This window comes from Malurus melanocephalus, unplaced genomic scaffold (genome assembly GCF_030028575.1).
Source record: "Malurus melanocephalus ecotype Western Australia unplaced genomic scaffold, MMel_1.1 scaffold_766, whole genome shotgun sequence".
NCBI classification, from domain to species: domain Eukaryota; kingdom Metazoa; phylum Chordata; class Aves; order Passeriformes; family Maluridae; genus Malurus; species Malurus melanocephalus.
Genome location: NW_026623998.1, coordinates 123,783 through 181,712, shown reverse-complemented (window position 1 = coordinate 181,712; position 57,930 = coordinate 123,783). Strand labels below are relative to the sequence as shown.

The 57,930-nt window shown below is 44.8% G+C and overlaps 2 protein-coding genes across 7 annotated transcripts; one reads left to right on the top strand and one right to left on the bottom strand.

Moving 5' to 3' along the window:
• The first annotated feature begins 16,942 nt into the window (after positions 1–16,942).
• NFAT5 (nuclear factor of activated T cells 5) lies at positions 16,943–48,995 on the top strand. Of its 6 annotated transcripts, XM_057384992.1 has the most exons (15): positions 17,046–17,069; positions 22,940–23,052; positions 27,263–27,324; positions 27,794–28,352; positions 33,031–33,223; positions 36,289–36,479; positions 37,215–37,387; positions 40,041–40,175; positions 40,355–40,407; positions 41,071–41,203; positions 41,739–41,819; positions 42,795–42,907; positions 43,425–45,870; positions 46,471–46,717; positions 47,544–48,995. In XM_057384992.1, exons 4-14 carry the CDS (start codon positions 27,823–27,825, stop codon positions 46,707–46,709), a joined length of 4,287 nt encoding a protein of 1,428 aa, XP_057240975.1. In that variant the 5' UTR covers positions 17,046–17,069; positions 22,940–23,052; positions 27,263–27,324; positions 27,794–27,822; the 3' UTR covers positions 46,710–46,717; positions 47,544–48,995. The 6 variants fall into 6 exon arrangements, with proteins under 6 accessions (XP_057240978.1, XP_057240977.1, XP_057240974.1 ...); XM_057384993.1 differs by lacking the exon at positions 22,940–23,052 and having other exon boundaries at positions 17,006–17,069; XM_057384995.1 differs by lacking the exons at positions 22,940–23,052; positions 27,263–27,324 and having other exon boundaries at positions 16,943–17,069; positions 41,742–41,819.
• Positions 48,996–54,675: 5,680 nt separating this feature from the next.
• Positions 54,676–57,929, bottom strand: NOB1 (NIN1 (RPN12) binding protein 1 homolog; the record flags this gene model as incomplete). Its single annotated transcript, XM_057384982.1, has 9 exons — positions 54,676–55,201; positions 55,790–55,934; positions 56,014–56,111; positions 56,244–56,386; positions 56,454–56,605; positions 56,685–56,782; positions 56,915–57,352; positions 57,424–57,495; positions 57,564–57,929. Coding segments are annotated over 9 exons (1,782 nt in total), but the record flags the coding sequence as incomplete, so codon positions are not given.
• Between the last annotated feature and the right edge of the window lies 1 nt (position 57,930).

The window sequence follows — 57,930 nt, the reverse complement described above, 5'->3', positions numbered from 1 at the left end:
GCATCGCCCGCCCGCCGCTCCCGCTTCGGGATGCGCGTCCGGAGGGGCCCCGGAGCCGCGCGGGGCCGCCCCGGCTCCCCCGGCCGCATTCCTGGCCCGGCCGCGGCCGCCGCAAGAATGTGTCCCGACAGGTTCCGGCGGCGGGGCCGGCGGCGGGGGGCTGCGGCCCGCCCGGGGTCCCTCCCGGGGTCCCTCCCGGTGCTCCCCGGCTCTGCCCGGCCCGGGGACACGGACACGCTCCGGCCTGGAGGGGGAACTAACGGGGAACGCGGGCAGGTGGGGGCCCCCCAAAGCTGCCCATTAAAGTCTCCCGGGAACGCGGTTCAGTGGAACAAGAGGGCTTGGATTTTTGGGGTGGGATACCCTGGTTTGGGGTGGAAACGGGCGTAGAGCCCGGGAAGCGGAGGGTCAGCGGTCCCGGTGCCGGGAGTTCRGAGCATCTCCGGGCGTTATCCCCGTGCAATGGGGTAAAGCAGTATCGTCTGCGGGGAGTCGGACCCGGAGGGGATGAAAGGGGTTTAAAAGTAAATTAAATTAACTTCTGTTCTCATAATATCCGAATTTGAGCTCTGACAAGTGCACATGAACATGGGTAAGTCCAACAGGACAAGTGTTACATACCACAAGAGTTTTGAACTCTTACTTGTCGTGCTTAAAAGCCTTGAAAGTCATTGCTGTTAGGTTGTGGTACTAGAAGTACCTGTTAGTAGTTTATTAGTAGTTTGTTGAACGTATCTGCCTAACAGTACAGCTGGTGGGGGAAGCAGTTTTGGGGCTGTACGATGAAAGAAATGTGAAGTCTCTTATTACCCTGAAATGAAGGTTTAAACCAGTTTAATGTTGTTACAGGATAGATTTAACTTTTTTAGGATTATAATATGATTATTAACTTGGAGTTGTGTATTGTTAAGAGATGAAGGTAAAAGAAACGGAAAGACTTTAATGAATCAGAGTGCATCTTGGAAGCTTTCAAAGTGCTCAGAGTAACTGTCTCTCTCTTTAAAGTTATCACTTAGTAGCTTGTAAGGTTTTTTTAGGATATTACTAGAGGGGCTCCAGGCTCTCTGGTTACTCAGCACAACGTGTTCCAGTTGGTTTCAGTCCTAGTGCAARGCAGGAGGAAGAGTATTTTGGAACAGGATAGTTCCATTGAAAATACAGGTTGTAAATCATATCCTACTGAAAATTTGGGAAGTGTGCACTGTTAGTTTTTAACACATTGAAAATAAAAAGGTTCCATGTAAGTCACAAAATTTGTTTAAGGATTTGTTAATTGAGCAGAACTTTTGAGCTGCTCAATCTTACTGTGAATTCTCTTTGTTTTTCTGTTTAATGGAATGGTTGAGTGTTTCAGGTTGGAAAAGGGTCTCAAACTGATTAATCAAGAGTGTATTTTTCTTCCGGTGCATAGATGTGGGTTCAGAGATGCCAGAGGTCGAGGGAAGGATGTTGTGGTCACAATGAGCTGCTTCATTCAAGCAAGATGCCATGACAGAGGTGTACAAAGCAGAGAAAGGTTATAAAGAGGTTAAACCAAAGTTTCTTTTCATCTTTTGTCATGACAAAAGGTCAAGGAGACGATAAGTTGAAATGCAATTTAAACTTTAGAACCAATGAATGATRCTTCTTGAGAATGGACAGCGAAGCGATTGTGAGTATGACTTTAGCTGGATTTAGGAAAATGTGGTAGTGGTTCTCTGATTGATCAGAACGTTAGTTCTGATCAGAATTGCTCTAGTGTACCTTTTTTTTTTTCCTAGACAGATGCAGATAAGTTTATCCTGTGGACAAGTGCTCTGGCTCAGGGTGCAAGTACAACTGATGAGATAAAGGGAAAGGTCTGAACACAGTRAGAGAACCACAAATATGCATTTATGATGAGGGTGTGTTAGAGCGAGTAGTTTCTTATAACTGCTGTTCTTTCAGCAGTGCAGSCGCCCTGCGGGTGGAATCCAGCCCCAGGTTGAACTGGGGCCAGTCCCTTCTCCTSTGAATCGCATTCCTGTGCGCGTCGGGGGCTTGTGGTTGGCGATACGAAACCTTGGGAGCCGTCGCTGATGGGTGCTGGGGAGCAGAGATTCTGAGAAAAGCTGAGCTTGGGGTGATCTGGGGAGTTACTGAGGTTTCTGACATACAAAATTTGGTTTGTTGGAGTTAAAGTGGCAGAGTCTGTGCGCACCGATTGAGAAAAGCAAAGTTACGTTTGGAAATACAGCAACTAAAGTTTTTTGTAGCGTTATTTTTTTTCCATAGTTTTTTCTCCTCTTCTCTGGACAGGCCGAGTTACGTCATCAGCCTGTCCCCCCCGCACCATGTGTTAAAGTTTTGGCTTCTACCACCATCTCAGTTAAGAGTTTTGCTTTCGTATTCTTGTAAAAAAAGTTAAACAAAACTCTAAAAGCCCCCACACCTCAGGTGAGTGTGAGTGGGTAATRTAAACTCACTCCGCAGTGTGAGTCGATAATGTAAACTCTGCTCTAATTACTCATTTGAGTAATTCCTGCGTATCTTGGGACAGGGGATATTTTCTTTGAGTRTCTAAATACTTCATGTTCCAGTTTTTGCCCCTGTTGGTGTGTTTCCACGAGCAGCTCCAGCCAGAATGAATTCCCACGTGCCCAGTTCAGGCAGTCGTGTGCTCCTCTTTTCGTTGTAGCTCTGCTCACGCCAATTCTGACGTGGCCACAGTGAGCTGGACTGGGGAGCTGATCATGTTAAAATTAACTCAGCTTCTCCCTTATTCCTTCCCAAAGGAAAAGGGGAGGAGAAATGTTGATTTTTAGCGGGGTGAGGATCTTGTGTTTGCTGTGGGTCTTCATGAATGGCTCSTGCTGACTCAGGGAAGGGACGTGTGGAAACTGGCCCTGAGGAAAGGTGGGACTAGTTCTTTCAGCAGCTTATATTGGCTTAAAATGATAGTGAAACTCTACTTAACTCATAGGCCTCTGCAATATGATCTCTAAATGTTTTATGTATTGGTTGTTGCTTTCTTTCATAAATGAAAGAAATGGGAARTGTGGATTCCAAGCTCGTTGCTGGAGCTCATCCCACAGCTCCTGAGGAGCTGACTTGTGTAAAGGACTACAATCAGTCTTTTAGTGTATAGTTAATATTAAATAATGTATAATCAATTAAAAATACTTTGTAACCATTGCAGAAGCACGGTGTCTCCTGCTAAGAAGTTAATGGTGATGTAAAAAAAAATGCATCGCTTCATGCTGAAAATATTTAGTCAGTAGTATGTTTCTTTCCAATCTTTACATAACACACTGTCCTTTTTGGAATAAACCAACCCAAATGTGCATACAGATTAGTAATGTAGTAGAAAAATCACTGGAGCATAAAACCTAAAACCTCGAGGCTGGTTGTCCTGTGGTTGAATATCATCTGCAGCATTCAAATGGAGCGAAGTTGGCTCTTCGTTGGCACCAGGCGGAGGTGAAAACCTGTAATTAAAGCAGTTCATCAGATGTCAGTACCAAATCTGATTAAACATGGGATTAATTTAGCTAATACATTCATTTTGAATTACCCAATAATGTGTGCGTACTAATAAAATGGCATATTTGCACTGCAGCAAGTGCAGTCAGAAGTTTTTATTCATCCCTCAGATTTTGCTTTCCACAGTGGAGTGACTGTAAAACTGAGAGACTTCCTGGAATTTGGTGGCAACAAGAAGAACGTTAGTCTGATAAATAGCTTTTTTGCCCTAAAAACGTCATATAAGCAAAACTCAAATGTTCTTCATGCCTAAATATGAACTGACTGTAATCCACTTGTGTTTGCTGGGAATTGTGATAGAACACGTGGGGTTTGGCGATTTTTCTTTTTCCCTACCAGAACTTTTTTCTTCCTGTTATCCCAGGGATAACTCTAGTAAGACAATGACTGAATTATCRAAGAGGGGTGGAAAAGATGCTTTAKAAAAATAAWTTTGAACTTTAGAACTAAAACTAGAAGGTTTTAGGAATAGAAATCAGACTTGGCTTCTTGTAGCAATTTCTGTCTTCTTTTTGTAGCTGGTAGAAGGTGCCGTGAGGGATGGATTCCCTACATCCAACTCTTGCAGCTCTTCCAGCTGCCCCGAGACATTCAGACTTAATGAAATGGATTCAGCCAAAGTTCCTTAACTTGTGTGTCAGCCTTGTAAATGTCCTTTTCTCCTTGGAATCTTCCTCCTTTATTGACTTTCAAAACAAAATGGTGAAACAAAACTCTGGAATGTGTTGCTGCAAGATGATTGTGTGGTGCTGGGGGTATGGAGAGGACTTTGAATTCACAGTTTTCCAAGGTGTAATGTGAATATTCTGGTGGCAGAGCTGTTTGAACAGTCCCTTTTCTCCCACCGTCTGTTCTCACCCTTGGACTGTGCTCTGAATTGTGCCAGCACAATTGTTGTTTGTGGTTGGGAGATGAATGGGATTGGGAAACTGGTCTAGAATGGGGATATTGTACTTCTGATTGGATTTTCTCACATTGTTCTGCTTCCTGGTCTAGTTACTGTGCAGCTGCACAAGGAGTGGTGTCACGGCAGGAAAGGGGGCTTGGGAGAACTGGGGTCAAGTGGTGCAGGTTGGAGCAGATGGGGTAGAACTGTTAAACTGGCTCTGCCGTGGAAAGAAATGTTCCTTGCCTTGTGCCTTCTGTAGCATYGCTGTGCCTGTGTTGTGGKGCYRRGACCAGGACAGACAGGATTCCTGCWGGGGTTGRTTTYTGGGAAATGCTGAGGGAATYTGTGTCKGGAGCTTGGAACGCTGGGCAGAACCCTGCAAAGGCTCCCTGCTGCAGGTGTGAGACTGCTCCTGCCTTGGGTTCTCCAGTGCTTCTCTGTTTGTACCCATGTGTAAATGGCTGAGGTTGGAAAAGACCTTTAAGATCTCCAAGCCCAAGTGTCAACCCAGCCACCACCATGTTCACCACTAACSGTGTCCTCAAGTGCCACATCCACACAATTTTGRACATTCCAGGGATGGGGGCTCCRCCAATGCCCTTTCCATGAAGAAGTCAGTGGCGTGGATGCAGGAGTAAGGGAAATTCAAAGGAATTAAATAAGCTTTTTCTTTTGTTCTAAGACTAGTTGGATTATTTTATTGTCAGTTTTTCTTGTTTTGGATACTCTTATGTAGCTCTCTGAAAGTTGTAGTTTTTTTCTATTAGAGAATCTCCATACATTGTCCAATTCTTTTGTCCTTTGAAGAGTCCCAGGCCAGGTTGGACAGRRYTTGGAGCAACCTGGGRTGGTRGGAGGTGTCCCTGYCCATGGCAGGRGGTGGAACGAGGTGAGCTTYAGGGTCTCTTCCAACCCAAACCAKTCCATKGTTCTGTGATTYTGTACTGCTGATTAGTGTTGTGAAGAAGTAGAATTTTCTCATCATACATTTCTGAGGTTGTAGGTTARGATTTTTCATTTTTTATGAACCATCTCACCTTTTTTATAAATAATCCCTACCTCRTTGACCAAACCAAAGCACTGAGTGCCATGTCCAGTCATTCCTTGAACGCTTCCAGGGATGATGRAAATGAAAGAGTAAGAATATTTCACTTTATACAAAAAGCCAATGTCCTGAGCTCATTTTGAAGTGTAGAAGTGCTGGTAAACCACAGCACAATACACAGGAGTTGGTGTATGGCCAAAGTGCAGGTGAAGTAAGGTGTGTGGTCATGTCTTTGCAGTTATCACGTGTGTTATCTCATGTGTATGTAGAGAGTAAATGGATGAGGCTGACTCTCAGGCCAGTTTATCATTAGCAACTGTTTTAGGAACTGACTGAAACGAACCCTCGGGTCCAGCTTGGAACAAAATCTCAGATCCAGCTTTGAATGTGTAGTRATAACAGGTGCTAATGGACATCAGTAAAATCTCCAGTAACTGCTGTTTGCAAAGCAAGCAGTTCTTCAGCAGTGTTTAAAATGTAAATATCCAACTTTGTGTATGTTATTTTACTACATTGTGTAGCTCCGAGGCATCTGTGAGGTGAGTATCACTCAACCACACTGAGGAATGTTGTCACTATTTACATAATTACGCTCTGTGAATCGTTCTCCATTCCTTTCCATCACTTGTGCCTTCAGCATTTGGAGAGGTCTTATGGTTGCTTTGTAAATAACTAGAAAGAATTTGGGGTTACCTTACAAAGTTTACAAAACTGATGCAATGTGCTGAAGAAAGACAAGATTTTGATCCTAAAAGCRGGTTTGAGTTGTGGTGAAGGTCAGGAAGTTCAAACAGAGGGAAGATGGGCAGCGGTTCCTGTCAGTGCCCAGATACGACGAAGATACAGGAGAGGGAGATTTAAAGACAGTCCTRAAAGGTTTCCAAATGTTGGAGTTTCCATTCCTGACACTATGTCCAGTTCTTTCAGTCATTCATTGTCAGGAAGCCTAATTTTTTTGTGTGTATGGATTCACTCAGCTGAAAAATCAGTGAGTTTGTGTAGGAGCGGTGTGGTGCGATTGGGTATTTCAGATGGAATTTGATGTGTTTTGATCGGTTCCATAAATTGCCTCTTGTCCTCTCATGGGATACATCTGAGAGGAGCCTCTCATTGCCTCCATCAGGAATTTCCACACATGGATGAGATCCCCCTGAGCCTTTTCCAGGCTGAACAGACCCCACTCTCTCAGCCTTTTGTGTGAAAGATGCTCCCGACCTTTCATCTTCCTGGCCCTAAATCCATTCTGTTCATGAGTTCCCACACCAGGAATTTTAGCGTTACATTGCAGTTGCTTTCTTGTTGGGGCACTGAGTCAGATTTTTCCTCTGGATTTTAGTGTTATTTATCTTTGATTTGGTGATTTTCCTGGACACTGAGAAGTTGTATCCTAGTAGCTTTGCTGAGTATATCTACAGGATCCTCTTGGGAGGTGTGACTGTCTTGCTACTTCCTTAAAAAGAGGCTTACACTTGTTTGTCACCAGCATGTGCCTTTGAGAATGACATTTTGGGCATTCCAACCACTCTCAGCATCTTCAGCAGTTTCCAACACAAATGCCTTGGAAGGCATTTCCATCATCTCTTGTCTGCACACGTTTGTGTGAGTGTGAGCAGTGCTCTTTCTTAGCAGATGTGCAGGTGTCACCTGGAAGAAAATCCTTTCTGAAGGARACAAAAATCCTTAATACTTTGTTTTTCTTTTGGGACATCTAAATTCTGGCTGGGACCATCTGCCTCGCCTGGAAACTTGAACTGCTCCTGGAACCGAGTTGCTTTTTAATCAAATGGGGAAATAATTTGATTTATTTTGTGGCCTGAAAGAGTTGAGTGTGAGCTTCAGTAATTCAGTTACTTGATGCTACTTAAGTGAAAATAGTGCTTTAGGAGGTGTGGTGGTGAGAAGGATTATGTTGGGTAGAGCACGTCCAGGTATTTTGATACATGAATTCAATACCAAAAGAATTCCTTAAGGAAGATTTAGTTCAGCTGAGCCAGGCAGTCCTCTGAAACATGGAGTGAGTCTGAGGCTGACTGTCAGAATTTGAAAGGTGTTACAATAGAAATACTCTTCTTCTGGTTCTTGTCAGCCTTTGCCTGTYAGAAAGAAAGAGGTTGGTTATTCTGTATTTAGCCATCCTTAAGTTTTAGGTAACTTGGGAGTTCTAGAGCAGTTCCACCACTGATTCCTTCACTGCTGTCTCTCAGTGATTTTAGCTCTGTAGAGCAGCAAGAAATCTTCTATTCACATTTTACCATTAAATGATTGGTTTAAGTTCCCATTTGTTTCCTGAGAGTTGTGTGTGAATACTTGGGGAGGAACTTGTTGGTGGCTGCAACGTGTTGGAAGTCTGTCAGAATGCCTTTTATTCTTTACCTTTCATATTGTGCTAAAGCCTCAAAAGGAGTGCCTGTATCTTTCATTGCTGCTGTTGCTTTTCTTGTTCACAGCAGAAGTGAGAGATGACAAAAATAACCTGATCAGAAAAAATGGTGCAAACCTGAAAAGGCTGAGAAATGTTGTTCTGAGGCAGCAGTAAACTGCGCCTCGGGTGTATTCTGTGTGTCCCTGAATTCAGATGGTGCACTGTACCTAAAGAACTGCCTCATTGCCTCTGTTTCTGGTGAACTTTGATTTTTGGAACAACACRGGTGTTTTAAAGGGGCTGATAAATAGCTATTAGTGATGTTCTTTTGTTGCTTGGTATTTGGGTTTCTTTGAACATTTCAAGGCCAGGTTGGACGGGGCTTGGAGCAGCCTGGTACAGTGGAAGGTGAGCTTTAAGGTCCTTCCAACTCCAGCCAGTCTGGGGTTCTGTGATTCTGTGATTCCATGGTTCTGCAGCTCTGTCAGCCTGCCTGTTGCTCTGCCTTGTCCACAGTAGTATTTTAGGAGTATTTTTACATTCTTGGGTTTTTGTCTGGAGTTTGCAACTGCCTAGAGTAGATGCCTCAGTCAGTCATTACTGGTCTGTTCCTTGAAGTGACAATTCCTAAATAATGTTGTTCTCTCATTCTGAGATGTGTAAAATTGGATGCAAACAAGGTCCAGGATTTATACTGCCTGTCTACATTTATAAAAGTCCTCTTTGAGCTGTGAATGGGGATGACTGAAACACAGCCAGGAAAGCTTTATTTGATATTTGGATRAATGCCATAAATAGAATTCAGCTAACACATGCCTTTGTCAGTTGTTGAAATTCAACTTTAAAAGGATTAATTTCTCAACTCTACCCTGCTGTGCAGAATCCTGAATATTGAGATTAGCAGCTTTTCTGAAGCTTGGTGGGATACTGCAGGAGCTGGTTACGAACTGCTTGCAAAATTACCTATTTTATACTGCCATGTTTGGTAGTAATCCTTGCCTTTTTAGAAAGTACAAGAAGCATCTTTTAGGTTTCATTTTTATTTTTAAGTAAAGAAATAATGATATTGTGCAAGTGTTCAAGATCAGGTTGGATGGGACATGGRRCAGCCTGGATGTCCATGGCATGAGGTCGGAATGACACGGGCTTTAAGGTCACTTTTTCACCCAAACCARTCTGGGATTCTGTGATATTAGAKTTGTAATCAAATGTTAATGAYTTTAGTTATTAATAATGTATTACTGGTCATCTTTCTCTAAAATATCAGTGTTTGTCTTTCAGAAGACTCATCTCTCTCCTCCGCTAACACACTATAATGTGCATTTCAGGGAGTAGCAGCATTTGCAGGCAAGATTTGGATTTTAGTGCCCAGTACTACATCATCAACACAGAGTGCTCGGATCCTCTGGGGGTTCTTCAGAGTGGAGCTGCACCAACATCAGTTTTTTTAATCCTGAAGTTTTCTAGCACAGGCAGCCCCGCAGCATCTGCCTTTCCCCGCGCGCGCGTGAAGCCTGTTGATTTAGGGTTTGCTGCTTTTGTCTGAAGCCAGGGGGAACTGGAAGGAAGATTTTCTGTTTGGCTGTGTAAAACATCCTTGTGTACACTGCCGTTTCTTTGAAAACCTGCCACTGTTGCTGTAGCAGCAATCTAGCCCTGCCAGGGCTGACAATAACAGGAGTGCTGGCGGGAAGATCTGCTTGCAGTCTGTCCCTGCTCCACCGCTGGCACACAGAGGGAACAGTGCTCTGCAGTTTCTTCTGGCAGGACAGCATGGCATGGCAAGTCTCTGGTGACATATGAACATCTGAGACCTGTATGGAAATCCATGGGCAGTGTTGGGCAATTAGGCAGAACATGCTAGTTAGTCTTTACATATTTTAGATTGCATSCTCAATTTGTTTTGAGCCTTTTGTTTAAGTGTATTCTGGGACATACTCAAAAAAATGACATTAAAGCAATGTTTGAATAAGTGTAACCTGGTGGATTTGACTCTGGGTAAGATGGATAGGACTGAGAGCCTTGTGAGTTATGATCTTACTGGAACTCAGCTTCAACTCTTGCAAAAATAGGAGTAATTAGACCAGTAACTCTGTAAAATGTTTTAGGCCATTTGCATCAAGACTTTTATGTATTGTCTGTTGTTCTCATCCTCAGCCCACTGCCTGTGGGCTGCTTCTTGCTCTCTGGCTATTGTGCYATGCAGTTTTRTCACAGRATGTCASAAGTGTCACAGAATCMTWGAATGGTTTGGGTGGGAAGTGACCTGAAAGCTCATCCCTTCCCACCCCTGCCATGGGCAGGRACATCTTCCACTGTCCCAGGGTGCTCCAARCCCYGTCCAGCCTGGCCTTGRACACTGCCAGGGATCCAGGGGCAGCCACAGCTGCTCTGGGCACYCTGTGCCAGGGCCTSMSYRCCCTCACARGGTAGAATTCCTTCCCAATATCCAATCTAAGTCTGTATCTGTATGGTTTAGTGGGACTTGGCAGTGTTGTGTTTACAGTTGGTCTCCATGTTCTTAAAGGTCTTTCCCAACCTTKGTGATTGTGTGWTTCTTTGAACAGTGCTGTATTTTATCTATTCTGTGTCTGCTCCAGCAGGGTCCTTCCTTTTTCCTCTGTGTGAAMCCTAAATCTGTTTTCAGGACTGTTTGTGTCCTTTTCCCTGCTGCCAAGCATGTGATGCTAAGTCAGTGAAGTTGCAAAGGTGTTAGGAAATACAGGAGCTTTGATAGTCTGTAATATGTCATAAATCCTCTTTTGACAGATACAGAACAAAAGCTGATTTACTCTTGGTTGCGTGTTCTTTCCTTCTTACAAATACTTTTTCTTGTAACTTTATGATATAAAAATCTGTGCTGTCCCCTAAGCATAGCTGTGATGGACTGCAGTTGTTGTGGTTGATTCTCACTTCTGCAAGTGAGAGTTTGGATCCCCTACAGAGTACTCAGAAAAGCCAACCAACCAAAAAAAAAACCAACAAAAAACCGGAAAAAGCCCAAACCCCCACAACAACAAACCCTCGGCATTGAAGTAGGAAGTGCTTTAGTGGTCACTGATCTGTCTGGTCTGTGCCTGTCTCAGTCTGTTTCTGTTCTGGTTTATGCACTGGGCTTTGTCTCTCTCCTAGTTGCCTTTCTCAGACTCTCAGAGCTTCCTCTGTTGAGCTTCTTACTGAATCCTTGTTATCCTTCTTTGGCTTCTGTCCATGCAGTCCCTGTGCTGGTCCTTATGCCAGCCCCTTTATCAGCACTGCCATCTCAGTGCCTAAAACATTCCAGGGGCTGGGGACACATTCCCTGTCATGTGCACAGGGGGATCGGTGTGCTGTGTCAAAGCAGTGGAGGAACACTTTTGTCTGCTCATTCAAAGACGAAAAGGCACTGAAGTGTTGTATATTCACCACTGGAGTTACTCCAGTGGACCCCAGGTTAGCCTTGGGGAGGAAGAGCCATTGTGCTGTGACATTTGCACCCTCTCTAATGGTTCTAGAGCCTCTTAGAGTTGAGGGCGGACTAAGTTTAATGAATTGTCTCAATTTTGTTRGGAATTCTGTTAGGATATGGGGAAGAAATTGTACCCTGAGAGGGTGGGGAGRCCCTGGCACAGGGTGCCCAGAGCAGCTGTGGATGCCCCTGGATCCCTGGCAGTGCCCAAGGCCAGGTTGGATGGGGCTTGGAGCACCCTGGGGACAGTGGAAGGTGTCCCTGTCCATGGCAGGGGTGGAACAAGATGAACTTAAGGGTCACTTCCCACCCAAACCATTCTGTGATTCTCTGAATTCTCTTTGCTGTAATAACCAAATTTAGTCAATGCTTTTTTTGGAGTCTGCAGGAGAACTTGTTTGTCTTGAGTATATGGCAGGAGCTTGGGGAGAGTGAAGGGCTGGAGAGTTCCTCAGCTGGTTTTTACAGGCTCTTCTGGATGGGCAAAATAATCTGCTTCAGAGTCTTCCTATACCCAAACTGTCGTGTATAGAAAAATCCCCTAGCATCATGTGATATCAACTTTTTTTTTAACGAAGTAAAGCTTTGATTAGATGTTGAATATTTAGAGCTCCCTTGTCCTCCCATCATTCTTTAAAAATGCTGTGAACTAAGCTATTGTGGTGGAATCAGTGGCTTCCAGTAAACTCAACCATGAGCTGTTTATCATGGATGYTGAAATTCTGAGTAGAGCTGAACTTCCAAATAAATAGATAAACCAACCTCAAGGCCTTCTGGAAGAGGCCTGGATTTTTTAGGTATAGAGCAGATTCTGGTTTTAGCATCCMTTACCCACAAAAGTTTCTGAAAGATGTTAATTCATGTGTGTCATTTTATTGAAAATGCAGTGAAATTTTATTGAAATTTTATTGAAAATCCAACGGCCTTTGGAGTGAGGAGTGACCATATGATGTTTCGCACCTTGATAATACAGGTTTAGCCCAAAACTGTATCTTAGATTAGCATCACAGGACCTTTGTATATGTGTATGGGTGCTCTGAAACTGAATTTGCACCCTTAGCTGGCGGTGAAATGCAATATGGACATCATTATTATTCCTTTATCGTTTCTTTAATTTGCTGAGTATGCGTGCTCCACTTCCCTGACCTCCCCCGTGTAGCAGAGGCTACTTGCTACTTCATGATTTCTAATTGTTTTTTAATCTCAGTTCCATATAAACAACTCTCTTGGCCTGTTTGCTTGCTTGTTTTTTTGATCAGCTTAGTGAACATCATTAGGAGAGATTTCTGCTCCGATGCTGCCAGCTGATTAGAGGAGGACACCAAGGTTTTGTCTAATCTCTGGTGTGACTGTCATGTGCTGCAGCAAGGAAATGGCTTTGGAAGAAGCAGCCAAATCTGTGCGGGTATTAAACCATGTTGAGGAGAGGAGTATCAGTGGGGATCAAATGGGCAGCCATTCAGTGCAGGGAGCTTATTAAAAGACAAGGATTAACTTGGCTGCCGTTCATGAGGTCATGGAAGTGGTAAGGGATTTCCAGGATGTACCTTTCCTTAAGGGCAAAAAATGTCAGCAGCAAGTGGCAAATGCCCCATCTCTGCCTCTGGTGCTGGTAATTGTGGTGGGTCTCATCTTCCCCATGTATTGATCTTGCCCTCCACATGATTTCTATGGAGCAGGACCTGTCATTGGTGGGGTGGGGATGGAAGGGATGCTGCTGGAGCATTCAGCCCATGGGTGGGGATGGAAGGGATGCTGCTGGAGCAGCCCCTGGCATTCCAAGGGTGAAGTGCCAGGAGCAGGGCAGCGTGGTGGAGCAGACACTGGTGAGCTGGAGGAGAGCTGTGGCTGAATTCTGACAGCCTTCTCAAGGCTGGGCCAGGGAACACCTTGGAGAAGTGGAGTGGAGCTGCACCAGGCTCTCTGCATTAGTTATGGCCCCATTTGCCTTCAGGTCAGAGCAAACCTCTCCATCAGGTTTGTGACTCGACTTCCAACCTGTGGAAATTCTGGGTAATGTGGCTTGGCTTTTGGTATGGAATAGCAAAGCTTAGGGGTATCTTTTCTGTGTGTAAAAAAAATCCACAATGTTTAAGGCGTTTGGAGGGCCTGGCAGAGTGAGAATGAGGATGGGTTAGGAATTGCAGAGGTGTTTGCTGTTGGTGGGAATGGGAAAAGGCTGAGCACTCAGCCTTTGCTGTAGGCCCAGGTCTGTAACTCAGCCTGSTTAGGCTGTGGGTAGAAATCCAAAAACATTCCTACAAAAGGGTAACTATGTGTGCGCTGAGGGGAAGTGAGTAGAACAGGAGGAGAAGGAGATTGTAGAATTTGGCTTGCCATTGCAAACCACCAGCTTTCTGCACTCCTGTTGCAGCATCACCCACATCAGCTTCACATGCTGTTTTTTGTGCCTTCTCAGTGGTTTTTTTCCTAAATCTTTCCAAGGCCTGTCCTCTCATCCCCTCAAAGACAGAGATCCTGTCACCAGCTGCTGGGACTGATCCAGGTCCATGTTGACCCAAGGACATATTTTGTGCAGACTGGTGGTCATGTGTCCAGCTTTGCCACAGACACCTTTTGTGCAGTTGTTTCAACTTAAAATGAACCWATTCCAGAGAATCCTGGAATGATTTAGGTTGAAAGGGACTTTAAAACTCATCYAGTTCTGCCCCCTTCCACCATCCCAGATTGCTCCAAGCCCTGTCCAACCTGGCCTTGGTCACATCCAGGAATTTCCCTCACAGGGAAAGATTTCTTCCTAAATTTCTTGATTATTTTTTATTAATACRTACATTCCAAATGTTTTGTGCAGATTCAAGTTCAATCTACTCTTTTCTGGATTTTAGGTGCTGTGTTGTTGGCTCTTGATCCCATGCTTAGTGCAGTTCTGGTCCATATAACAAATGTGAAAKAGAATTTTCTGGACTGTCAGTACAACTGGCAGGAAGATCAAAGTTCCAAGCAGCTGATCTCAGATGAGAGATTATAAGGGCAGGATAATCGGATAAAGGGCAGTTGAAGAAATTTGACACTTAAAATACTTTTTGTAAATCTGCCTGTCCCTGTGTGTCCTTGGTTTTGGGAGCAGAATTTGCGAAACTGGGCTTGTCTAGGYGAGATATTTTGGGGAAAGATAGGAGATTTGAAAGTTTACTGTAGATAAGATGTCTAATAACTGATTRCCTTAATGCAGGTGAGAGCTTGCATGGGGAAACCAGTGTGTGGGACTTCTGGCTGATCACTAGTGTTTTGTTATCTTGTTTGCATGTTATCTTGTTTATATTTCATAATAACACTTATCTTGAAACACGTGTTCCTTGCTTCCTGTATGGAGAGAGAAAATGTGTTTAAATGCTGAGTATAAATGGAGTTACTTCCAGGAAAAAAATCCCAGAAACTTGAGATCAACCAGTGTATTCGTCTACGGAATTTAAATCAACAATAAATTAGAAGACACTTAGTGCTGTCAGACAGCTGAAACTGCCTCATTGATTCAGCACTGACTGCTGGAAGCAGGAATTCTGTCTACACATTTTTTTTTTATTAATTATGTAGAAATATGTAACGATGCTGAAATGCTATTTTTGCTTCCAAATGTAATACTGCATTTCTGTAGCAGCCTTTCCCTTTAGTGGGTGTTTTCTGCATGAATCAATATAAAATTTTAGCAGGAAATTTCATGTTCTCAGTGTTGGTAAGTGTGCACACATGTGTAAAACATGGTGATGGAGAGGGACTGAGCAGTAACTTCAGCTCTTAGTACAGTGTGAGCATGGGGGGAGCTGTATCCTCTGGGGAAGAATTAGTTTCCTTACAACAAGTCTCATGTTTCTGGAATTTGTCAGTTTTTGCTTTAATGCTATTTATAGTTCAGCATATATAAACATTGGCYTGTGTTTAGGTGAAAACACAAAGTTTCATTTGAAGTCTGATGTGTGTGGAGTAAGTKTGTGGCAGCAAGAGTTCTTAAAGGTACCCAGGCACTTGGGATCCCTCTGGAAAATGTTGAACTGCAGCTCTCCAATGATGTAAGAAAAGCCAGGAGAGTTTTCCTTCTGAAAGCTCATAGACTCACAGAATAGCTTGGAAGGGATTAGAAGGCAGCACTTGTTCTCACTTTTGCTCCTGTTTTACTACAAGGAGCAGCTGYGTTTGCATTTCCTCAGAGATGATGCAGCAGTTTGTACAAGCCCTTGTAAATGAGYACCAGCTTTTACTCCAGCTGGCACTGGAACTACTACCTGTAGCAGGGCAGGAAAATCACAGRCAGGCAGGTGTTCAGGGCTGCTGCTACTCAAAATGTTTAGTGAGGGGCCCCAAAAAGAATGCAACAGTGTGTGTCTGCAGAACCCTTTATATTTCATATGTAAGTTGAATATAGACATACACTTCCGTTCCTTTCTCCTCAAAAAACCCTCTGAGAGGAGCAATTGTCATCATCGTTCTGTCATGACTCATAAAATATTTGGAGTTGACTACAAAACCTCCTTTCCAAACCTTAAGTTATTAGGTAATTTGGGAACTTTTCTCTTTGGGCTGGTTCTTGGGGATTTTTTTTGTTTAAGAAATTTATTTTTAACTCTGCAATGTGGCAAAGGCTGTGTCAAGTCTTTTGCTTTAAAGGGATGCTCACATCAAAGACTCCCACAGGATATTTTTTTTTTTCTCAGGGAACACATGATTTTYGCAGTAATCCACAAGCAGCACAGTTCTAATCTTTGTGAATAATTCCAACAATATGATAAAGAGGGGAGGGAAGGCAAAGCCAGCATTAGAATTGAAGCACATTCCCAAAGATCACAAGACCATTAAGAGCCAATCTTTAATTTCATGCTTCATTGATAAAGACCAAATTCCTTGAAATGTGCTCTAAAATATGACACTCTGCTCCTATCCTGAAACACCTGGAGAGCACACCTAAGGCTGCAGGTGTGTGAGAGGCTGGAATTAGATTCAGAGCTGTAAATACGAGAGGATGGAACAAACTCTTAGGATGGAACCTTAGGAGGTCTCCTGGGTAACACACAAGGAGGAARAGAGATCAAAACCTTGGGATTTACACAGCACAGGGTTAGATGGGATATTGGGCAGGAATTGTTCCYTGTGAGGGTGGGCAGGCCCTGGCACAGGGTGCCCCTGGATCCCTGGCAGTGCCCAAGGCCAGGCTGGACAGGGCTTGGAGCACCCTGGGGACAGTGGAAGGTGTCCCTGCTATGGCAGGGGATGGGATGGGATAAATTTTAAGGTCACTTCTCACCCACAGCAATCTGTGATTCTAAGATTCATAGCATGTTGTGTGGATGATGGTGCTAAATTAGGCTTTTTTCCTTGGGAAAATTCCAAAAATTCCTTGGAATTGCACAGTTGGAATTCTGAGAACAGGTTTGTCTTGGATTCTCATGTGATGTCTGCTCTCAGCCCTTCGCTCTGGATGAGAACAGTTTCTGTGGAAGTTCATGAGTTATTTCTTTGTTTGAACAAGTTGGTGTCCTTTGTTTCAATCTTCAGAATGTGCATCTTAATGTTTGTTTTCTGAAATAACTTTTTCCCATGCTGTTATTTCCAAGCACTCCCTGTAACTTTTCCCAAAGGTTCTGAAGGGATTGGATTRTGGTTCATATCTTTTAGGCAAAAACATTATTTCATTTCTTGCAGAGGCCACGGATGAGTTTCTGATGAAGTTCTTTTTGTTCCACAGAATCTGTCTATGACCTTCTCCCAAAGGAGCTGCAGTTACCACCTTCCAGAGAAACATCCATAGCATCCATGAGCCAAACAAGCGGTGGCGAGGCCGGTTCGCCGCCTCCAGCTGTAGTTGCTGCTGGTAAGGACTCTCCTTTATTCTGGTGTTTTCTTGTAACATTCTGGCCAACATGAACAGTGCTGGCAAAGTTCTGAGTGTAAAAAAAAAAGAGCTTGTGGAGAAGTAACAGAGTTCATTCTAGGAGAATGTAGGTGGTGTAATTCAGCTGGGTGATCARAAGCGTCAGGTATTTTATGTTAATGGTTGCTGTTTTCCATATATGCAGCTTCATAAGAAATAAATTATCTGTTCCTCTATTCTGTTACGCCACACAGGCGATTAACTCCTAGAATGCACTCTGTCTTCCAAGGGAATAAATCCCTGTTTGGAACTAGGGCAGAATGCTGACTGACTGTAAACCAGCGGATTCTAGTTAGGATAAAAATGGAGTGGGAGATGACATTTTGGGCCATGAAGCTTTTACCAAAATGTGAGGGAAGAAAAGGTCATGTTTTCCATTGGGGCCTGAGGAAGTGTAGTATTTAAATTGCTTTCACACACATCTCTAGTGTGATGTGGTAAAAAATCCTCAAGTACATGAGGATATAATGTATGTCAGCTGGAACTCTATAAATGGCCAGTGTAGGTATCTTTCTAACTGAGAAYATAGAAAAAAGAGGCATGACCTTTTAATCTGCATCCTTTTCTTACTTCCCAGTCATGTTTCAGACTTTAAAGACTCTGATTGATCTTCATTAAACATAAAAAAGTGAGGATCATTTAAYGAGAAAGCTGTGATTTGGGAGGTTAGCCTCAGTGCTGGCTTGCATCTGGAATTCTTGTCAATAACTTGTATATGTTAGTAAACATGTGCAATGGGGAAAAAAAGGATCATTTGCCCACTATAGATGGGTCTCCCTTCACTGGATAAGTGGTTTTTTTTTCATAATTTGATCCCCATATTTCTTACAAGGTCATGTTCCACTTTCCTAATTGGCCTTAAATTGTTGCTTGAGAAAAAAAAGTCTACAGGGTGAGGATTCAGATAGCTGCATTATTCCTTTTTCTCTCTCTCTGAGTTCATATGCATTAAATGTTTGTGTGAGAATGTTTCCCAGATTTGCATGGTCCAGGAGTCCTGATCAGAACCTGAAGTGGTTGTAGGTTTGTCAGAGAAACTTTACAGCACTGCTCACCATTCATGTTTTGCCAGACCTCTCCTGAGAACCTGTGGATTTAACTGTGCACAGTGGAACTTAGTCATTGAAAGAATTTGATGCTTTTATTATATTGAAAGGATTTGATAYTTTTATACCACTTACAAAAAAATAATTTGGGCATCTGTTTCTAAAATCAAGATGCTTAACAATGGGTTTGGTTCATAGACAGCAGCAACCAAATCTTGTAGAAACATGTCCTAAAAACAACTGAACAAAAACATCCCACAAACCCTGTTACACTCTAAATCCACAGACAGACCTGAACTGCTAATTAATTCTGTACCTAACAGAAAAGACTTAAAAACTTGAATGGAACTAAAAGTCTGTTGCCTCCAGGTATTTGGTGTCTGCCAACAGCCAGTCCAGATCCTTTAAAAAACCYGAGATGCATTAGATGTGTTTGGGTTAAACTGCAGCACGAGTTTCTGGAATGAAAAACTTCAAAAAATTAATGCTCAGGCAGTTTTTAACACTGAAAGGAGACCTGATCATTCACCTACGAGCACTTTTCAGTGGCAGAGACCACATAGGGTGACAAAGACTGAGCTGGTACCAAGTTGAGAGCTGGGATTKGTCAGCSTGGAGAAGAGAARGGTCCAGRGTGACCTTAGGAGACCTGGAAAAGGACTTGGGACAAGAGCTGGAGGGACAGTTGTTAAAAATTCTATTAAAAATGCCCCACCCAACAAAACAAAACCCCACAGGAGCAAAGACCCGTTCTGTTTCCATTGCTGGTTTGAACGTGGCTCGTTCTGTCTGTGTTCTTATGCCACATTGGTAGAGAAAAGGGTGGTTAACTATTTTCTTTAATTGTTTGGGGATTTTTGCAGTGYCTTTGAGAAGCTGCCACTATACTTTTCCATCTGTGTTAGCCTCCTCAAGTAATAACAAGAGGTTTGGCTGGGCTTTTCTTCGTAGGAAAATCATCCTGGGCTTTGTGCAAGCCAAGCACTTATACAGGGAAACAAACGTACATTTTACACTTACATTTCAAAAGATTARGATTGAATATCATTTACATATATCAAATGTTTAATAGCAGACTRTAGGCAGATTTTTGGGGAGCTGACACAGTATTAGGAGCAGAGTGAAGCGGAAGGACTGCCAACCTCTTGTTTGGTATCTGAAATATTTCCCTTGTTTTGTGTAAGTCTTCTGGGCTTTTTGTCTGCTTTTATTTACCTCYTTTTTTAGGAATAAGAGGGAAATGATAGTTCAGTCTGCAGAGTGCTGTAGGTAATCTCATTTACTCTTGTTTTCAAAAGGAGGGGCTAATTGAACAGCTAACCACACCATGTAGAATTCCCCTGCAGATCTCATTACTCTGAGCAATGAGAGGAATCCCTGGCAGGGATTGATCCAAAGTGTGCTCAGAGCTTTTTACTACTCCTCTGGTAATTCACCCAGCTTGTTCTCAGCTTCCTGAAACAAATGTAAGGCAGTATCTGGCTGAAATTCAGCTTATTTAAGGCTTTTCTGTCACCTTGGTGTGGGATTTTATCCCATATAAATCATGTTATAGGTTGGAAATACTGCTGCAGTTAACTCCTGTTTTTTTGGAGGAGCAGGATGGGCTGGTTTTAGCAGCGATGACCTCACAGGGACAGACTTCTAGTTCTTCTGGAGATTTGTTTTGTGATTTACAGAACAGTTGTAAGAGTATGAAAATGGAATGTTGCTGATTGGATTTTCATTAATTTGTTAATAAATGTGTATCTCCTATTCATTAATCCAGACAAAAGAGGTGTTACCCACTCTCTGAATATCAAACAGGCAAGTATGATTTCAYAGAACTCTGGGATTTTGAGCTGCTATCTCAAGCCTTTAATTTTGTAGCTCTTTTGGAAAGCAGAAGGGARGGAAAGGATCTGGTTTTATCTCTGGAAACCTTTCTCTGTTCTTGCCACTTGAATTCCAGCGTCTTTGTTCAGGGGACAGGAAAAGGAGGATTTTGCCTGGTACAGCACCATAAACACATTAAATATGAATCATCTTCCAGACTCTGGAAATGCATGAGGGTGTCATGCTGAGAAATGTCATTGTGTGCTGTTCCTGGAGATTTTACGTKAAATAAATGGGCCTGAAGCTTTCCCATTGCCCCTGCCCAGTGTTTGTGAGCTCCAGTTGCAATGAGCAGTGCTTGAATCTCTTCTCAGTTGGTTCTGAAAGGCTGAACAATTTTTTGGTGTTGATCAAGACRCCTTGAACCTCAAAATGCTTAAAATTCACTCCGCCAATTTAAGTCCTTTCTCAAAGATSTTTTTGCCAGCTTGTAGGTAACACACGGTTCTTGTCTTTTGGGGATGTTCAGGAGTATTTTTGACCATATTTTTTAAATGAGTGCTGCTTTTCCATCTTTTATCTCCAGTGCCAGGAATGTTCAAACCTTCTGAACCCCAATGAATTATTAGAGAAAGTCACTTCCCTTCTCACTGTCCCTCATTCTTCCTGCAGCAAAACTTGGAATGAGGTGCTTCATCTTGTTGATCTCTCAAGTGCTTTCCATTTCCCACAAAGGCAAATATATATATATTTCCATACTCTTTGCATTGCTGTGCAGTTTCCAGAGGAATTCTCCAGAGAGGTGTTCTTGCTGCAACAAAAAGAGAACTAAATGTATTTACTGATCTCTTCTTTTGCATTCTTCATATTGGGATGCAGTGATGTAGTGAATTCTTCTGACTCCCAAAAACCTGTGATTACATCCTAGAAGAAAAGTAGATAAATATTGAAACTTTACCTCTTTGTGATCCATTTTATGCTTCTTTTTAATTAAAGGGATGATCTACTTGTTCCAAATAGATGTAATTGGCTTTTTTGATCGGAGATGTTATTAAAATATTGCCATAAGCATTTTTGGTAATTTTAATTATGAAAATAAGGCTTTTCTTCTCAATTACCTTTACCCATGTCTCTATAGTAGTATCTGCATTGCTTGGGGGTGGAGGCTGGGTGGTAAGCATGTTTTCTGCTGCCAAAATAAGTCTTTTTCATCATCCTCAAATTGAAGATTCTTATAAAGCCTCAAAATGGAGATGGATTTGTTTTGGTTTAGTTTTTCCTGAGTGGCTTGTAAGGCTTCTTCATTTTTATTTTTAATGAAAATATTTTGTCAATTTATCATCCTTCCTGGTGTCATTAGTCAGTTTTTCCTGTTACAGATCCATTTTCCTGATACAGAAATGATTAGCAGAGATTTCAAAGGGGATTGCAGGGCTGTCCCTCGTTCTCTTATTCTGGGCTTACGATTGCACGTTTTAAACAAATGAGCGGAAAAAAAAGATTCTTCTTTGTTGTGACCACTTCTTTGTGCTCTCCAACGCCTGTAAAAACTTCCATTTCTTTGTAGGCTTTTCCCTTCCTCTTCCCACCGCCCTCCCAGTTGGAAGTGCCTTCCTGTCATTTCCAGGAGGGTTTCTTCCAGGGATTTCTGTCTGCAGCCTGCTTGCTCCACTCATGGCTCAAATACTTCTTTTCCTTACACAGTGAACCTCAGACAGACCCCAATGCTTGTTCAAAACTCACCTTTCTGGTGCTGTACATGGTTTAGGTATTTCTCCTGGAAAGTCTTGTGTCTCCAAAGAGAGAGCCCAGTCTGGACAGGCCAGGCTGTGATGAGGCTCAGCTTAGCCTGGAGAGGTTCTTCCATTGTTCCAAAGGGTCTCCTGGTGAGACCTCATTGCTGGGAAATGCCAGAGACAAATATTTTTCTTATTGTTTCCATTTTATGGAAACATTTTAGAAGTGTTCACTCCAAATTCAGTTGGAATATCCCAGTTGTACAGAGTCATGTGTGTGTTGAGAGCGTTCCTGGCTCCGTGAGCTTCCTTAGAATTCCATATTTATATTGGTGTTCATGTCTAGTTCATATCTTTTTTCTAAATTRTGTCAGTCTTCATGAATTTAATGTCTAGTTCATATATTTTTTCTAAATTAAGTTTGTTTTCAGTCTTCATGGATTTCATACAGTCAGTTAACCCAATTTTCTGGAACTCCTCAGTCAACCAGAAGCTGTTTCATCATTCTGTGAGGGTTTTTTTTAATGGCAATTTCTTGCATTAAATGGCTCCTGTTATTAGATCAGAAAGACTTGASAACTATTCTGGGACGTGGGAATTCCCTGTTCCTTAAGAAATAATGGAAAAGCAAGGCAGTGCAAGTGAGGGGCAAGATTAGTCCTATTGTGCTGCTGCTTGGGCACCTCCTCTTGTGGCAGCATTGACAACAGTCTGATGACCAAGAGGAGTTCTTGATTTCTTGGGCTTTGCTTGGGGTTTTCCTAAATAATCTGTGCAGCTGAGGTGTTCTTTGCCAGATCCATCACTCTGCTGTCTCAGGCAGGCAGAGYTTGGAGACAGCAGCTGAGGGTCCCAGAGTTCTGCTTGCTTGGCTCAACTTTTACTGCTGAGTGGGAATATGTGAGATCCACGCAATTGTGTGTGAGAGGCACTAACAAAAATCCTCCCCAGATACCTCAACTGGAGTGTTAATTGTTAAYGGGAGTCGTAACCAAACCATTGATTGATGTATTTACCCAAAGTATAATAATACACTGCTTGGGTCAGCATGGGAATGTAAAGGGGAGTTTACACTGTTGGGCTTAATGTAAATTAAATTAACCTACCTATCTTGAATCTGAGTGTGTTTAATAACTGGTGAATTGGATTGCTTTATGATATTTGCTGGGATGCTAGTTTTTTTCTCTATTAATACACTTAACTTGCATTCTAGCTTCGCCATTCAGAGACAGGCATCGAGTGGTGGGTTGTGTGACAGTGTCTGTCAATAGTGAAGACAAATAGTGCCAGAGACACTTAACCCATCCAATCTCACCCAGGGTATAGGTCGGTCTTGTTTTCAGACTTCTTCATAAGTCTCTTTTCTTTCTTTCTTTTTTTTTTTTTTTTTTTTTTAAATTTTTTTTTAATTTTAATTTTTTTGTTTATTTCTGAATAGTGGATTGATACTGATTTGAAACTAAACTTTTTGGAAAAGTTTTTGACATGACATCAGTAATACAAGAAGAAGAAAAGTAGAACCCCAAGTTTGGCATGTGAGGTGTTGAAAGCAGGTTTGCAGCCACTTTGTAAGTTCTGGGTTTTACTTTTAAAACCTTTGACGACGCAAAGGTTGATGGTGGAAATTTTGCACAATTTCTTTCTGGGTCTGTCCTGAAATTGTTCTTCTGTGTCCAGGGGTTCAAATAAATCAATTAACATAAAAAAATCTTACCAAGGACATGACATGTTAGATAAATTGACACATTTAATAGAAGTTATACTTTACATATTAAGCTTATACACCACTTAGTCCTCACCCTGTGGGTGAGTTTTCATTTTTGACAYTTGTTTTCTGCACCCAGCATAGAGGATACTATCGATGCAGGGGAGGTTCTGAGGAAAAAATTAGTTCTTTAATGGCTTTTTGCTTGTCCATGCAAAGGTGGCTGGAAARTTTGTGAAACCAAAAATATCTCCAGTTTATTTGTCTTTGCAATCTTGGGCTTTCCAGCCTGGGAAGTGACTTGCTTTTGCAATTAAAAAACACAGTCATCAGGACAGTGTTTCTCTTTGAGGASTTGGTAATCCTTGTTGTATTTAAGAGTGTTTGAAAAGAATGAACAAGGATTTCAGCATTGGCTCCACAGAAATGTTACCTAAAAAGACTCCCTCAATGCCAAGTAGTGATTTCTTTTTTCTCTCTCCTGCCTTTCCAACCCTTTTTTTTAGAGGCTGAATGCCTTGTTTGACTTCACAGGAGAATAGGATATAGAAAATATGTCATTGCCTTGGTTGCTAATGCAGGAGGTAATAAATTTYCTTTGCTTTTTGGTACTGAAAAGGAAAAGCCTGCCCTGGTTTGCTCCCAGAGCCACTCTTTGCTGTGTGCTCTCTTACTTTTAGTCCTTGAGCTGGACTGATTGATACAATTTTGCCTCTTTTAGGGGAGAAAGAGCTTGTGGCATAGGCAGCAAAATCTGAATTACTTCTTCCAGCTCCCTTTCGTGTTACAGTGATGGCAATGAAGACATTCAGGAGGTTTAGTTTCAACAGTRATCACAGTTGCTCTAATGTGAAATATTCTTTTCTCTTGTTTTTTATTTAAAAAAGGAGAAACCACCCTGCCCCCCCCAGCTTGTGATGCTGGTGCACATTTCATTTCTATTCCTGAGGCTGCACACTTGCCATGACAAGCACTTGGCTTCTGTTCAGTGTCATTGCTCTGAAAGCAAGTTTGATTTTGAGACTGTTCAATGAAATCTATTCAGTCTTCTATTTCAAAATGTACCTACAAAATACATCTATGTATTTGTTATTGCACGCACTGTTAAATTGCAAATCATGAGCCACCTGTAACAGCTCCCATTAAAGTGTGTCTAAAGAAAGTAAAATAAAAGGAATGTTCAAACTGGGGAAGGTGTGTGTATGCTCTCACCTTGTAAAGCAGCACAAGTTAAAATTACTGACTAATTTTTTTTTCCAAAATACAGCATGTTGATTCAAGAAGTCTCCTTTGGGTGTCAGATACAAATGTCACTGGCTTTGGAATAAAATGATGAACCCAGATGGGAGCCATGTAAAGCACTGTTTATTCATYGCAGTAACTTCATGAATTCTTATTTGATTGACCCAGATTTTTATTAGTTCAAAGGGAGATGAAATGGCTCAAGGCCTGCAGACTCTGAGAAAACATAGATTTCACTGTTTCTTAGTATTTTCATGAATTAAAATGCTACTGAACAATTGATGATTTATCTGATTTATCCACCCACAAAGTTTTTAAATCTGTGTATTTGATTGTTCCAGTACAGCCAGTTTATTCCATTTGCTGTAATATTTATAATGCTTTCTAATTTATCAGTGCTAATGGCATTAATTTATTATATAAGGCTAAAGAGAGGTTTTCTTGCCATTGCTGTTCACTTTGGATTTATTTCCATAATCTGATCATTACAAAGGGGCATCTCTGGTAAATGGAGGAGAGTGTAACCATTTTAGAATGGACAATATTCATTTACTTTTTAGAAGTATAAAAGCCTCATACACATATTCATACATAYAAATATTTCTTCACTTCTAGGAAAAGAAGGGAGTATAAATTGTTTTGGAGAGCAATAATCATGATATTGCAATAATGGTAATATTGCMCAGTGCTGCACGCTAAAATGACTCTACCCTCACCAGCTCTTTTAGCTTTGTGCTCAAAAACATTTGGTTCAGTGATATATTTMTTTTTTTCCCTAGGAAAGTGAGGGAAAAGTGCAGGTTTTGCATTCCTGGCCAGGAGATTCACTGAAACACCTGCTGAGCTCAGTGCTTGGTGTTTGTATCCCACACACAACTGAGTCTGGAGTGTCCAAGGCTTTCTCACATCCCCAGGATTGATGGGAAAAGATAAATCTGATATTAATCTGTTGGAGGAGAAATCTCCAACTGCTGCTGTTGCATGTGTGTAATGATTTCATGGTCTGAGTCCTTGTCCCACAGACACCCAATGTGCCCACACTGCCTTGGGCTCCTCCTGAATTCCATTTTCTGACCTTTCCTGGGACAAATCCTGGGATTGAACCCCTCTGTCCTGCAGCTCGGCCGGGTGCTCCAGGGGGTCACTTCTGCTTCTCTTTGGAGGTATAAATGATGGATAGAAAATGATCCTCTTTACCAAAACAAACTTCCCAAATAGCAATGGGCTGTCTCAACTCAAAGTGGCTGCAAATCAGCTCCTAAATATTGTCACTGAAATGAATATCTAGATTTAATAGTTCTTGCCAATCCTATAAATGTTTTTTGAAAGAAGCATTGCATTAATGCATGATATAGAAAGGAGAAATTTGCCTTTAAATTGGAATGCAAAGTGACTGAATTCTCCCAATTTCAGCCACTGTATTTGCCAAAGAACAAGCTGGAAAATGGAACTGGTATCATTCAGCTGCTCCTGATTCACGGGGAGGCTCGGAGAAGGCAGAATAGTTTATTGATAAACTCAATGACCACTAAATTTGACAGTCTGTGAAGTGATGTGAGTTTGCTTTTGCATTCATTTAGCACAGGAAATCTGTAGGAATGGTTTTAAAATTCTTTATCATCAGTCRTTGATACTTCTCAGTATAGGAAGGTTGGCTGAGTTTTACTGTTAATTAAATTTGTGTATCATGGCTGAACATACTTTATTCTGTTACTTCTAAATAACTAAAACTGTATAAATTAGTCCAACTGGCTCTAAACATTTTAGACTTGAGAGACTATTATAAGATTTTTGGATATAAAAAAAAATCCCAAACTGCAAAAAGGAAAACTTTGTGTTCCTGTTAGTAATAGGAATTACTTGTGTGACAGCAGTAACTAGCTGAACAAATGTGTTATTGTGAAAGTATTTAATGCACAATTGGTTTCCAGAATTAGGTTATTTCAGTGCTTCTGGTTTATCAGGTGTGGGTGGCAGTGCAGAAATAAAGAAAGCAGRGTCTCCCCACGGGAAGTGGGAATCTGACTGTAAAATTCAGTTCAGTTATTCCTCAGTGAGCTACAGCTGATTAGAATAAATACAAATGTTTGTCTGGCCTGCTTCCCCTGGAATATTTAACTTACATAATTCCCCTGATTTGCCCATTAAAATTCTTCAATGGGAACAATTGTGGTGTTCTCCAGAAATCTTCAGGGGTTTGGTTTAATAATTTTCAYATTTCTAAACCAGATTGAGCTCTGGGAACTCTGGAGAAGTTGCAGTCACAGTGTTGGAAATCTGTTTAATGTGGATTTTTCAGAGGTCTGTCCCAAGCCATCTCTGTGGAAGGRACCAATAAAATCTGAGAGAAATTGGTCCCAGTGACTGAACGAGTGAAATTACAGAAATTCCCAGTCCTTGGGTCAGCATGTCTCCAACACAGATATTTCATCCCTGTTTTGAACCTTCAAAATCAACAGCTCGCTCATAGTGACTGATACCAGTTCCATTTTGCCTACCAACTCAGTTGATTTTATATTTTATTTCTCATTTATGATGGAATAATCAGCAGCTCTTTTTCTCATTTATTTTCTCATATTTTTATTCCAGGATTTGCCTCTGAAGCAGGGAGTGTCTGCATTAAAAATGACCTGTAGTTCTCTGCTTCATAGGTTAGAAACTTATTTTAATATTTTGTGGCTAAGCACAGTCCCATATTTTTCAAAAAAAAAAAAAGAAATTAAAAATTTCCAACAATAAATGGTTTAATTGGCATTGAATGTGGATTATAAGCATTTTGCTTTGGGGCTATTTTAGATGAAATGGCTTCTACACCAATAATTAGTCCAGCTGAGGCAATGAAAGCTCTGTTTACTCGCAGCCATTTGTACGAATTAACGTTGTGATAAAAAAAAAAAACTTGATTACAGTGGATCGTGCTAAGATCTGTTTGGACATTTCCAAAGCATTGGCTAGGCCTTATCGCTTAAAGCACTTCCATTCCAAAACCGAACCAAATTCCAAACATTTCTCGGGGGAAAAGCAATCGGTTCCTAAATCAGCTTGATCTCACTGGGACTGCTATAGCCAGCGCACGCCGCGCCACGGCTCCTGTATTTACTTGTGAATTGTACACCGCAGATGCTTCTTCAGCTCCCTCCTCTTCCTCCATGGGCGGTGCTTGCAGCTCCTTTACCACCTCTTCCAGCCCTACCATTTACTCTACCTCAGTCACCGACAGCAAGGCTATGCAAGTGGAGAGCTGCTCCGCGGCCGTGGGGGTAAGTAGCCGAGGGGTAAGTGAGCAGCAGATAACCAGTAACACAGCCCAGCAGCAGCCGGCCACGCCGAAACGCCACACTGTCCTCTACATCTCGCCACCACCCGAGGACTTGCTGGACAACAGCCGGATGTCCTGCCAGGATGAGGGCTGTGGATTGGAGTCAGAACAGAGCTGCAGTATGTGGATGGAGGATTCACCCTCCAACTTCAGTAACATGAGTACCAGTTCCTACAATGATAACACTGAGGTGCCACGTAAATCGCGCAAACGCAACCCAAAGCAGAGGCCAGGGATCAAACGCCGAGATTGCGAAGAGTCCAACATGGATATCTTTGATGCCGACAGTGCCAAAGCGCCTCACTATGTCCTTTCTCAGCTCAGCACGGACAGCAAAAGCAACTCAAAAGCAGGAAATGGGTTGGTATCTGCCTTTTTTTTTTAAAGACAAAACTTTCTATCACTGTATATACACCCAAACTAATAAAAGTGCCCCCGTGCCCTGGCAAATGTTCCGCTCAGATTATCACATAAACCTCTCCCTTCTCTGATGCCCCTATCATATCCTAGCCCAAGATAAGTTCTTCCTGCCCCCAGAAATTCTGGCTGCCTCATCCTAAAAGTACCAAGACCAGGTTGGGTTGGCCTTGGAGCATCCTGGTCTAGTGAAGGTGTCCTTGCCCATGGCARTGGGTGGRACTGGATCTCTTGAAGATCCCTTCCAACACAAACYACTCCATGATTCCATGAAAAGTTCTCATTTGACTTGTTAATCTTTATTTAGAAGATAAAGCTTAACTTTCCTCCAGCCATTAAATGCAGCACTGATGAGCTCATCTGTTCTTTAAGTGAAATTCCCAAAAGGCCGCACAATTCCATTTATAAAATGGCAATGAAAATGTRTTTAAAAAGAAAGGCAGAGTGGAGTGGGCGCACCCTGAATGGTTTTTTGCAGGATTTTATRTGAGGATTTCAGTCTGTACACTTCACCTGCTGCTCTATTTGTCAAACAGAGATGAGAATGGGAGTAGAAGTTGGCAGTTAATGGCTCGTTAAGATTTCTCATMATTTAAATTATCACTGGCTTTACTCTTTAATGAAATGTTAAGACAATATGRTGAACCAGGTTTTGGTTTTTCCTTGTGAATTCACTTCTGTATTTAATTTTTTCAGAAATAAATCTCTGATGCTGTTTCTCTCTGTGCTTCTGGGTCATGTGCGTGTGTCTGCGTGGGCACACCCGGGTGGTGGCYCCTCATCTCCCACTTCACACTGTTCACTGAATGCATTCCAGTAGCTGCTTGAAAATGAAAATTCCATCARTTTGCAAGAATGTGTTGATACATTTMTTTTTTAATTTTATTTTTTAACTTGTTGCTTCTTTAGTACTTTTAAAACGGTCAAATTGATAGATTTGACTCTTTTATTTTGGGCTTTTTTTGGGGCAAGAGTGCGTTTTGGTTTCACTTTTATGTCTGTGCTTGCAGTACATTCTGACGTTCATCACAGCAACGGTGAATATTAAAATTTGGCTGATGGCAAAGATGATGAACTTCTCATATCCCAAAGGGAAAGAGCCTGGAGTCTGTATTCCCAGGGTCAGTGCAGTTCCATACTTAAAATTTCCCTATGAAAAGCAGTTCTGAGAACATGTCCTGAGTGTACTGCTGCTTCCTGGGCATGGTGGTCTCCAGCTTCAGGGTTTTCACCAGCCCAGATCAATGGTAATAAAATAAAATATTAGTACCTGCTGGATCCCAGGCAGCTTGGAACGAGGAAAATGCCTCCCCCAGCTCYGAGGGACCAGGCTCTCCTTACACAGGGAAAAGCTTAATGGATGAGCAAGAGCTGTGCCACTGTAAATGTGTTCTCAGAGAGCTTTTGGAAACTCTGAAAGACTATGTGAGATCTCTGTCTAAGAACAAGACATAATTTCCCCAAAAACATTGGGCTRACCAGGGAAATCCATGGGCTCTGTGAGTGCAGAGGGGCAGAAACTGGAATTTTTTTCCTTATTTGTCACATACAGGCCAGAACAGGAAAATTCTCTGGTAACAGAACTGTCCTTGGAAATAAATTCTCTGGGATAAAAAGTGGCCAAGATCTTAGAGAACTTAATTTTRCCTTTGGAATATGGAGATTTGGCCTTAAAAATCTGGGTCAGCGTAGTGATTGGAGTTTTTTAAACTTCCCAGCCTGGTGGAACTCAGCCAAGGGAGTTCATTTACTTTTGGCTTTAAGAAAAGAGCAAGGAGAGCTGCTGTGCTCCATGGTGGGTGGAAATGGCATTTGCCCCTAAAGACACAGTTGTCGTTAAAAGCCAGGAAGAGAAAGAATATATTCCTGTGGAAACTTGGAATTTGTGAAAGCCTTTTTAGAAGYGGATGAATTGGTGGTGATTCAGGGCAGAGACTCAGATTTCAGGGGTCTCACTTTCACTTTCAGGTCTGCCTTGGGAACAGCCCAAGCTTTTATCAGGAGATCTGTTCCAGTATGGTCATAGGACTTTTGACTTATATCTATTATTTTTTAAAAAAGAARTGCTAGGTTAGAGGAGATTTTGTCTGGTAACAAATTAATAAATTTGTGTGTATGAAATCTACAGGTGTGAATATTAGTACTATGAATAAATTGAATTAAAATCAATTCATTAATTGAAAGGATGTGTAAGTGATGTGCCCTTGTATTTTGAGGAGAAGCACCACTTTAGAAGTTCTGGTGGAGGCTTTGTATTGCCTTTAGGGCTGGCTCATCTGATTGAAAATAATGATTAAGTTTCTAGTGGAAAGACTTCAAAATAATTGTGAGGAGCATCTCTCCACATCAGTATGATAATGATAAAATGTTATTATGCTGACAGCTGTGGTAATTGGGATTTAAGGGTACAATTCTCTTGGAGAGGTCAGTGTTAATGTCACCCTGCTCAACTGTGGCACTGCGAGTGCTAAAGGTGAATTCCTTTTTGATGGCTGTCACTCCAACACTTCCCTTCAAAATTCAACTCTATCCCAGTCTCCCCAATTAATTKACAGAGCTGGAACTTCCAGATGTGCAAGGTCAGACTGGTGGTGTCTTTCTTTGGGGCATTGTCTGGTGCCAGGGTCCTGCAGGTCCCAGGGTGCTGTTTGGGAAGGTCAGAGCATCACTTCTTGTCATCCCTGTGGGAAGCTGAGAGGTTTATTTTAAAATTCTGAGCGAGAAAAAGAAAAGATAACTGACTGAAAGTTTGTATTCCTTGAAATTACTTATCCRTGGGAGGAATGTCCTGACAGGAAGATAGAAAGGGATTGTCTAATGAGCTCAAATTACATTAGAGTTTTTTCCTGAATTTGTGCAGAAGCAGAGCATGTAATGGTGTTAATTACAGTTTGTTTAGTGTGGTGTTAATTACAGTTTGTTTAGTGTGTCACATGTTTTCCATGTGCTGCACTGACCTGAAGGATAATTTTGTCCCTTTTCCCAAAAGAAGCACTTTGTGCATAGTTTATTTTTATTTGTAAGCAGCCAGTGTGAGATGGCTGAGCAGAGTAATCAGGATTCCTTGGCAGGAAGGTGGTTTAATTGTAAGATGGTATTATTATTATTATTATTTTGCAGGGTTTTATGCTAGTTTTTATCTAGTTCCTGCCTCTGCTGTGTCCTGGCTGAAGATGAGTGTGGAAGGCAGCCAGGGCTGTCCACAGTGAAGTGCTTGACCTTCATGGACAGAAAATGGGAATGGAAATCATCCAAAGACCAACTTTGTTGGTTTTAACCCTTTTTTATGTGTAGTCAGAGTTTTTGGAAGGCTCAGTAGAAATAAGAATGTGACAAATAAAGCCTGTTGTGATAGGCAGAGGATAATGGTTTTGAAACTAAAAGAGGTTTAATTTAGTTTAGCTCAAAGGAGAAAGTTTTTTACAAGGAGGGTGGGGAGGGCTGGAATCAGTGGCTGTGTCCAGGGGCTGCTCTGTGCCAGCAGCAGCTTTGGGAAAGGTGTGGATCGTGTTTTGTGGTGTAAATCATCACTTGGGAAGAGCTGGGTCAGCCAGCTCCAGGTCAGTGAGAGCCTCATGCAGTGGCAAAGCTCCCAGTAAACAGTTTTGAAGAAAAAGCATTTTTCACACTTTTTGAGAAGGAAAAGATCCTGGATGAATTACTTCAGTAACTTGCACGTTGAAACAGGATTTGTATTTTAAGCAATTTACACTTTTTATTTAAAATTGCTTTCTTGCCAGGCCTTAGTTGTTAGAAAGCACATTTTGCTAGGARGAAAGAACATGACATTTGCATGAATCATGGAGCCCTTTTCCTGCCTGTACCATGTACTGTGGCATGTTCACATTTYCTAGTTGGAAAGGAGCTTTTTTTGACTTCAGGTTTGTTACCAAATCCTGGTCTGTGTAAGATCAAGGGTTATTTCCTATTATGCTCTAAAGGGAACACAAAACAGCTCAAAATGTGCTGATGGACTTGGGAGGGCTCCTTCATCCTGGTTTTAATTATGGAACTGAGCACAAGCCACTACATCTTATGGAAGGCACCTGGAAAGAAAGGCCTTGTGCATACACTGATTTAACACTGGTGCAATTATGCCAGAGCCATTACAATAACTAATTGGGTCTTAACATAAATTGGTCCATCTGTTTAGACAGAAAAGTTTGCATGGGAATGCAAGTTGAAGTGGAGACAGGCATAAGGCTGTTTCCCTGTTTAAAGAAGTGTCATTTAGCCTTAAATCCATCCAGTGTGTGTGTACCTGTGTGAGTGTGTTACAGCAGCAAAACAGCTTGTTCAGGCTGTGTCACAGACTCTGAAAAAGCAGGTTATGAACTGCCTTCTGTTCATTAATATTGTTTATTGCTAATTGCTTTTTCCTTCATGTTTGCTCTCTGAAAAGCAGTTCCCACGTGCTCTGGGTGGAGGAGGCAGGAAAGCACCGTTCCTCTTCATCCTGCAGGTCTCCTCTGGCAGAAAGAGAATTCCAAAGCTTGCTCTCAACTACAAATCTTCCATCTATTAATACAGTYTTTGCCTTTTTAGCTTTTCTGTCATTTGGAGCGTTTCTGTTGGGGAGCTGCTTCTAACATCTTCTCCATGGTGTGCTTTGACTTGGCAGAGCATCAGAGAACCAGAAGGGAGCTGGAGGGAAGAAGACCCCAATGTTGTGTGGTCAGTACCCAACTAAGAGTGAGGGGAAGGAGCTGAAGATCATGGTGCAGCCAGAGACCCAGCACCGGGCTCGGTACCTGACCGAGGGCAGCCGGGGCTCCGTCAAGGACCGCACGCAGCAGGGCTTTCCCACCGTCAAGGTAGGTGGAACTGCTCCATTTTACAGCCTCCAGGCTCTGTTCTGGTGGGGGAGCAGAGCCCTGGGCTGTGCTGGCTCTCCTGGCATGTCACCAGTTTAACTGGTGTCACAGAGTCACAAGAGAGGGAGGCTGCAAGTCACAGCAGGGATAGATAATCTCGTACACGTCCTGTTAGGCCACAGTTCCTTGAACTGTGTGGCTGTGGAGACACTCCATGCCTGTAAAAGTGGGACAGTGAAACACCTGCTGAGCTTCATTGTTGGTTTTTTGGGTTTTTTTTTGATTGCTTGGTGGTTTTTGTTTTTTATTCAGAGTATCTGAGTTGACGTATACAGAGTGTTTCAGGTGAGTCTTGAGGAGCTCACTGAGGTGTGTTTTGCAGGTTGTACTGCTCAGTGTGGTGGTAGTGAACACAGATGTGGATTGGGAGAGCTGGACAATGGGGTTGAGGAAAGAAGCAGTATTTATGTGCACAGTGCAGCCTATTTCCCTTATGGACTTTAATGCCTTAAAATTCTGGTGCTGAAGGCCTCTTGCTCTAAGCAGAAATAGGAAGAAGGTTACAAGGAGATCTTTGACATTCCTGCTCAGGAAGGAGACTGAGGCTCCTGTGAGTCCTCCAGGGACTGCACACTAATGCTGAGTGGGAATTTGCAGGTCTTGTTTCTTCCCTGTGTGGCCTGGGGAATGCAACTGGAGAATTTGAGGATTTGGGAAGGTTTCCTAATAGAAATGGTAGAGAGGCTCACCAGGAGCAAGGCTGAGCTTTGCTGATATCAAAACTGATATCAAATATGCTCCCACAAGTGATTATGAGAATCACCAGAGAGCTGAGTCCAGGCCAGCACGGCACTGGCACCATGGCAAACGGCATACTGGTCATACTGGGAGGAGTGTGGCCAGCAGGTCGAGCAAGTAGACAGCTAGATTTGTTACCATACAGATAAGGAGGGTGAAAGAGATTTCATTTTATGTTTTTTCTTAGTTATGTCACTTTGAAAAAGCAGCAAAGCCGTTTTCAACCCAAACTAACCTTCCAGGTCCACAAAGAGATGTTTGTGATCCAGCCCTTAAAATTTGTGCTGACTGCTGCTGACAGAATGGAGATGTGGATTTACCTTCAAAGTTCTGTTCAGCAGTGTTAGGAAAACCAGCAGCYCTTCCTTCACTCAGTCCTGAGCAATGCAGAACTCCAGTAAAGTTTCATCAGAAAAGAATCCATTCATATTGGCCTGTTGCTATGGGGATTTAGTGCCCATTTATGTGGATTTTCTTAATGGGCCTTTGTTCATCTGAATTTCCTTTTAATTCATTTCCCAGTTACCCTTTAGCACCCATCAGTGAAAATTCTCTTTGGAAGAGTCTCATGTTACTGAATTCCTGGAAGTTCCAGTTTGCTTTACCAGTAGGCAGACGAGTTCATACCCTGCAGATAAAACTCTGCCAGGGCTGGACAGACAAATGAGTCAGTGAATCTTCAGGAAATCTGAGCTAGTGGGAAAAAATTATGTTACAAGACAAGGGGGCTTTTTGTTTTGTTGGTGTGGTTTAGAGATGGGGAAGAGCAGTGTGAGAATAGTGGTGCTCAGAGGAGATCTGGTGCATGGCTCTGACACAGGCCAGGGGAGCAGCAGGTTCTGTGGGTGTTTAAATGAAAAAACTGCTCCTGATGGCTTGGAACCTGAGTGTAAATCAATATGCACCCATGAAAGTGTAGAACCAAGCCTTAATCAAGAGATTGGCAGCTGAGCCCTTTGTTGTGAGCTCTACCTGTGGTTCCCATGTGGGTGCCTGTGTTGGCCACCTCCAGAATTTTGTGGCTTTGCTCATCTGTGACAGTCACATTTGCTGTTTTCTCCTTTTGGACATGAGGAGCACGTGTGTGCACAGTGATTTTAGCAGCATTTGCTGGTTTATTTAATTTTTTCCTTTTTTCAAACTTGCTACAAACTTCAAAACTTAACTTTTTTAAGTGTGTCAGGGAATAATCCCCCAACAGATTCTCCAGAGAATTCTGCTCTCATTTGCATCTCCTCACTGATAAAACTTGAGCTTCTTTCTGCAGGTTTTGCCTTGACTTCCAGGCCTGGGACAAAAGACAGCATTGTCACCCAGAAATCCTTGAGCAACAAATGTGTCTCAGTGGAAACATTAAAATACTAATTTTATCTCCTAGAATGCTCTGGCAAGGAATTCCCATCTCTGGCCTGGGAATTTGGCAGCAATCTAATGTTTCTTTTCACTTGGAGTATTCTTCTTAACTATTTCCAAAAAAGAAAGATAATGTCTTTTGTAATGCAATTCCAGGTTTACTTCTGGTCTTCCTTTACCTCAGTATTTTTGGTCTGTGGCAGTAGTGGGATCCCATTAATGAAAAAAGCATTGAGAGGACACGAACCTTGCCACGCCGGAGTGTTGATGTTATGAAAATGAGTRTATTTTTCACTGACATGCTCTGGGATAATTGTGGCTTGCACATGGACTTGGAGGAGGTTGTTAAAAGTCTGATCTGCTCTTATTTATGAAGTGTTTCACTGAATCCTGACATTATAAACTTTTAAGTAGGAGATGTCCAGTTGCCATTTTTAATTTTTATTTTGGTGTCTGAAGGAAGGCTGGGCTTACATGGTTGTACCATTCAGTTATACCATTCATTCCTCCCTCTGCTTCCCCTTCATCCTGTTCTGACTCTTGCAGGGGTTTTGCAAGTGTTGGACAATTCTAATCTGGTTGCAGGAGGATTTCAAGGTGCATCTGGCATGGGGGTGGGATCCTGGCATGCCAGTGGTTAGTGCCTGTGCATGTATTGACCAGCAAACTTTGACACCTTTGGAATCAGCCCCAGGAAATGTTCTGGATGTGGATGCTGCAGGGGGGAAAGGAGAATCCTGAGCAGAGATAAAGGAATATTCACAGTTGGGGTGAGAGCAGGAGGCTGTAAGAGCTGTGAGAATTGCAGTTGGGATAACTCTGTGTGAAGATAGACAGGATTCAGGCTGGTTTAAACCCAGATAGAATAACGACAGCACTCCTTGCTGGTGTTAATACCCCCTTTTACCTTGCAGCTGGAAGGGCACAACGAGCCCGTGGTGCTGCAGGTGTTTGTGGGCAACGACTCCGGGCGGGTGAAACCCCACGGCTTCTACCAGGCGTGCAGGGTGACGGGCAGGAACACCACACCCTGCAAGGAGGTGGACATCGAGGGCACCACTGTCATCGAGGTGGGGCTGGACCCGAGCAACAACATGACCCTGGCGTGAGTAGCTGCTCTCAGGAATATTTCYGTTCATTTAGCTTTGGGAACTGATTTCAGTCTTGGCGCTCTCTCTGCTCCTCAGAGATTTGGTGTACTCAAACACAATTCCAGGTAGTCCCTGTGCTTTTTGGACATAGAACCCAGTATCCTGGGTAAATTGCAATATTCTTTTTAACACATCAGGCTGTGTTTGCATCTGTTGTTCTTTTTTTTTTTGGTTTAAATCATTTTGGTTGGGGTCCATCTGAAAGCCAGCACTGCCTCACTCACCTGGCCCTGTACATCTCCCCTAGGACCACACTTATGGGAGGACGTATCTGTCACTTCCAAGTCCCACTGACCATAAATAATATGACTACAGTAAGTTTTCTTCTACTCCTGCTTTCTTCAAGCGAATGCAGAATATTTTAAAGCAATCCTAAGAACACAGATTTTGCCCTGGGGATGGAAGAATGAAGAGCTGTGATTTTAAATTGAATACTTACCAGAATTATATTGCACTTTCTGTTTTATTCATGCTTGCATATGCCTTTTTTCCCATGATTCATCATCCAAATTAGGCAGGGTTGAATGAAAAATTGAAAAAGGTCATAGATTTCATGTAAATAAAAAGAAATCTAATAACATTTCAGTAATTACCTCAAGGCCTTTGACTTTGGCTTATGAAACTACTCGAGAAATTATTAAAGATGCTGAACTTACTAACTGTGAAGCTGCTGTGTTTTGTGTTGGTAGGGTTGAYTGTGTGGGAATCCTGAAGCTGAGGAATGCTGATGTGGAAGCCAGGATAGGGATTGCTGGCTCCAAGAAGAAAAGCACCCGAGCTCGGCTTGTCTTTCGTGTCAACATCACACGCAAGGACGGCTCCACCCTGACCCTGCAGACACCTTCCTCCCCAATTCTGTGCAGTGAGTGTCAAACCAAAGAGCTGGGAGTTTTAGTGTGATTTCTGCATGGAAAGGGTGGCCAGGCACTGGAAGGAGAGATTTGGGAGTCCCCATCCCTGGAGGTGCCCAAGGGGTGACTGGAGCTCAGTCCAGCTCTGGGCTGGTGCCAAAGTGGGCATCAGGCACAGCTTGGGCTCCATGGTCTGGGGGGGATTTTCCAAACCTAATGATTCTGTGATTCTGTGAAAATGCCTCGAGGGAAAAAAACCTACCCTGTGTTAATTTCTGATAATTTCAGAATTGCTAAAGCTAAAATCAAGTGGATTGATTTTTATTTGTGGTGGGGTATTAGTTGAAGTTGTAGTTCAATATCCTTGATCTTCAGTTAAATTAATTTTTGCCTCTTAAAATGTCACAATTTTTATCATGATTACTTTGCAAAATGACTCTGATACAACTTTCAATCTCTTCTGTRTTGTCACATTCMTCCCTSAGCTCTCAGTGCTAGACAGGACTCWCAATAACTCAGCAAGCCTGGCTCTCTCAGCTGTGGTCCTTGCATGGACCAGAGGCTGAATCTGTTCTGCTTCAGCGCAAGAACAAAACTTTTTATAGCTCTTTATTAAGCTGCTATGTTTAGCACRAGCACAGATGGCTGCCTTGGCTGGGGAGGTTCCGCTGACCAGCAGGGAAAAGGGAATCATGGAATGGTTTGAGCTGGAAGGGACCTTAAAGCTCATCTTGGTTCACCCTCATCTTGATGAACRAGATGCAGAGCTTTTTCTCTGTGCATGGAATGAGTAGAGGAGCTCCTGGGCACTTGTACTGTGCTCTCTCCATGGTATAAAAAAGATTTTTTGTGGTTATTTCAGTCATCTTTGCAGCTCCATTCCAGTCAGTAGAGCATGGTGGTATCTCACAGTAATGGAGTATCTGATATAAATTTTCAGATTTCAGATAAAAACATTTTCTAGAAAATCTCCCAAAGTTGCTCCTGTGTCTCTTTTGTTTGTGTCATTAATTTCCTGGTTAAGGATAAAATTATTTCAGCCACAGAAGAAAAGGGAATGGAAATCACCTGATGTTTTCTTAGTTCAAAATTTGCTATTGTGAGTAGACGCTGAGAGTCTGAGATGAAACATTTAGAGACTGCTTTTAAAATAGGCTGTTGAGCTAAAAAAAGCTGTATTTGGTGAAAGGATTGAATTGATTTGGTTTTTGGCAGGCTGGGGTTTGGTTACTTGCTAAGAAAACCTTCTCAATTGTGTAAGTTGCTAAGAGATTGCCCGGGAATTTTACAGTGTCTCCACTGCTGGAAGTTTTAAAACACAAAAACAAAATACTCTGGTCAGACTTTGGGGAATATGTGGGTAAAACTGAGAATGGTGTGAAGGCTGAGGGGAATTCTTGAGGCTCCTTCCAGAACTCTGTGCTTCTCTCTTAACTTACTCTGAAGCTATGGGGACTTGCAGTAGACCTTGGCCAAGCAAATAGTGCTGGCACGTGGGTGAAAATAGCACAAAATGTGGAGTTTATTGAATATAAATCATCTCCTCAAKCACTTTACACCGGGTTGGTTTGCTACACACACCTTACTACATATGTGTAATGTACCTTWGCACAAGGTTTGCATTTACACCCATCAGAGCTGGTTTACATTGTGTTTTATAACGAGTAATGTTCCTGAGACCATAGAAAAGGCATTAAGGAGCTGCAGGCTCTTTATTTAAGGCCTGTGTTTTAAATAGGCTTTGTTAACTTGTTAGCAAACCTAAATCCAGTTACTCTTTTCATGTGCCTTGAGCATATTCAGTGGTTGCGTAACGGTTGCCTGGGAACCCRCAGCCAGAGTTGTAGAAAAATCCCTTCTGAAAGGTCATTAAATAATTTGGAGTGGTACAGGATGTATGTTCTGCTGTGTAGTAAGGCCAGAGAATATTGTTATTAAACATTCAAAATGTGCCAGGCAAGTGCAGAGCACGAGTCTGGATGTGTGCCCCAGGGAGTTTGGGGAGGAGAAAAGGTGCTTGAGGAGCCTTCGTTAGAAACTGGGATTATTTGATATTTATTGTGTCAAAACACATTATTTTAAAATGTATCTCTGTTTAAATTGTCTGCAGTGCTCATTTGCATTCAGCACACGTGGTCCTGTTTGCTATAAGCTTTTAGAAGAATGGGAATGATTTGCAGCAAAGGCAGTTTATGATAAGAATGATAGAAATAATCATCTGGATCTCTGGCACAGGGCCATCCATGGCTGTGTGTCTGTAAAACCAAATCCTCTTGTCTTGTTTATTGGATTCAAATTGCTAAAATTCCCAACTRCAGAGATGTGAGTCTTGCAGGGATTTGGAAAGGACCTTGAAGCCCATCCTGTTCCACCCCTGCCATCAGGGGATGGGGAAATCACTGCTTCTGCTCTTTTGCAGAGCAGAACTAGATAAGCTTCACAAAAAAGGAAAGTTATAACAGGGAATAATTTTTTATTATTTATAGAAATATATAAAGAAATAATAGAAATGGTTATATTCTGAAGAGTTTGTCATGAAATACATGATAAAGAAAGCAGCTCAGGAATTATTTTGTTTTTCCCTTATAACCCTGTAAGTAAAAGTGATTTGGTTTGGGTGTTGATATTTTTTTGATTCCAGACTCTGTTTTTTTCCCCTTGCAGCTCAGCCAGCAGGAGTCCCAGAGATCCTAAAGAAAAGTCTCCACAGCTGTTCAGTGAAGGGTGAAGAGGAAGTTTTTCTGATTGGCAAGAACTTCCTAAAGGGAACAAAAGTGATTTTCCAAGAAAATGTTTCCGGTTAGTGTGAAAGCAGTGCTGGCTTTGGGTGCTGAGCAGAGCTGGGGTCGGGGTTTCACTGCTGGGGAAAGCTCAGTCCTGGAGAGCAAACTGAGGAGCAGAGTCAAATAAAYAAGCAGCACTAAAATAAATTACTCTGTAGGATGTGCAGTAACTTATGCTTTTAAATTTTCATTTAGATGAGAATTCTTGGAAGGCAGAAGCTGAAATAGACATGGAATTATTTCATCAGGTAATTTTGTATTATTATTACTACTATTAATATTATGACTATTAATATTATTACTGCTAATACTGTTATTATTGCTATTATTATCATTATTATTTTTAATTTAAAAATACACTGCCTCTGTTTTCAAAGAAATATCAATTGAATCTTGCCCTCTTTCTGAGCATTTCTAGAAATAGTACTCATTTTCTTCATGCAAGCACTATTGGGAGTTGGGTAGAATATAATATTGGGTTTACACAGCTATAATTGTTCCGTTTTTAATGAGATCCTACAGTGGATTTGGTGGGCAGCTCTTTGCCCTTACACACAATGGAATTAAAAGGCCTAACCCAGTTTTCCCAGCAGTTTTCCATGGAAGGAGATTGTGTGTACACCATAATCTTTATAGCTGGCTGAATTTCTGTTTCACTCTGAAATGTTTTACAGCATATTTATTGTTTTTGACACAAKTAAGTGTCTTTATGGACTCTTTGCCTGCAAATGGTGTCACAMAAGTGCTGTTCTGCTCCCATTTCCAAAGGCAGTGTCCCACATGTGCATTGCCCCAGTGTCCCGGGTTTTTGTGGTAGTTTTTCACTCTATTTCTATTTTGATGGATGTAAGGCAGCACTAAGATCAGTAGTAATAAAATGTGATTTTTTTCCAATTCTTTTTGCCTTGCAGAATCACCTTATTGTGAAGGTGCCACCATATCACGACCAGCAAATCACCTCAGCTGTCTCAGTGGGAATTTAYGTGGTGACCAACGCTGGGAGATCTCACGATGTGCAGCCCTTCACCTACACTCCAGAGCCAGGTGAATTGAGTGGGATGGAAACTGGGGCAGGAATGGCCATTTCACCTGCTGAACACCTCACTTCCCCCTCCACAGGGTTTGCTCCATGCTACAGGAATGTTAAGTCACGCAGATCTTTCCAAACTCCTCCTCCTGGCGAGTTTTGCTCTGTTAATAATAAAATCTAAAGGCTTTGCTTWTCTCATTTATGTGCCAAATACCTCGAATTCCAGTTGTTCTTATATAGCAGCATCCATTTCTAGTTTAAGGATCAAAATGAAGCTAGCAGAATAAAAAAATCAACATATCCATACAATGTACCAAAGAAACCAAGAAATCCCACCAGGCTTTATCCTGAGGAAAGCTGSAATTTGCCCACTCCATGTATTTTAGTTTATTTATTTATCTGTATCAGAATAGACAGTGCAAAGGTTTGTGTCGGTTTCAAAGAACAYGAATTTCTTTAAGCTATAAGGAATTGTTTTGGTTTGCTTTGTGTTTTTTTGCCTTGTTTGCTGATTTAACGTAAGGAAGTTCTCAATGTGTTTTGTCTCAGCAGCTGGGACTCTGAATGTTAATGTGAAGAAGGAAATCTCCAGCCCAGCCCAACATTGTTCTTTTGAAGAGGCTATAAAAGGTACTAAATTGATTCTTATCAGTGTTCTTAATGATTTAACTATGAATTCCTGCCCAAATTCAGAGAAATGAATCAGACATCCTGTGATAAATCTGTGCTTATAAAATCTGGCTCTATTCTTMCAGGGAGGTTTGTTTTCTGACTCTGAATATTTTACTTCATACCAGTTTTCTTRTATTTTAGTACTAGCTGATATAGAACAAAAATTTTGTGAAAAGTAATACTAAACCTTCAAATATTTTTTCATTCATTAGACTCTACAGTCTCATCTTTATTTAGTATGTCATCAAGTGAAGAATAAAAAAGAAGCCTAGGATAAGAATTAGAAACTGTGTAGTGTTTGTAAAGCAACTTTACAATGTGTTAGGGAGGATAATTCAACATGTGGTGACTTTAAACCTGCAGAGAATAACTGGGGGGAGAAATTTTCAAAAATATGTAGGGCAATGAAACGAGCTGGTAAAGCACTGCACTGCTAAGACMTTTCCAGTAGCCAGCTTGAAAAGATGAGGAAAATAATAACTAATATACAGGGTAAGCCTGACATCCATCTAATTTAGTGTGGAGCTTAACTGAGGGAAGATCCCAGCTGCTCCAGGAGARCAGCTGCTGCTCCTCAGAACACAACGTGCTGCTGCTGTTCCTCAGTTAATTTATGCAATAAATCTGAATTTACCTTCTTGTGGGGATTCTGTGTCAGCTCCTCTTTGATAGTTCATTCCTGTACCTGTTCTGCTCCAGGTTAATGGTGCACCAGAGGTCAGAGAATTTTCTCTGTGCTGTATGTACTTTGTTCTGCTTTTTTTTTTCATGTGCAGAAATTACACTGCCACATTACTGTGAGGTTTAAATTTGGTTAAAGTGTGGAGATTTGTTGCTTTACATTGAAGAGTAATTCTTTAATTTACTTAAAGGAGTTATAGAGTGATGGGTTTTACATTGCCCCTTTTATTCTTGTTTTCTTTGTGGCTGCAGCAGTGAAGGCCACGGGCTGTAACCTGGAGAAGGTGAACATTCTTCCTAGTGCCTTGATAACTCCACTCATGCCAAGCAGTATGATCAAGAATGAGGATGTGGCTCCAATGGAAGTAAGTGCAGGAAAATGCTCTCCCCCTGTGTTCCAGGGGAGTGCAGTGGGGGCTGAGCACAGCAGCTTTCTGGGTCTGAGTTACACCCACCCCTTGGTCCATCTTTTCATAGTGGAGAAGAGTAACAGGGAAAGAGTCGTGTCCAGGATCAGTCTGGGCAAAACACAGGCACAGAGCATGAGTAAAACAGACCCTTTCCTTAGATAACTCACCTGTTCCTGCCCCYGGGCAGATGGAGTGGTTAGTGACACTGTCCTGTGACACAGAACTAGAAAATTACTGTAAGAATATTCTTTTAATCAGTTCTTAGCATTGCTGTCATTAAATTGTGCCATGATTCCATTGTGGGAGTAGTGTTTTCACTGCTAATCATTTGCTTGCTGGTTTGAGTGTGTCTGGAGAGATAGACARCCTGCACATTTCCCTCTGATCTTCCCAGGACATCGGGGATTTGGGGAAATTGTATCAGTAAAACCCCTGTCAGTTTATCACTTACTGAGTGTCTGGCTCTTCTCAGGCTTCAAACGTGGTTGGACCAACTCAGCAAAYGTTGGAAAACAGCATGTCCGGCATATCAACTTCTGCTTCCCATTTACCTTCTGAAAGTGAAAACCAGCAGCAAATCCAGCCCAAGGTGTACACCCCGGAGAGCCTGAGCACGATCCAAACRCAGGACATTTCCCAGCCTGGCAGTTTCTCAGCAGTGTCCAGCACTGGGCAGCTCCAGAACAGCGATGCCCTGCTGCAGCAGGCTCAGTTCCAGCCCAGGGACTCCCAGCCCAGGGAGGTGCTGCAGTCGGATGGCACCGTGGTGACACTGTCCCAGCTGGCTGAGGCATCACAGCAGCAGCAGCCCACGCTCTCAGAGCCAGCCCAGGCCCTGCAGCAGCAGATTTCCTCCAGCATCTTCTCCTCAGCCAGTGGTGTGAGCCAGCTCCAGAACACCATCCAGCAGCTCCAGGCTGGGAACTTCCCCACCAACACGGCCACAGGCAGCAACAGGAACGTGGACTTGGTGCAGCAGGTTCTGGAAGCTCAGCAGCAGTTATCTTCCGTTCTGTTTTCGGGCTCAGACAGCAACGAGGATGTCCARGATCAGCTGAACGCAGACATCTTCCAGCAGGTCAGCCAGATCCAGAACAGTGTCAGTACTGGGATATTTTCCTCCTCAGACACAGCTGTCCATTCCAGAGGGGAGAACCTTCTGCCCGGCCGAGCTGAGAATGTTCACTCGCAGCCTGAAAGTGCCCTGTCCAACCAGCAGCAGCAGCAGCAGCAGCAGCAGCAGCAGCAGCAGCAGCAGGCCATGGAGACCTCAGCAGCCATGGTGATGGGGATGCAGCAGAACATGTGCCAGGCGGCCCCGCAAATGCAGTCGGATCTGTTCTCCTCCAGCACGGCGGGGAACGGGGCCCTGCAGCAGTCCCCGGTGTACCAGCAGGCTTCTCACATGATGGGTGGGTTATCCACGAGTGAGGACATGCAGATGCAGTGTGAGCTCTTCTCCTCATCCCCAGGGGTTTCTGGCAGCGAGGCGGCCGCCCCGGCCCAGCAGCCGGTGTCCAACAGCAGCCCTGCCATGTTCCAGCCAGCCAGCTCTGCAGAGGGAGAGGAGGCCTCGGGGCAGAGCAAACAGATGCAGAGCTCTGTGTTYCAGACCATGGTTCAGATGCAGCACAGCGGGGAAAGTCAGTCCCAGGTKAATCTCTTCTCATCGACCAAGAGCATGATGAGTGTCCAGGCCAGCGGGACTCAGCAGCAGAGTGGGGGTCTCTTCCAGCAGGGCGGAGAAATGATGTCCATTCAGTCGGGGAGCTTCATCCAACAGTCCCCACACTCACAAGCTCAGCTTTTCCACTCTCAGAACCCTATTGGTGACACTCAGAATATATCCCAGGAAACACAAGGATCCATTTTTCATAGCTCAAATTCCATTGTCCACAACCAGACCAACACTAATTCCTCTGACCAACTGCAGCCCCCGATGTTCCACTCTCAGAATGCCATGGGTGTCTTGCAGAGCTCCTCGGTGCCTCAAGACCAGCAGTCTGCCAACATGTTCCTTTCCCAGAGTTCCATGAGCAACCCTGCCACTCAGGAAGAGCAGATGTCATTCTTTACAAGCCCAAATCCCATTTCTCCTCTTCAGACAGCAACCAACACTGAGCAGCAGACGTCTTTCCAGCAGCAGACACAGATGTCTCATATGCAGAGCTCCATGCTTCCCCAGGAGCAGCCCCAGACTCAGCCTGCCCAGCAGGGTTTGTTCCAGTCCCAGGTGTCCTTGGGCTCCATCCAGTCCAGCTCCATTCCTCAGAACCAACAAGGAGCCATCTTCCAGCCTCAGCATTCGATTGTTGCTATCCAGAGCAGCCCTCCAGCTCAGGAGCAGCAGCAGCAGCAGCAGCAGAACATGATGTTCAGCAATCAAAATGCAATGAATACAATGGCCTCTCAAAAGCAGAACATGATTTTCAATCCCAGTCAAAACCCAGTTACCAATCAGGAGCAACAAGGCCAGTCCATTTTTCATCCACAGTCCAACATGGCCTCGATAAACCAGGAGCAGCAGCCCATGCAATTCCAGAGYCAGACCACAGTGTCTCCTCTCCAGAATCCTGGCTCCAACCAGGCCGAAGCACAGCAGCCAACCATCTTCCATAACTCGCCCCAGATTCAGCTGGTCCAAGGGTCCCCAAGTTCTCAAGAGCAGCAGGTCACTCTSTTCATCTCCTCAGCTTCCATGTCTGCCCTGCAGAACAGCATGAGCCAGCCAGAGCTGCAGCAATCCCCCATGTACTCATCCCAGAACAGCATGGCAGGRATGCCAGGAACTGCCTCTCCTCCTCAGCAGCAGGCTCCTCTGTTCCACAGCACGGCGGGGAGCGCCATCAACCAACTGCAGAACTCACCGGCAGCATCGCAGCAGACATCGGGAATATTCCTGTTTGGCATCCAGAACAGTAAGTGCTCAGAGCCTGATAGGAGCTGCCACACAGCCAGGCCATGCTTGGGGTGGGAGGGACATTAAACATCACCTGCATCCAGTGGCCATGGGCAGGGACACCTTCCACTGTCCCCAGGGTGCCCCAATGTCCAGCCTGGCCTTGGGCACTGCCAGGGATCCAGGGACACCCACAGCTGCTCTGGGCACCCTGTGCCAGGGTAGAATCTTTCCCTAATACCTAATCCAGAAATGATTGTGCTCTCTCAAGAGAGCATTTCTCTTGCTGTATTTGGTTTCCACAATATACACATTGGCTTTCTCCATTTTATTGAAGGAAAGCAAGGATTTTAGAACCTGTAGAGTCCAGAAATGTGTCTCTTGAAGTGTTTTTAGCTGCACTTTTCCTTGTTCCCTCTCTGGAGCCAGCCTCCATGAGCAGTTGTGCGGGCTGTGGAGCCTTTCCCTGTGTGCCCAGCTCTGTTGGTGCCTGTCAGCCCCAGCAGTGAGCGGTTCAGCTGTTGTCACAGTGGGCTGTAGCRGCTCTTACCGGGACACAGAGCTGTTTGTGGGGACTCTTGTGCTATGCCAAGATCCTGAYGTGTCCCTCTGTCCCCAGACTGTGGCCAGCTGCTGCCCCCCGGGCCGGGGGCMCTGCCGGACGAGCTGATGGCCATGGGGCAGCCCGGGCAGCCCCAGGGTGAGGCACAGCCTGCGGTGCCAGCGCTCCTGTCCCAGCAGCTCCCCGAGACCCCAGCGCTGCCCTCGGCCATGGCCACCAACCAGAACATGGAGAAAATCGACGATCTGCTCGTGTCCTTGCAGAACCAGGGCAACAACATGGCTGGCTCCTTTTAATTCGGCARGTAAGTGCTCACTTGGGGTCTCTGGGTTCTTTTCCTGCTGCACGTGGGCTTTGTTCAGGGTGTTTGTGCCTTGTAGTATGTGACTGTGCTTTGAGAGGTCAGCTAAAACACCCGTGAGGCTGAATTAAGAGTGTAATAACAGAATGAAGTTATAAAACCAGTCAGAGGTCAGAACGTGTACGAAACAGTTCTGAGACGGTGTCTGAAACAGTTCTGAGACTGTGTCTTGTTCAATTCTCCTTTTTTGTCATATGCTGTGACAGACTGGTGCTTTGTTAGGGAGCAGATAGATCACCGACAGATCAAAACCTTGTGAAACATGACTGTAGTTAAAAAACTTGAGACTTACTGAGTAAACAACACCTCAAGTCTGAACTGTTCTTAACTCTTCCTCCGCGTTACAATAATGTAATGTGAAAATGTTTTGGTGGAATGTGGCAGCTRCTGAGTGTGTTAAAACAGCAGCCAGCATCAGCTGTTGCTAGGAAACATTCTGCTTTTGGAAGGTGCCTTTTGCAGAGGGGAAAGAGCCTTTGACTACAAATGAACACCAAGAACCGGGATGATTCCAGTGAGGTTGTGGTGTATAACTTGGGCTGGGCTTGTCYTAAATCCCCCCTGAGTTTTCACTGAAGGGATGCACTTCATTCTCTAATCTAAAGGGGTTTGTGTGTGGAGTTTGGAGTCTCTCCAGAGCTTCCCTTGCTCCTCAACCTTATTGTGCTGCCTGCTCATGAGGAGCACCCTGAAGATGAAGTCGCTGCACAGAACAAAGAGGGAACTGTGTTTAGTTATGTCTGACTTTTCTGCTTGTTTCCTCCTGCAGAAATTCTGTGAAGAAAAAAAAGCGACGACTTCCCAGATCCTCTGAGACCTTCCGACTCCGGATTAGGCTGCGTGGAACCAATTGCTTCTGTGGAAAAGCGGCCTCTTTAAAGAGCACACGMGTGGCCAGTGGCAGAGCTGAGGCCGTGGCCACAGAGTTTGGGCTCCATAGTGCCAATAATGCTGAGGAGTTATGCTTTGTGTTACTGGGGCGTGGGGTTGGGCTGTTACCAGGTTCTCAAACCTCGTTACCGTGGGGGCTCTTGGAATTTAAAGCATATCTGGTCAGTTATTATTGTTGTTAGAAGGTAATCCATGTTACCACGTTTACTTTTTCCTTCGTATTCCTTCTTCACATCCCCTCCTTTGCCTGGGGAAGCTCACGAAGCAGAAACAGCAGCTGCCTCTGCCCCAAGCCGTGACTCAGTGAAAGGATTTCTCCATTGACACGGAGTGGGAGAGCCAAACCCACCCTTTATTAATTGAAAGTATTGGTAACTGTAATAAGCAAGCAGAGAATTGCTGCTGTAAATAACCAGTTCCCATCTGAGAATGGGATTAACGGTTTTCCACATCCCTTACGTGGAGCTGTACATAGAGCAAGGGGTTGGTGGCTCTACAAAATGAAGAAATGAAGGGGAACTTCCAATTGATCTTAATCTCTAAAACACCTTCAGCTTGAAAAGAGCACTCTGTGAGGCTGGGGAAGGGACTCCTCTGTGTCTCTGATGGGTGAGAGCTCTGTGAAGCCTCCTGAGCTGTTCCCAAACCAGCCTTCTCCCTTTCATTCTTTCCATAGTTTTCCTTCTCTCCCTCAGTTTCATATTGTGTTTTCAAAAAAAAGACATAAATGTCCTACTGGCTTTAAAGCTCAGAAACAGCTTTTAGGAATCCTTGGCAGTAAATTGYTTAGTCAGTAGAAGCTTTGACAAATAATCAAGGAGTAAGGAGAGAGGAAGCAATTTCTCCACCACCTTCTAAATGCAGGAATCCCCCTTAACCCCCCACTTCCAGCTGTGACTGATGGAAATCTTCAGCTTGGCTTTTCTCCAAGTAGGGGGCAAATTGCATCATTTTTAAGCCTTCTTAAAACATCACTTCATCCTGAGCTGTTGCATCTTTGTAGCACACGGAGCTCATCRCAGTTCTGAAGTGATTTTTCCTTTTTTTCTACCACCGAGCCCCAAGTCTGGTTTCYAGATTGTCATGTTTAATTCAAGAATAAAATCATTGACTGATGTTATCGAATGTAAAAGCAACCCACTCCAGACCATGCAGGTGTATTGTGAGGCATGTGGATTTTTTTGGGTGCTTCAACTCTCCGGACAGTTTGTGATCTCTCACTACAGCCTCGCTCAGATCCGTTTTCCTCCCCGTTCCGCCTCAGTAGAGTGTAGCTGATATCACGTCATTTTTTTTTCATTTTTGTTATTTGAAATAACAAAAGAACATTTTTTTATTTTTTTTTTTTTTGAAATAACAAAAGAACAGTTCTGTAAATGTTTTTTTTTTTTTAAGTTCCTCGAGTCTGTTTACTGTGTGTTTTCCCCTTAACTCGTGTGCGTAGTTGAGCCGTGTAGAGTTTTTGTTGGTTTTCCTGGATTTCCCCCGTTTGTTGGTCTGTCACCACGTTCGCTTTCTCTTTCTGTCTCTCTCTTTCTCTCTCTCATTGAGAGGCATTGAATTATGTTTTCAGTAGTAAGGCTTCTTGCCGATATGAAGGGAACTTTTCAGAAAGAGACCTGCTCTGGGTCATTTAATTTTGAATACAGTTTTCAATCGTTCAAGTTTTGGATGGTTTATATCTAATGTGTGTTTCATTTTTTTGGAAAGCTATATTTTGTATTTAGGAAATGGTATAACTATTTTGCTATTTGTACTGAGTGAGTACATTGGCATAAATATAAAAAATTTATATATATACATATATATAAAATATTCTTTTTGCCACACATTTTTGTGGTAAATTTGTGAGTTTGTCTGATGTTCTACCACAACGTGGCGTCTGATAACAGTGGGGTGGGGTGGGGTTTGTTATGTCTTTATTGAGTATTTAAGTACTTTTTGCAACATAAATAACGTGTTCATCTCTCGCCATTCCATCAGGCAGCGTTGGTCCAGCTGGCCACGGGAAGCTTCGCTCTGTGTTTGGTGTGTCCCTCACTCTTTGCCTAGCAAGGAAACCCAGAGGCATTTAGGATTATATGAAATATGAAATATGAAATATTGGGGTTTCCCTCAGAATGAGCCATGCAGCTTTTCTCCACTCTCATTGCCTATTTAATGTTTTATTATTAGCGCCTCTGTGTTTTAACTCTTAATTTATGATTACGCTCAAACGTTGGAAATTTTAATCACAGCAAAAAGAATTCCCTGCTGCATCATGTCCAGAGAGCTGCTTTAAACCCAACCCAGCCTTTTTCTGTCTGTGTTTTATTTTTTTTTTCCCCTGCTAAGACAAAACATTAGCAACATCTTGTAAAGGTTCACGACACGAAGGCAGCAGCGCCCTGTGCTGTGTGGGGCTGAGAACCACGGACCCAAACAACGTCCAGAGGGCTGTGGAAGTGCACAGCCCCTCACTGGGAAAGGAGCTGGTGATGTCTGCAGGATTTGTGTCCCAGGATGAGCTGTTGGGTCGCCTGGGGCCGTTGGACACAGAAGGAGTGACAGGAAGGATGGATTTGCTCGCGTGCTGCTTCAGTTTGCTCCTTGTTCCCAAGGGCTGGATCCGTTCGTTGGTCAGTGCCAAGTCACCAGGGACCAATTCTCCATGGAACAGGAGGAGTGCCCAGAAGAAAACCTCGTCCCAAGCCTGCCACAGCCCCAGGGAAGGGTATGTTTGAATTGTGGGCGTGTTTGAGGTCGCTTACGAAGAGAGAAAAAAAAAAAACCATACTCAAAAAACCAACCAAGGGCTGTGCTATCCCAGTTTTCCCTTCTGGAAACACCTTCCTTTCCTCGTGTTCAATTTACCTGTTCATTTTAGGTCAATGTTTAAATGTACAACACTTTGAACATGTGATTTGGTTACAAAAAGTATTTGTGTGTGACTGAAGAGGTCGCTCAGCGGTTGTTGTGTGCTGGGGCAGCGGCTCCGAGGGCACAGGGGTTGGATCAGCCCCAAAAGAGCTCAAGGACAGGCTGCAGGATGTCATGGCAGGGGCACAGCCTGAGCCACATCTGGGTTTTACCAGCACTGACTTGTGACACTCGGGCAGTTTGGGCAGCAGAGCTTCTCAGAGATGCCCGTGTTCCAGGAGCACACGGAGCTGCCATCGTGCCTGGGCCTTTGGTGGCACAGAGGAGCTGTCAGTCTGTGTAAATYAAATCCATCCCTGGGCTCCCAGAACACCCATTTGTGGGCACAGGTGACAATTGAGGGAGAAGGACCTGCCAACCCCCACCATGTCCCCTCAGCTTTTACCAGAGCCCCCCAGAAATGGCAGAGCCAACACTTGATGCACAATTTGAGCTGAACACCTCCACTGGTGCAGAGTTACTGGTGCTTTGTGCTTAATTAACAGTTGTTTGGTTATTAATTGCCTCCTCACTGATCTTGCAGCAAGCCAAGTGCTTTGCTCTTACTTTAACACAAATTTGTTTCAAGAAATAATTCCAGACTGGCTGTTCAAAGTGGCTGTCCAGTCTCTGAACAGTGATTATTGCTTCTGATCTTGACAGGGTGCTTGCTTCCCATGGAGTTTTAAGATAAAACAAGGTATGAGCAGTTAAACATAAYTTTAAAAGGTTTTTACTGGAAGTGCCAAGTCTGGGCAGCTGTGTCAGTGGACATTCCSCTCACTTGGATAAGCTGAACTTTTGTTTTTAAAGTTTCTATTGAGATTCTGATTTAGAATCTGATATCTAAAATGAAAATATGTCTGAATGGATTTTTATTCCTGTTTTTTTGTGCCTCTGCTTGGCAAACTGTTGGGTTCCTTTTCCAGGGGCATTTTGGGAGAGCACAGGGAGCACAGACATGGATCTGAGTGAGAGAAGCAGGAGGGAGGAGAGGGAATTGCTTGGCATGCTCCGAGCTGTGGGTGGAAGGTGAGAAGAGGAAATTCTGCTCACTGGTGATTTCCCATTAGTGTAAAACTGAGTTTCAAGGACTTGGTGGGTTCTGTGTTCCAGGGGACTCAGGGCAGTAGAATCTAAAAGGAAACAGCTCTRGGATGCTGTGTTTGTTCAGGGCTTTGTTTAATTTGGATTTCTGGAGTCTGTCAGGGCAGACTGAGTGCTTGTGTTGGTGCTCAGAGCAGCTGTGCCCACTGCAGTGCCCGCAGTGCCCTGGGAGAGGATCAGCCTTGGAAATGGGATAAATGGSTGTTAGAAACCAGGAGAAATGCAGCAGGGGTTAAATCCTGCAAGAGGGAGCTTCTGAAATTCTCTGGGGGAGTGGGGCCTTGGGGGGTTGCACAGGAGGAAAGGCTTTTCCTCGCCCAATCTGTATAGGGATGTAAATACACACTGCTGTATATTCTAGGATTATATATATGTATATAGAGGATTCAGAATATTATATATTAATAGTAGTAGACACATGAATAGGATACTGTTATATTTACATTTTTATAAACACAAAATAWTATTCCTTTTCCTCACTAAGAGGGTTTTGTAGTAACTCATGAGCAGCTGTCTCACATCTCTTGTCCTGGCCCTGTTGGTAACAGAACTTGCTCTGCTTAGAAACCTTGCTGGGATCTGGGGGCTGGAAGCTGCTGTGGCCACTTTTCTATTTTTATGTCTTTTAATTCATGCTTGCAGATGTGGTTTAGGATAGAACTGACACCCAGGCTGAGGATGGGCTTCCTGCAGCCCTGAGCATCCTTTGGCCTCCCTTAAGCCACTCCAGGGCCTTTTCCATCCCCGGTGTCCCTGCAGTCTGTGCAGACAGGGATTGTGGTGGCTCACACCAGTCATTTCATAGCAAAGGGTCCCTGGTTGTGCAGGGTCAGGGAGGAGAAGCTCCTCTGCCATTCCTCTTTATTCYCATAAGGGCAGGAGTGTGCAAACTGGTATTTTTTAATTGACTCGTTACTGCAGCAAAATCTAGAGAGCTCCTTGAAAGCCACTGAAGCTCCCCGTGATTTCTAACTCTGAGGAACCTGCCGTGACTCGTGCTGATTTCTTTCTTGCAGGTTGTGTGAGGAGTTAMACCCTAAGAATCATAGAATCCTGGAATATCCTGAGCTGGAAGGGACCCACAGGGATCATCCAGTCCAATCTCTGTCCCTGCCCAGAYACCCCAAMAATTCCCCCCTGKGCACCCCTGGCAGTGCTGCCCAAATCCTCCTGGAGCTCTGGCAGCCYCGGGGCTGTGCCCATTCCCTGTGGACAGAACCTTTCCCTGAGATCCAACCCAAACCTCCCCTGACMCAGCTCCAGCCATTAAATCAGGTGATAAAATCCAGGTCATAAAATCAGTATTTTTGTATTGTGTCCACCACGACTTTGACTTTTCATTCCAAATCCGTGTTCCGCTGGAATTTGCCATGAGTGGATCAGTGTTGTCCTGGTACAGGTTTTCYTTCCACCACGCTGAGAGCCAATGTCCTCATTTGTTCTCTTGGAGTTTGCAGGGCTGAGCTCTGCTTCTCCCAGAGATTTGTCATTTTTGCTGTTGTGCTTCACTGAACTGCCCGGTGACATTCACAGTGTGGGGACAGGATGTGGAATCCAAGGATTCCCTGCTCACTGACCCCTCTGTTCAGGTTCCAAGGCTCCCACACCCTGTGTGACACATTCCAGCTCCTGGCATTAGGAATCTGTGCTCCTGTGGCTTTGTTTTGGCTGGAGCTGCCCCGTGGGATCTGCCCCGAGTGCCCTGGGCAGGGCCGTGGTGTTTTTTGGGGTGTCCACAGGGCAGTTCCTGTCTGAGAGTGGCTCTTTGGGTGTTGCAGAACTGGGATCACATTCCAGTGTCCTCAGCAGCCTGCAGTATTCCTGAAGCTTTTTTTACTGATTAAACGAGGCAATTTGAACTATTTCCATCTGAGTTAAGCTCCAACCCCTTCAGAGCAGAGCTCCAAGCTCTGTCTCTTATTTCTGCACCCCTCGGGGTTTCTCCCCTGCCCCCCAGATGTTCTGGGTGCACCYTTGACCGCTGAGCTGCCTCTTCTGTGTCCTGCAATGTGAAAGTAGCACCAGATACTCCTTCGTGCAGTTCTGTGTATATGGCTTTCGTAGGTGGGGTTTTCCAAGCACTGATTCCCGGTGTTTTCAGTTTGTCTATGAGGGGATATTTTATTTGCATCTATGTTTTTAGCTCTCCGTGATAACTTGTTGAATATTAAAAAAAAAAATAAAAAATATTTTGCTTCTATTGGGAAATTTGTATACTCGCAACTATATTTCTGTAAACAGCTGCAGTCGAGAATAAAACGATGAAAGTTTTCATTTTGCAGTGTAAAGTCTTGTGGTGGTTTTTGCAAGGGCATCTTTTCCCTTTGCTGGGAGGAAGCTGCCTGGTGCCAGCACAGCAGGAGCCATGGAGGGAAAGGCTTTTGGGAATTGTTTTGATTGGCTCTTGGCAATCACAGGGACTGTGGGGTGGGGGGTTAAACCCCACACTGTGATCAAGGGATTGCCTTCCATAAGCTGGGATCCCTGTCTCTGAGGGACGGGGGGAGATGCAGATCTGCCCCAGTGAGGAAAGGCCAGCAGTCCAAGATGCTGGAAGGTTCCAATTCCTCAGCAGTGTTTGTGGGTGTGATGCTCTGTTCCCTCCATCTGCAGCTTTGGGGTGGTGATGCTGACACACCGAAAATGCCCAGGTGTGTTCCCCATTTCTGCTTGGCACCCATGACCTCCCCAGGACCAGGGGCCACAGCTGGTATTGGGAATTTCCTTATTTTGAACCATTTCAGCAGAGTTAGGGAGAAACTGCAGYGAGAGCCAGGCAGAAGAGTCAATTGTGAAAGATTTCAGCAAAAACCTTCAGCCCTGCCGGCTCTGGGGTGGGACACAACCCCTGCCCTGTGCTTTTGTCCTGGAGCTCATTATCCCATGAGGCAAAACATCCCAGGAATCCTCCCTCCTTCCCTCTGTGCCCACCTCCCCTTCCCTCGAGGCTCAGAGAACAGCTCACCCTGGCACAGGCAGCTGCAGAAACGAGACTGAGCCACGGTGCTTTGGGGTTTGTTGTTTTATTGGGTGACACAGCCCCTGCCAGGGTGTCCTGGGTCAGGAAAGCCACGCTGCCCAAAGCCAGCCAGGGACAGCAAATCTGGGGACAGAATGGCACAGCCATGCCCAGGAGGAGCATGGCAGAGCCCACACCACACCTCACTGCAGGCTGGACTGTCCCCTCCCTGTCCCTCACTGCAGGTGGGACTGTCCCCTCCCTGTCCCTCACTGGAGGTGGGACTGTCCCCTCCCTGTCCCTCACCTCCTCTTCACAAATTTCTTGCTGACGGCGTTGGGGTTGAGGCGGCGGCGGCCGGCGCCCAGGGCAGCGTCCCTCAGCTGCAGATGAGCAGCCCGGCTGTGCACGTCGTTCTCGGCGAACGGAGAGGCCCCGGCCAGGTAATCGGGGTCGAACACGTTGGTTTTCTGCCGGGCCTTGCGGGACAGGCGCTGCTGAGGGAAGCGCTGATCCTCCACMAGGTGAGGGTTGTTGGCGTGTTTGCCACCCTGCGGTGCTGGCAGCGGGTACTGCGGAGAGGAGGGGACAGCCCTCAGGGACACGGGGTGACCACAGGGCTCTGGAGACCCTCAGGGTGACCACAGGGTGACCACAGACCTCTGGAGACCCTCAGGGTGACCACAGGGTGACCACAGGCCTCTGGAGACCCTCAGGGACTGCGGGGTGACCACAGGCCCCTGGAGACCCACAGGGTGACCACAGACCTCTGGAGACCCTCAGGGTGACCACAGGGTGACCACAGGCCTCTGGAGACCCTCAGGGAGCCCGGGGTGACCACAGGCCTCTGACTGAGCAGGGAATCTCAAAAGCCCTGAGGTCCAAGTGCAGCATCCAGAGGATGTTCACAGTTTGCTTTGATTCCCTCCAAAGTGCCAGCCACAGGTTGGGCTCCCATCCCTGGGGTCCCAGGGCAGGAATTTCTTTATGGAAAGGGTTGTTAAACATGGGAAGGAGCTGCCCCAGGCAGGTGGTGGAGTCCCCATCCCTGGAGGTGCCCAAGGAATTGACTGGACATGGCATGCACTGACAAGGCAGGGATCGGTCACAGGATGGATTTAATGACCTCAGTGACTCGGGGATTCTGTTCAGGTACTCACCCTGAGCCCCCGGGGGTTCAGCACCTTGGGGTTGCGGGAGAAATGCATGTGGAGGCTCCCGTCGTCACTGACACTCACTGCCACCTTCTTCAGGGTCTTGTTACCGCAGTGGGGACAGAAAACCTTGGTCATGTCCGAGGTGGTCCTGTCGGGGAGGCACAGAGGGTTCACATTTCCTGGGGCTGTGGAACACAGCCTGAGCAGGATCAGCCCCAGCCCCTCACCTGAAGCAGCCGTGGCAGCGCAGGATGTAGCTCCGGGCACGGCGGATCAGCATCCCGTTCACAGCCAGCACGTGCAGCCCCATCTGCAGCAGCACGTTCTGCAGGGCAGAGACACAGCAGGACCCGTGAGGGGGATCCCAGGAGCAGGAATGGGCTGTGCAGAGCCACTGAGACCCTGCTGACCGTGCCCAAGGACTGCGGTTCAGCCCCCGCTGCAGCCCTGCACTCACCTGCATGGCAAAGTCCGTGGTGACACAGCCCACCTGGATGCCGGTGGGAGCAGTGTCGCACTGCCCCGTGTCCTGCTGCGCCTGCTTCAGGTTGCTGGGAGTTATCCAGCCTTCNCCAAGGAATTGACTGGACATGGCATGCACTGACAAGGCAGGGATCGGTCACAGGTTGGATTTCATGACCTCAGTGACTCGGGGATTCTGTTCAGGTACTCACCCTGAGCCCCCGGGGGTTCAGCACCTTGGGGTTGCGGGAGAAATGCATGTGGAGGCTCCCGTCGTCACTGACACTCACTGCCACCTTCTTCAGGGTCTTGTTACCGCAGTGGGGACAGAAAACCTTGGTCATGTCCGAGGTGGTCCTGTCGGGGAGGCACAGAGGGTTCACATTTCCTGGGGCTGTGGAACACAGCCTGAGCAGGATCAGCCCCAGCCCCTCACCTGAAGCAGCCGTGGCAGCGCAGGATGTAGCTCCGGGCACGGCGGATCAGCATCCCGTTCACAGCCAGCACGTGCAGCCCCATCTGCAGCAGCACGTTCTGCAGGGCAGAGACACAGCAGGACCCGTGAGGGGGATCCCAGGAGCAGGAATGGGCTGTGCAGAGCCACTGAGACCCTGCTGACCGTGCCCAAGGACTGCGGTTCAGCCCCCGCTGCAGCCCTGCACTCACCTGCATGGCAAAGTCCGTGGTGACACAGCCCACCTGGATGCCGGTGGGAGCAGTGTCGCACTGCCCCGTGTCCTGCTGMGCCTGCTTCAGGTTGCTGGGAGTTATCCAGCCTTCATCATCGCTCTCCTCATCCTCCTCCTCCTCCTCTTCGCCGGCGCTGGCCCCATCTGCCGAGCTGCGGTGATCCTCCAGGGGCTCGGGGCTACCGGAGATGGCCTGGGCGTGTCGGGGAGAGAGCAGACGGTCAGGGGGGCACAGAGCGGAGCCAGGAATCGCAGAGAAGAGTGCAGGGGATTCTCTTCTCACCAGCAGCTCCCCCTCGATGCTGGGCAGGGGCGGCCGCCAGTACAGGAACGATCCGAACTGGTCGCTGTCGGCTCCCGGGGCCGAGCCGCTGCCGGGGCCGGGCTGGGATGGTCCCTTCCCCGCGGGTTTGTGCTGGGGACACAGCCGGGGCAGCTCAGCGGGGCTCTGAACGGCCGCCGCCCCTCGCCCTCCCCGRGCCTTACCTTGGCGGGCAGGTGGAAGCCGGCGAGGTGCAGGGGAGCCTCGGGGTGCCGCGGCGTGGAGCTGAGCCGCACCTGCGGACCGGCACGGGGCGTGGGCGAGAGCCCCAAAACCGGGACCCCCGTCCCCGGGCCCGTCCTACCTTGTCCTGCGGCTCCCAGCGCAGGCAGCCGGGRCCGTCGATCTCGGTCTGGAGCTGGCACGTCAGGGCGAGCACCTGCAGGTCGGCGGCCGAGAGGCTCGGGTAGTCCCCGGTCTTCTTGGAGAATTCGGTCACTGCGGGAGGAGGAGCGGCGGGACCGTGGGGCCGGGCCTGGGGCCGGTGCCCCGGGGGAAAGGAGCCGCTACCGGGGCCTCTCCGGCACTCACCGGGGCCCGTCCGGCACTCACCGGGGCCCGTCCGGCACTCACCGGGGCCCGTCCGGCACTCACCGGGGCCCGTCCGGCCCTCACCGGGGCCCGTCCGGCCCTCACCGGGGCCCGTCCGGTACTCACCGGGGCCCGTCCGG